Source organism: Lactuca virosa, chromosome 9 (genome assembly GCF_052849685.1).
Source record: "Lactuca virosa cultivar CGN04683 chromosome 9, Lactuca_virosa_CGN04683_v6, whole genome shotgun sequence".
In the NCBI taxonomy this organism is placed as follows: domain Eukaryota; kingdom Viridiplantae; phylum Streptophyta; class Magnoliopsida; order Asterales; family Asteraceae; genus Lactuca; species Lactuca virosa.
This window is the reverse complement of record NC_136434.1, coordinates 230,505,611-230,576,086: the sequence shown is the minus strand read 5'-3', so window position 1 is coordinate 230,576,086 and position 70,476 is coordinate 230,505,611. Positions and strand designations below refer to the sequence as shown.

At 36.6% G+C, this 70,476-nt stretch overlaps 1 pseudogene; it reads left to right on the top strand.

Moving 5' to 3' along the window:
• The first annotated feature begins 12,725 nt into the window (after positions 1 to 12,725).
• On the top strand, positions 12,726 to 53,523 carry LOC145140387 (exocyst complex component SEC6-like; annotated as a pseudogene).
• Positions 53,524 to 70,476: the final 16,953 nt, after the last annotated feature.

The window sequence follows — 70,476 nt, the reverse complement described above, 5'->3', positions numbered from 1 at the left end:
CATTGAAGGATATTTCGACCTTGAGTGCTTCTTAGGAAGAGTTTTCGAACTTAGGGAGCTTTAGGAAGCTTGAATCACGAAAAGGAGTGTTTATGAGTGAAAATATTAGCATGAAATGAAGTTAAACATCTTGATTATGAAGTAACTTACCAAGAAGGATGAACTTGATGAAAACTTGTTGAAAACACACACCGCCTCACGATTTCTTGAAGGAGAATGGAGGAGTTCTTGAAGGTTTAGAGAGAAAAGGAGATCTAAGCGAGAGTTGGAATGAGAAGTGAGTGAGGTGGGGAGTGGTCTCGGCCGAGAATAAGGAGAGAATAGAGAGAAGGTAGGGTGGTTCTTGCATGGAGGTCATAAGTTAGGTGCATGGAGATATGTTAAATAATTACCTTGTTATTTGATGGTTATTAGTGAGGTGTCACCTTAATAATCACCATCTTTTCTCTTCTTTTTTTTATTAAAACCGAGGATAAGAGGGGGAAAGGGAGAAAAGAATAAATATTGGGCTTGAATTGGATAGCAACCGAAAGTATGTAGCCCAACAAGAAATTTTTCGGCCCATTAATGCCCAATAGGAGCTTACGGCCCAAAAGAGGTAAAAGAAAGGGGTTTTCGGCCCAATGTGGTTAAATGATTGGGTTTTCGGCCCATAGAGACAAAGTGAGTGCTTTTCGGCCCAATAAGGCCCATGAAGATTTTTATGGCCCAAAATACTATTGCTTAATGAATGTGGGTCCAACTAGGGCCCAAATATGGATTCTTGGCCCAAAAGAACCAAGTTGATGGGTTACTGGCCTACTAGGCCCAATAAAGGAATCCTGGTCCAATAAGAGGTTTGAACTGGGAAGTTAGGGTTACAAACCCAAAGTTGAGTGAATGTAGCGTATTGAATTAGGTTTAGGGCTTCACAAGTGAGTTTTGACTTGAATTGTTATTTTGAATGAACCACTTGCATTGTATTAACATTAAGGTTACAAGATATGCTAGAAGTTAATTACACATGGATATTATTTCCTAGCCCTAAAATGCTAGTTGTGACATCATCCCCCCGTTAGAGGGAATTTCGCCCCGAAGTTCTTTTGAGATCTATTCTTAGGCACTAAAGAAAAGGTGAGGGTATTTTTGCATCATTTGATCTTCGCGTTCCCATGTGAATTCCGGTCCGCGCTTTGCATTCCACCGAACCTTCACAATCGGAATGCGGCTTTGTTTTGTATGCTTTACCTCTCTGTCCATGATTTCAACCGGCTCTTCGACGAACAGGAGATTCTCGTTCACTTCAATCTCATCCAGGGGGACAACGAGGGTTTCATCTGATAGGCACTTTTTCAGATTGGACACGTGGAATACAGGGTGTACGTTGCTAAGTTCTGAGGGTAGCTGTAGCTTGTAAGCTACCGGACCAATCCGGGAAAGGATCTCGAATGGTCTGATGTATCGCAGATTTAGTTTTCCCCACTTCCCAAACCGGATCATCCCTTTCCAGGGAGAGACTTTCAATAACACCCGATCTCCGACTTGAAACTCCAGAGGCTTTCGCCGTTTATCAGCATAGCTCTTTTTTCAGTCTCGTGATGCTTGGAGTTGTGCCTTGATTTGAACTATTTTCTCTGTCGTTTCCCGAATGATCTCGGGGCCTGTAAGAGTGTTGTTTGGTGTTTTCCCTCTTGCTAGCTGTGTGTCTCCCACCTTATCCCAACAAAGAGGTGATATGCATTTTCTACCATACAAGGCCTCGAAAGGAGCAACCTTAATGCTTGTGTGATAGTTGTTGTTGTACGAGAACTCAATTAAGGGCAAGTGGGTATCCCATGCCTTGCCAAAATCAATCACATAGGCTCGGAGCATATTTTCTACCATTTAAATGGTTCGCTCACTTTGGCCGTCAGTCTGAGGGTGATAAGCAGTGCTCATATCCAGTTGTGTTCCCAATGCTTTCTGGAGCGACTGCCAAAATCGAGAGGTAAATCTACTATCTTGGTCAGAGATGATAGATATCAACACTCCATGAAGTCTCACCACCTCCCTGATGTAGATTCGGGTTAGTTTCTCCATCTTATAGTTTTCTTTAATTGCCAGGAAATGGGCGGACTTGGTCAACCGATCGACAATTATCCAGATGGCATCCAGACCGTCTGTCGTCTTAGGTAATTTAGTTATAAAGTCCATGTTTATCCTTTCCCATTTCCACTCGGGTATGACAGGTTGTTGCAGTAATCCCGAGGGCTTCTGGTATTCCACTTTAACTTTGGCACAAGTGAGACACTTTCCCACATAAGTGGCAATTTCCGCCATCATGTTAGGCCACCAATAATGATGTTTAATGTCCAGGTACATCTTATCGGAACCTGGATGGACGGAGTATCGTGTCTTGTGCGCTTCGTTTATGACTACATCCCTAAATCCTCCAAATTTTGGAACCCATATTCGACTCATGAAATAGTAAGCTCCGTCCTCTTTGGTTTCAAGATTCTTCTCCATCCCACGCAATGCTTCATTTGCAGCATTTTCCAGTTTCAAGGCCTCCAGTTGAGCCTCCTTGATTTGTGAAGACAGGTGGGAATGGATGGTCATGGTTAATGTTTTTACTTGGCGACCCGAGTATTCTTTTCTGCTTAAGGTACTTGATCTCGCATTCATAGTCATTTAGCAGCTCAACCCATCGTCGCTGCCTCATGTTCAATTCTTTTTGGTTTAGAATATGCTGGAGGCTTTTGTGATCTGTGAAGATGGTGAACTTTGTACCATAAATGTAGTGTCTCCATATTTTTAGGGCGAAGACCACAGCTCCCAGCTCGAGATCATGGGTGGTATAGTTTACTTCGTGGGGTTTCAATTGTCTGGACGCGTATGCTATCACTTTTCCGCGCTGCATCAACACACAACCTAACCCTTGGTTTGATGCATCACAATACATGACGAAATCTTATGTTCCCTCTGGCAAAGGCAACACTGGAGCACTGTAAAGGGCTCGCTTTAGGGTTTGAAAAGCAACTTCCTGTTTGTCACTCCATTTGAAGGGTACGCCTTTCTGGGTTAGAGTGGTGAGGGTCTTGGCCATCTTGGAGAAGTTATGAATAAACCTTTTGTAGTAGCCAGCAAGGCCCAATAATTTTCTGATCTCCGTTGGCATTCTCGGGGTTGCCCAGCCCTCAATGGCTTTGATCTTAGAAGGGTCCACATGTATCCCTTCTTTACTGACCACGTGACCGAAGAAGTTTACCTTGCGAATCCATAATTCGCACTTGGAGAGTTTCACGTACAACTTCTCTGCCTAGGAGTTTCCAAGATTTTTTGTAGACGCTGATCGTGCTCCTCCTTGCTTCGAGAATATATGAGTATGTCATCGATGAAAACAATTACAAAATTGTCGGGGAATGGGCGGCAAACTCGGTTCATGAGCTCCATAAATGTTGTGGGGGCATTCGTCAGACCGAAGGGCATAACAACGAATTCATAATGACCATATCGAGTTCGAAAAGCAGTTTTGGGGATATCTTCTTCCCGGACTCGGAGCTGATAATAATCGGACCTTAGATCTATTTTAGAAAAGTAACTGGCTCCTTGAAGTTGGTCGAATAAATCATCAATCCGTGGGAGTGGATATCGATTCTTAATAGTGAGTTTGTTTAATTCCCGATAATCGATACACATTCTGAAAGTCTCGTCCTTCTTTTTGACAAACAAGACTGGAGCTCCCCAGGGTGAGAAGCTTGGCCTTATGAATCCTTTGTCCAGAAGTTCGCTTAATTAACTGGATAACTCATGCATTTCAGCGGGAGGTAACCTGTAGGGTGATTTGGAAATTGATGTGGCTCCAGGTATTAGGTCAATTCGAAATTCGACCTGTCTTTCTGGAGGTATTCCCGGGAGGTCTTCGGGAAATACGTCCGGAAAGTCACATGCCACTAGTATATCTTTGATGTTTATCTCCTCTTTCGTTTTTTCCACAACATGAGCGGGGAAGGCATAATTTTTCTTGTGCAAGCATTTTTGTGCCTTGATGCACGAGATAAGATGGAGATTGGCGCCAGGTTTATCACCGTGGATTATTAGGGTTTCGTGGTTGGGGAGGTGAAGGCGAACGACCTTCTCGTGGCACATAATATCAGCATGGTGGGGTCTTAACCAATCCATGCCGACTATCACATCAAAACTCCTAATATTAACTGGCATCAAATCTATTTGAAATGAGTGGTTGTTTAATGTTAATGTGCATCCTACGCAAATGTCTTTGGTTGTTTCAGTTTTCCTATTATCCATCTCCACCGTGAAGGCTTCGCTTAGCTTTTGGGGTTGTTGATTTAGTAGGTGTTTGAATTTATGACTCACGAAACTCCGCTCAGCCCCACTATCAAATAAAATGCATGCGTAAGTGTTGTTGAGGGGAAACGTACCAGTAACAACCGTCGGGTCTTGAACTGCCTCTCCTTGACCCAATGTCAGGACCTTGCCTGATCCTCCTGCACCTTGGTTGTTGGTTTTTGGACATTTACACCTAAAATGACCAGTTTCTCCACATCTATAGCATGTATAACTGGCCCCGATGTTGTTGTTGTTAGGCTGTTTTTTTGGTTGGGGTTGAGATCTGCGGTACCGAGCAGTATGCCCCTTGCGGTTGAAGTTGGTACATTGCATTTCTCGGCACTCGCCATTGCTATGATAGTTACATTTACCACACTTGGGTAGAGTACCAGCGTAAGGCTTTGTAGGAGTTGGTGTGGTTGAGGTTGGAGCGGCGGGGGCTGGTATGGTTTGAGCGATAGCAGCGTGAACTGCCACTGTTTGCGGTTTCTTGGATGATCCTGAAGGTTGTCCTCCTTTCCTTTTATTTCCCGAATTCTTCTTGTTACCTTCTTCCTTTTTGGCTTTAGTCTCAGTAGTTTTGGTACCTTTCTTGTTTCCATGGTCATAGAGCTTCTGAGCTAGGCGTTTTGCACTATCAAAAGTTTCAAGGTTTGTTGCAATCACTTTCCCTTGAATTGGGGGAGTTAACCCCCAAATGAATCGTTTGATCTTCTTTCCCTCTAAGGTGATCATTCTCGGACACAGAGGTGTTAGTTCGCTGAACCTAGCGATATAAGCTTCGATATAAGAGTTTTGCACTGTAAGATTCAATAATTCCTGCTCCAGCTTCTGTATTTCCCCACAGGGACATTATTCAGCCAACAACATCTCCTTGAGTTCCTCCCACGGCATGGCATTTGCTACTGGGAGTGTTAAGGCCTCAATGTGGCCATTCCACCATGACAGTGCTCGATCGACAAACGTACAAGCTGCGAACTTCACTTTACTCTCCTCAGGGCATTCACATATCTCAAAGACTGACTCGATCTTCTCGATCCAGCGATTCAAAGTTATCACCCCATTGGTTCCATTGAACGTTCAGGGTTTTGCATTAGAGAAATCTTTGTAAGTGCAGACTTTTGTAGACCCTTGATTCATTCCATGGTTGGAGCTTCCTGTTCCATGCCCATTTCCACCACCATTATTTCCATTATGAATATTAGCCAAAGCTGCGGTGACCGCAACTAATACTGATGCCTTGAATGCAGCAGAGTTTACCTCCGGCGGAGGCGGCAGTGGTGGTGGTGCCGTGTTGTTGTTTTTGTGTACGTACCTTCAGGGCATCTGCTGTCATGGAGCAGGAAGATGATGAGTACATAACGAGCTTGGATATCCCTTATTGTCTAACGGTTGTGGTGATGCAATTTTTACTTATAGATGAATTTATACTGTAACATGAAATATCAGGAATAGAACACATAGCAGATAATAACATCACAAATAAAACATATAACCATTTCATTAATGATAAACTTCGTAGTACAATGCATGAAAATTCGCCTTTGAAAGGCGTACAGTACATAGAGAAGATATAATCCATCAACATAACGGCTCTATGAGTAGTGTAATCACTTAATCATAGAGTCAGTCCTACATACAATAGTAAACAAAGAGAGTCTTATCGATACTGACTGTGATACTCAAATGTCGAACTGACGCACCAGAAGTTCGGCTAATTCGTTTGCCTCACGAGTGATCACATCTTCCCTCTGTTCTGCTCGAACGACCCTAGCTTCGGCCGCAAAGAGTTTTTGCTTGAGGATGGCTACTTCTTCCTCGAGAGAGCGTATACAGTCAGTAGTGCTCTCCTGCACCGTGTGCTGGTCTAGTAGGGTCTCCGAAGGGTGGGGTTCACTAGGGGTTCACTTAATGTCTTCTCCTTTATCTGACTCCTCGTCAGATTCGCCATCCTCATAGTCCATTTCCATATACCCTTCGGGTCTCGCTTCTGTATTTTCTTCTTGAAACATTTCTGGTTCTCCTTCAATCCATCCATTGGCCACTAAGGCCTGGTAGTAGAGGTCGCCTTGTTGAATTTCAGCAATGGTGCCTGTGCGAACATGGAGGCGTGAGAAGCGTGTAGAAAGTGTATGCGCGAAGAGTATATGTTATCCCAAAATACTCCTATAGTATTTTAATTGTTTATGTTTGCGTTCCGTAGAACTTCTTGGATACGAGGTTGGTAAGTTTCTAGATTCATTGCTCACCATGATCATTCCCAAGCACATGTTGGTCGTATTTTGAATAAATATAGTTGATCATGCTATATTTATCCCCAATACGATTACATAACTGCCCGAGTTTAACCCCGCTATGTTCAACTCCTCTAAAGACTCTTATTGTTTTCTTATTGTGACAATACTCAAATATGCACACATAGGTTTGTATTTTATTTTTGTTCAGAGTATTTTAGTCCCAATGCATTTATAGTTGCATATCTTGTATGATTAGATATGTCAGTTCACTATAAACATTTCTCTAATACCAATCTGTCACACCCCCGAACCGGGCGACGGAAACATCCGGGGGCGGGTGACTTCATCTTGTAATATCATCATAGTGTATATAAATGAATCATAGACAACATCATCACCATACATTCAATAATACAACATACAGAGTTTACATCATTGTATTTGTTCACAAAAATTACATGCCAAAATATTAAATGTATGATGGAAGCAAAAATACAACAAAAGTCCACATGTTCTTGATGATCGACCTGCTTAAAGAGTCCCTAAGAATACAAGTTATTTTGAAAACATCAACATATATAATGTTGGTGAGTTCATAAGCATGTTTGTATGAAAAGTTTTGTATCGTTTGTAAACACCTGAAAATCCGATATTTTCCGTAAAAGTAGTTGAGAGTTTTGTTTCAAATCTTGTATTAACGCATGTGTGTTCTTGTCTTGAAATGTATAGAGAGAGAGAGAGAGAGAGAAAATCCTATATTTTCTGTTTGTAAAAGAGTTGTAGTCTTAAAACCATATGGCCCGAGTGTTGTAGAAATGAATAGTTCGTACATGTATCAAAAGTATAGTATGTATTCCGTAAATTTATTGTGTTGTTAATCTCCATGTGAGTCGTTATAACCATGCTTGATATGACTGATATGTCTGTCATGATGTTCTTCAGGCGTCGCGTTAGGTAAGACATTTGTCACCCTAGACTGGCCCGTCTAGCTGTAGCGAACAACTCAGGTGCGGGGATGTCAACCCCGTATAGATCTATACACAAAATCTCTCTCTCCCTCCAGGAGACTCTGGTTATAACTATAGGATTTACGGTGTACACTAGGTAGGTACGAATGAAGGAATGTCTCACAAGGGCCTTAACTAAATTTACGTGAATAGTGTATCACATTATTTATCGCTTTAAATAATGTTTCAAGTATGTATTTGATTACAAAACACTGGTGACAAAAATACCATTTGTTTTTTTTATCAAAATGTCAAGTATTTATTGTTATCAGCCCGATTAACATAGAATGTATCGTGAGGCTCAATAAACATGAGATTGAGTATAACATGCCCAATAAACATGTAATGAGTATGTAAAGTCCAATAAACATGTAATGAGTACGTAAGGCCCAATAATCATGAAATGAGTATATAAGGCCCAATAAGCATGTAAATGGGTATTTGAGGCCCATTTTTGTTAAAAATGATATTTTTGGCCCATTAAGCCGAGAATTTACAATAAAGGCCCATTTTAATTACAAATGATATTTTGGCCCATTAATCCGAGGATTTACAACAAAGGCCAATTTTTGTTAAAAATGACATTTTTGACCCATTAAGCCGAGAATTTACAATAAAGGCCCATTTTTTATAAAAATGTCATTTTTAGTCCATGAAACCGTGAGTATCCAAATAATGCCCATTTTTATGGAAAAGTTGCACTTTAGGCCCAATTTAACCGTATATTTTCATTTAAGGCCCTCTTTTTATGAAAAATGGCACTTTTGGGCCCATAAAACCGTATGTTGACAAATAAGGCCCAATAAAATCGAAAATCATCAATTTAAGTCCATTAAACCGAAAATGACTCCAAAAGTCCATCTTGTTTATCTTTATTGTCAAAAATGGCCCTTTTGCATTATTTCTTTGCTTTTCTAGTAACTTTTGCATGTTAAATCTTTTCAACATTATGTAGAGTTACTTCAAGTAATTTAGTTTACAAACATCACCGAGATTTGGTAGGTATTTCGAATTTTATGAAAGTTTAACATGTCTTCATGGCATAATCACAACATATAACATGAAAAATACACACATACATGCATAATACTAAGATTAACCACAAAACTAGCTTGTATTCTCCCCCAAAAGATAGTAAAACTCGAAAAAAAAAGGAGGGGTATGAAGCTCACCTTAGTGTTAGTTGGGTTTTGAAGAGAACATTGAAGGATATTTCGACCTTGAGTACTTCTTAGGAAGAGTTTTCGAACTTAGGGAGCTTTAGGAAGCTTGAATCACGAAAATGAGTGTTTATGAGTGAAAATCTTAGCATGAAATGAAGTTAAACATCTTGATTATGAAGTAACTTACCAAGAAGGATGAACTTGATGAAAACTTGTTGAAAACACACACCACCTCACGATTTCTTGAAGGAGAATGGAGGAGTTCTTGAAGGTTTAGAGAGAAAAGGAGATGTAAGTAAGAGTTGGAATGAGAAGTGAGTGAGGTGGGGAGTGGTCTCGGCCGAGAATAAGGAGAGAAGAGAGAGAATATAGGGTGATTCTTGCATGGAGGTCATAAGTTAGGTGCATGGATATATGTTAAATAATTACCTTGTTATTTGATGGTTATTAGTGAGGTGTCACCTTAATAATCACTATCTTTTCTCTTCTTTTTTTATTAAAACTGAGGATATGGGGGAAAGAGAGAAAGAATAAATATTGGGCTTGAATTGGACAGCAACCGAAAGTATGTAGCGCAACAAGAAATTTTTCGGCCCATTAGGGCCCAATAGGTGCTTACAGCCCAAAAGAGGTAAAAGAAAGGGGTTTTCGGCCCAATGTGGTTAATTGAGTGGGTTTTCGGCCCATAGAGACAAAGTGAGTGCTTTTCGGCCCAATAAGGCCCATGAAGAGTTTTATGGCCCAAAATACTATTGCTTAATGAATGTGGGTCCAACTAGGGCCCAAATGTGGATTCTTGGCCCAAAAGAACCAAGTTGATGGGTTACCGGCCCACTAGGCCCAATAAAGGAATCATGGTCCAATAAGAGGTTTGAACCGGGAAGTTAGGGTTACAAACCCAAAGTTGAGTGAATGTAGCGTATTGAATTAGGTTTAGGGCTTCACAAGTGAGTTTTGATTTGAATTGTAATTTTGAATGAACCACTTGCATTGTATTAACATTAAGGTTACAAGATATGCTAGAAGTTAATTACACATGGACAAAATTTCCTCACTAACTACTAGGATGTCTATTTGTTGTTTTACTTTTCATGTGTCTTTTTAGTTTATTGTTATAGTTGAGCTGTTTTATCATCTTAAACAAAAGGTTCTGAAAGACGAGGAGAAGTATTGTGCTATTACTTGGATTATATGTTTTTTGATGGGTTTTGAGCATAACAAACAAAAAACATATGTGTGCATGCAAGCCTAATTTTCCCGATCTATGTTTTCTCTAATTGAACATACAACATCTGAACATCAAATGGGAAACCCTAAGAAACCTATGTTATTTTCGAAATTTAGATCTAGGGTTAGAAAAACATACCATTGATTGTTATATAGTAATAAAAATAAAATCCAAGTCTTCTTGAACCTTGAGAGCAAGCGTCACGCCTCTAATGGTTCACAACCAAACTAAGCAAGAGGATGATAGAGGAGAGAGTAGAGGAGTGTTATGAATTTGGGTATTCCTCTAAGGAATCAAGTGGCCGAAAATGAGATGGGTAAGACCCTTTAAATAGGTGATGTTGCTTAGAGCCAAAGCTAGGGTTTTGGGAGGAAACCCTAATTCCCTTAGCTTAGGGACCAAGCAGCCCATGAACTCCCATCCAAGACCCTTGGACGAAAATTCTAGGGCTTTCCTATAAGTTTTCGTCCAACCCCTTCTAGGGAGGTTCTAGAGCCCATTTCCTTAACTATCAATAAATTACCAAATAGCCCCTACACTTTTAATTAATGATGGGTTTTGGGTAAAACAAATAAACTAGAAAACAATTCCTAAGTTCACATGCAACCTACTTTGGATCTATGTTTTAACTATTGAACATATAACTTTGAATTGCAAAACAAGAACCCTAACGAGAGAGGCTATTTTCGAAATTAACCAACTAGGGTTTTAGAGTTACATACCTTTCAATTGTTATAGCAAACAATTGGTAATCCTTTGATCTTGATCTTCTTGGAAGCCTAGCACCACAATTGTAATGCCTCTAATGGAATCACACCCAAGAGCTAGCAAGAAGGAAACTTGTGAGGAGAGAGGCTAGGGTATGCAAAAATCGGCCTAGGGTTTCTTCAAGAGAAGGAGTCCCAATTTTGGGAGCCAGGAGGCTCCTTATATAGCTGAGGTATCTAGGGTTTAAGGAAAACCCTAATGTTCCTTTGCTTAGGGCCTAAGCTTATCCAAAGGCCTTATCTAAGCCCCTTGGACGAAATCATTAGGGTTTCTCCTATAGATTTCGTCCACCCCCTTCCAAGGAGGTTCTGGAACCTTCCACTCAACTATTAGATAATTGCAAACTAATCCCTGCACTTTATAATTAATACAATTAACCCCAAAATTAATTCTAATTAATTTCTGGCTAACTATTAATTAAATATTATGATTTCTAATTAATATATTAACCTTTTAACATATTAATAAATCATTTATATTAATTTATTAATCTTATAATAAATCAATATCTCTCCTTTCATAACTTCCTTGTCGAGTTGCTAGGTTTGAGGGCAACCCAAAAGGACTGTGCTGCTATCAATTCAAGTACATATCAATTATAGTTATGGGCTTAGACACCTAATCCAACAATTAATTCAATTAATCCCAAAATTAATTCCAATTAATTTCTGATTAATTATTAATTAAATAATATGATTTCTAATTAATATATTATTTTCATAATACATTAATATATCATTTATTTCAATTTATTAATCAAATAATAAATTCAACCTCTCTCTCTCCAAAAGTCATCATGTCTGGTTGCTAGTTTTGAGGGCAACCCAAAAGGACTGTGCTACTATCAGTTCAAGTATATACCAATTATAATTATAGACTTAGACACCTAATCCAACATTTTTTACATGTGCTTGTATCATGGAGTATTGAAACTATGATGTTGCACTATGGTCGTTTTATGGTGTAAGGTTTGTTCGTTGTTTCTATGTTGCTTTTGTCTACATTATTTTACCTTATTGTTCTGTAACCATCTGTAACTTTGTTTAGGGTTTTATTTTTTGTATATCAAATTTGTTTTGATTCCTCTCTAGACATATACACTACTAGAAAACAGCTCTTTAATGACACGCGGACAATGACAGACACTGATTTATGATATATATTTTTTTCGTGTCCTAAAAATAATGTCAATTTTCCAAAATTTAAAGGATAGAGGACACGCATTTGTATGTGCCCTAAAATTAGTGTCCAAAAAATACAGAGGGCACTTATCTTTAAAATCGTGTCGTGAAATCATGTCGTTTTTTTTTAATTTTTTTAATAATGCGTGCCTCCATCTTTTAATACCTAAGGGGGGAAATAAAATCCCAAAAAATTGAAACCCCCGCCTTGCCAACATTCTTACTCTACTTTGTTTCCACTGCCAGAAATTCCTTTCTCCCTTGTTTCCATGGCCACTTTGTTATGGACGACCACCTCTAAAAACCTAGGTCATGATTTTTTTGTTGCTCCGACGGACCAAGGTCGTGATTATTTTTGTTGCTCAGACGGACGACCATCCCCCTGCCATCAACACTGCTTCACTACTGAGCCTCCATCAATTCTCTCTGAAAACCGAGAGTACTACCAGAATCTTCACTTACATTCAACTGCATCAGCATCCCCTTTATTAGTAAGCACCAACGCACCAACATCTAACCCTCTCTCCCCCATATACTCGAACCCTAATTACAAAAACACAACATATGTGATGGAGATGATATTTTCATGAGTTTTTGTTCATATCCTTCAATTTGAAGTGTTAGGTAAAATCAAAACACAAATTTTGTTGATGGATCTTTCTAAGGTTAGTTTGCATATCCTTTATTTCAAATGTTTTATATAGATACAGTTCATATTCATTGTCTTCCCATCTTACTCTCATATTCCCCAAAATTTGTACTAATATCTCCTACAAGTTACCCTTCTTCTTCAAACGTACTCAACCCCCTCCCATCGACACATTCTTAAAAAAATGCCTTTCTTCAGTTTATTACAGAGAGTCGTGTTAAAACGAAATTACTGGGTCGCCTCTGTAGTCTGCATCTCTATAACAATCTTTTGGTTCAACTATGTTGCAAAATCTTATGAATTTCTTTTGATTTGTTTTCATTGTGATAGATTGAAGAAATCACTTGTGGTTATAGACAAGTTTCAGTTTTCATTACACAGATTATGAGGTTTAACATTTTCTGCATGTGAAATTTCACAGAGAATATTTTGAAGAAGTTGACATAACTTGGGAGAAATTTGAGCAAACTTTATGGTCACATATTTCTAAATTTTTCTAACTTGCTAAGAAAGCCCACAAACACTTGTACGTGCTTTGAGGTAGGTTTATTTTATATCAATCAACAATTCAACATCTTTAAAAAGTTATAATCTTTGTATTATTTTCTTTCATATTAACTTTTTATACACTTTTAGGGTTGTTGAAATGCAAGAGATTCTTGATGAAAAAGTTGTTGAAGAAGCAGCTGAGGCTGAAGGAGGTGGTGCAATGGGGCAAGCATGTACAATAATTAACTTTTACACATTTCTAACCTAATATTCAAATAGGGTTATAATTTAATCACAAAATACTCTTTCATTTGGGATTATGCAGAAAATCTATTGATACATTAACATCTTCTAGAAACCTTGCAAAGAAAAAGGAAAAACAAGGGAAATGTTAAAAGGATAAGTTTTATGTGCATATCACAAAAAGATGTTGAAACAAGATTCAGTAAACTTTTATCAGAAGTACATGATCAAATATTCTCTTCATTTTATAAAATTACAGTATTGCTAATTGTTGATTTCAATAGTATTCTTTTTAAAACAACTTGTCTTTGAAAACCTGAAAGGTGCCATATAGGAGGCAAAAAAGGTATGTACATGATTTTTATATTATTTTAGTTAAAAATATGATTACAATTTACAATTTACAACCTTTATTTGTAAAGTACTTTCAGATTGGGGAAGAGCTAGGATATATATATATATATATATATATATATATATATATATATATATATATATATATATGTATATATATATTGTTGAGTATTTTGAGATATTGAAACTGATTTGGCCTTTTTGGTTATTTAGGGAAGCCTTTTTAGGGTTTTATATTTTTGGTAAATATTTTATGTTCCCTATAAATAATCATTAGGTTAGCTTTTGATGTAAGCTTTTTCTGGATTAGGGTTTTCTTTGTAGATTCATATCAATATCAATATACACAAAACCTTTGACAGATTACTTGCATATTATGGTGATTGATTCATGATTGTTCTTCAGATTCCGCATTTGTCATCTCGTCATTATTCCCAACAAGTGGTATCAGAGCGGGTTCTTGTAGATCTCATTGATTATTGCAAGAATCGATTAGATATGGCGAAATTTTTTCGTGAATCTCACCTTGTTCTTCAAGTTTTGTAAGTTTTTTTGAAAAGAAAAAGTAAAATATCACACATTATTGCAAAACCTTGTTCAGATCTGTTATCTTCTACTCATTTTATCATCTGATTTGTTATTGATTCGTGTTTTGGAATTGAAATAGAAGAAGAATTTCATGTTTATTCTCATATTTTTGTTCAGATATGCTTTCTCTCTCTAAAAATCATCTTAAATCCGTTTTCTCTCTCTAGAAATTTTGTCAGATCTATTTTCTCTCTCTTCGAGTTTTATTTCTGGTTGAAGATACGATGAACTCTTCAGTTTCAGAGTTGTTATCTTCGATTAAAGAACTAGGAATGAAAGTTACAGATCCGAAATTCAGACTTTCAAATATAGATTGTTGGTATCTTATATATGGTCCAATAAAACATTCGCAAAGTGTCATTGATTTGTGTAATCTCTTAGTAGATGGAGAGATTGACAAAAATGCATATTTGAAAAATATACAAAAAAACGAATTATAAAACTTTTGGATGAAAATGAGCTTGTGTTGGAACAATTTCGTATTATCAAAAATCATTTGGAACGGGCAAAAGAAGAACAATTGGAGAAAGAAAGAAAAAAAAGATGATGTTCAAAAGGATATTCTTGGTGTTCTTAGTGAAGTTCATAATGTTCTTCATATTTCTGAAGAAAAGGTGACTTCAGATGTTCTTTTTGAAGGAGAGTCAAGTGGTTCAAGTTTTTCAAAAGTGTTACATTCCGAATATGGTATTTCGGAAGACGAATCTCAAAGAAATTTTTCTGAAATCGTGAAAGTAAAGAAGTTTTGTGCTATTGGAACTCAAACTGAACATTTTTTTTGTTCTGATGATGTTTTTGAAGGAATGGTTCCTTACAGAAAGCCAATAATTCAAGATGTTTAGATTTACCAAACTCCAAAAGTTTGTGTACCAAAGGCTTGTGATGTTCAGATTATAAAATGTAATGAACATGTTTAGATCCGAAAATCACATTTGAAGCCTCATAATCTGAAAAGAAAGAAAGAAAGAAAGAAGAAGAAGAAGAAGAAGAAGAAGAAGAAAAAGAAGAAGAAGAAGAGTAAAATGAAGAAGGTTTGGATGCCCAAAGTACAAGTACCTCAAGCTGGTGAAAAAATTCAGAAAGTTGAAGTCAAGCATGTTCAAGAAACTTCAGTTCTCATTTTTCTTCAGATAAAGATGTTAGAAGTTGGAGGAAAGAGAAAAGAGTATTTTGGTTGGTTTAATGAAGTTTTTGGAAAATTTTATTTTCCAACTAAAAAGCGGATATCGTTTTCAGAAGATGATCGCTTTTCGTCAAAGAAGTGGATGTGCAAAAAGTCTTCATCAAACTTGAATCTTAAACGGGTACCAAATGTTTCATAAAAGTTTTGTCTTTAAAAAAAAAAGGGGGGGGGGGGGGGCAAAAGCTGATGAAAATTTAGTAAAAATGGTGAAATTTTGTTGAAGAAATCAATTTTTATTGATTTTTAATGGTTGGTTTTGACAAAAAGCTGAAAAGGTTGAAAAAGTGGCTGAAAATGAACATTTTCTGCAAAAGGGGTGCAATTCTGACATGATGCAGTCAACAGTGCATGCTAGCTGTAAAGTGTACTTTTAACAGGGGCTAGTTTCGGAACTTTGAAGAATTAAAGGGTTGATTTCGGAATTATTGACAAAGATTGGTTACTTTCGGAATTATGGGTATAATCTGTCCGTTCGTTGAAATTCAAGGGATGTTTTCGGTAATTTAATCATTTGATCGTGAATCCTTGCCTGCGAATCGGGATTTCTTGATAAGAATCGGAATTCGTTGATAGTTATTGAAATCGGAACGAAAGTCATGGAAATCGGAATTGCTCAACAGCAATCGGAATTGACACTGAATGAAATTCGTAACTTCAACGACGATCGGAAGTCTCCAATTGAAAACTGAAATCGGTACCTAAATTTAAGGTCAATCGGAATTTTCAAACCGTTCGGAATCGGAAGCAACGTCTTCAGAATTATTGTTCATCTACAGAACACTCGGAACGATTCGGAATCGGAATCGGTGAGCCTTAATCGGAATCTTGTTAATCAGAATTCACTGTAGCGGAAGTTTCGGAATTTCGGAATTGAACAGAACCCAGTTTCGGAAATTGTTAACAACAATCTTTATCGGAAGTTTATGCTAGAAATCTCATTCGGAATTGATCGAACGGAAGAATTCAATCGCAATCTGTTACAAACGAAATGGGAATTGGAATTAATTAATTCAGAAATTGAAGTCCCTCTTAGTGTTCGTAAATTGGTTCTCGACTGCATCATCATCTTAAATCGGGATTACATGAAGCTATGATCGGAAGTCGTAATCAATTTTGACTTTTTAAAGTCAACTGCGTGTTCTTCCGATTATACAAAAGAAGATGATACAATTTCCAAATTCAGTCCCCTGACTTTCATAACTTCACAGTTTCAACCCCAGATTGAAATTTCTTTACAATTTCTTGGATTTTACCATTTTTACCCTCTCTTACCAAAAGATTTTACCATTTTTACCCTCTCCTATTCTATTTTTTTTTGTCTAAAATTTAAAATTAAAAAAATTCAAAATAATTTTTGTTATTTTTCCGGATTTAATTTTTGAAAATTGCGAATATTCAAAAAGGATTTATTTCATCAAATCTGACGGGTTTCGAAGATCTATTTTGGCAAACTCGCTCCTTATGACAGAGCAGGTTATACGCAGACTTACTCTATGAGATAGCTAAGATTGTTGGTGATTTTTTTTAATTTTCTGGATTCTCTCCATGGTCTTTGTTGAAGATTCAAGGGGGAGTTCGTATTTGGACGATGATATTTGTTTCTCTCGCTTTAAAGACCCCGTGTGCTGATAAGTCTCACAATTTAGGGGGAGAAATGCCAAAAGATCGTAAATCGTGATCTTCATCAGTTTCAACATCTGAGGAGAGATTGTTGAGTATTTTGAGATATTGAAACTGATTTGACATTTTTGGTTATTTAGGGAAGCCTTTTTAGGGTTTTATATTTTCGGTGAATATTTTATGTTCCCTATAAATAATCATTAGGTTAGCTTTTGATGTAAGTTTTTTCTGGATTAGGGTTTTCTTTGTACGTTCATATCAATATCAATATACACAAAACCTTTGACAGATTACTTGCATATTATGGTGATTGATTCATGATTGTTTTTTAGATTTCGCATTCGTAATCTCGTCATTATTCCTAACACACACACACACACACACACACACACACATATATATATATATATATATATATATATATATATATATATATATATATGATCATGTGGCTCTTTGTTTTCCTCCAAGGTTTTTATTCAAATTTTGGAATTAAAGTCTTATTTTATTTAAACTTCCACTATGATTTTGCTAGAAACTGTTAGGGTGAAAAGTCATGATTGGATGTGGAGTCTTATGGTTTAGCCTCTTGTATGTGTAAATGGGTTGAGTCTTCCCTATAATTAGGAAGTTAGTGACTCTCATTATGCAATGAACCATTTGGAGAGCATTAGTTTAGAGAGAGAATTTTTACAAGACCCATTTGTACTCTTTCTATCAATACTAATGAGAGCTTAAAAGATTTATTTACTCCATGTGTTCTTGATTAGTATGATGATTCACTAGATCTTTCTTATTCCGCACATGCCATCATAATCAGCACCACTACAATTGGTATCAGAGCGGGTGTTCTTGATTTTATCAAGAATTTATCCTTGATGGCATTCAAGATTTGGTAATCCTTTGTTTTTGATTTTTGAACTTCGTGATTTAGAGAGTTTTTGGATTCTAGAAATCGAATTCATCATTGTTTCTATTCATAATTTGATTTTCTTTACTACAAATGATTTTTACTTTCTCTCTCTAGAACACTAATTCAAAATCACTTTCTCTCTCTAGAAATCTTCAAGTTTTTGTGATCATGGTGCTCTTAGAGTATGATTCTTGGGTTGTGATCATTGAAGATGTGAAATACAAAGTCAACGAATATCAATTCTATGGATTGTTGTTGAAAGGCGGGATGATGTGACAACCTAAACCTTTTTCCGTTAACGTTAGCCCGATTCCGTTAAATAAATTTTAAATTTTTATTAAGTTCCGTCAAATTCCTATGGATTGGAAAATCATTTAAGTTATATAATTGAATTTTATATATGAGTCGAAACCAAAATCGCGCGAAAATCCGAGTTACTTCGAAAATCAACGAAAATCAGCTTGACTGGTGTTCACGGCCGTGAACCTGTTCACAGTTGGTAGACCCCACAACCGACCATACACCCAGCCTTTAAATATGTGCTCCCACCCCTCATTTACACTTTTCTGGCCGAAAACTCCCCCATTCTCTCTCTAACCTCTCAACCGCAAACACCAAAATACCCTATTTTCTTCCGAAAATCATCAAGAATCACCTTTGGGTGTTGTTGTGGAGCATCTAAAACGCGTTTCTCATCGAATCCAGTATTGTTGTTCTTGAGTTCGTGGCCGCAAACCCTTCAAATCTTCAAATCTTCAAATCTTCAAAGGCTGAAATCAGTTCACGGCCATGAACCCTTCAAACCTTCATATTTTCTTCAAGAACACTGATCACGACCATAAACTATTCAAGGGCTGTTCACGGCCGAGAACAGTTCACGGCCGCAAACCTTCCCAAGTCGTGAACTTGCCTGAAAACCCGCTTTTTCCGATTCAATCGAGTCCCGGTAACATTCCTAAACCAAAAGCAAGTGTTTTTCCAACACTATAATTAATGGTTTCCCTAATAAAATGCATATATGTATTTAATTGTTATTAGGATCCCGTTAAGTGTCGCGTACCTCAACCCGAGGGTCTTCATTCCCAGTTTCGTTGTCCGACACTTTCACGCAACTAACAGTGAGTTCATACCCCTATGATTTTACTATTTTAACGATTTTAAGGCGGGGGGGGGGGGGGGGGTGGGGGGAATACAAGCTAAATACAAATAGTTTTTATGAACTCTATACACATAATTTTATAAGGACTAAAATTTATGCAATGGATACAACCAAAAAGGACTTCACATTTTATAAAATATTTAGATATTTTATCCCTTTTGTAACATGCTGAGCATAAGGGAAGTTTTGAACTCACAACTATAATTGCATAGTTTTCAGAACAATACATGAACCGAGTACTTAATACACATGCAAACTATAATAGGTATAGTTTGGGATTTCAATACACAGTTTTATCATTTCAAAATTATACATTAACTATCATATAAACTATGACAGATATAGTTTATGGTATACATTACTACTTTCTGAATACAAGAGTACCATACTAAATAATTATTTAAGTATAATTATTACTACTCTGTAAAGCATATATACGATTTCAAGTAGAGAGAGTGATACTAAACAACACGTAAACTAGTTAATACAGGATTGTGAGACACTACTTCAATTTATACCCTGCGGGGTACTGAACTAAATCCTAACATAGTATAACCAGAGTCTCCTGGAGGAAGAGCGTGAGATTTGTGAATAGATCTATTCGGGACTGACAATCCCACACCTGAACTGCTAGCTACACTTAGGCAGGCATGCCTAAGGTGACAAATGTCATATATCCGACACTTGAAGAACGTCGTAAAGGTCACTAGGTCATATCAAGCATGGTTATGCGAACTCACAATAGTATAAACTAACCATTTGTTTACGGAAATTCATTTCTTCAGTTAGTCTTATTTTCATTAATAGAACTATCATACATTACAACTGGAGAATTCCAAGGAATTTGAATACATGGTTTTGCTTTAAGTAAAAAAGCTACTATACATACTGGTGGTGGCCAGGGTTTTTCATACAGAACACTCTATACAGGATTTTCATATAGAACTCATCATACAATACATCTGGTAGTAACCAAGCATAAAAACTAACATTTTTCATATACTACAACAGGATATAGAAATAAACATTCATCGTTAATTCTATAATTCTTTAGTTTATACATCTGGGTTATGTATGAAGAATATCTGATAGACTGTGGAATGTGTGGTTTCCGCCTCATTTCCTGTTCCTTGTTTGGTTGTGGGCTTAAGGCAAATTCACATAATCAACTGTCTGTTCGATATTAGTTCATACATAATTAGTATGAGCTAAGTAGTCATAGAAGGAACTGGTATTATCACGCTTTCATTAAAGAAAATATTGGATTTTCTTGCAAACATACATACATTTTCACAGATTTATCAATAGGTTTTCATTACAAAAACATGCTTATGAACTCACCAGCTTAATGCTGATACTCTTTTCAAAACCGCTTGTATTCTCAGGAAATCAGTAGACAGGTACTCCCACAGCTTTTGAGAAGACGGAGCGTATAGAGTCACGTATTTTATATTTTTGCTATACTTTTGATGTATATAAATATGAATCAAATAGATGTAAATACCTTTTATATATTCAATGTAATGGCTGTGTTTACTTTGATTGCTATGATACAATTGTTGTGATACTATACATGACTACTACCACCCCTGAACGTTTCCGCCGTTTCGGTTTGGGGGTGTGACAGATTGGTATCAGAGCTATTATTTATAGTGAACTAAGTATACCGAACCTTACATGGTATACAACTATAAACACTAACGGGGCCGAAGTGCTCTAAAACTAAAAGTATACTTTAAAATGTAAGTATTTTACAAGAAGTATACAAGTATACATACGTATAAGAAGCTATAACATAGTAAGAATTACATAAAAGTATTTAGGACGAGTTGGGCACTACGGTTAAACCTGGATAGTTATGTAGTCATATGTGGGGCCAATATAACTTGATCAACTATATTTGTCTGAGATATGACCAACATGTGTTTGGGAGTGACTGTGGTGTTGCGACAAGTCTAAAACTCACCAAATCCTATACTAAAGAAGCACATAGTTAAAATACTACAGGAGTATTTTATAACACTGCACATAATTATTACAAGTAGTACTAATCCTAAAAAATGAAAGACCTACAATTCCTTGTTTATGTTAGTAAACCTTTATTGTAGATCTCTGTTATCGTTGTAGGATTAAGATATATCTTGCTCGAAAATATCCGATTCATGATCAGTAGAAGGCTTATCGTCATTTTTCCCTTGTCTCTTTTAGAGAAAGATGCCTCCCAGGAAGAGACCCAACAGATGGAGCAACAACCCTCCGACAGATCCTCCGTCACCACCTCCTCAGTTCGATCTTGCTATGTTCCAAGCAGCAGTTACGGCCGCTGTGGCTGCCGTAATGTCGCAGATCAATTCTGGCGACTCTAGCGGATCAGGAAGTGGTACCCATCCCCATAACCTTGATGGTGGTCAGGGACACCAGAAGGAGTGCTCCTACAAAGATTTTATGAATGCAAAACCTAAATCCTTTGACGGTAATGGAGGTGTCATTGCCTTTACTCGTTGGTTCGAGAAGATCGAATCAATTTTTGAGATCTGTGCATGCTCCGAGGCAAATAAGGTGAAGTTTGCCGCCTGCACCTTCACAGATAGAGCACTGACTTGGTGGAATAGCCAAGTCAAATCCCTAACTCTGCCGGTAGCCAATTCTATGAGTTGGGAAAGTCTGAAGGAACTAATGCTCGCTGAGTACTGCCCAAGGGGCGAGATGCAAAAGTTGGAGCACGAGCTCTGGAACCTGAAGATGAAGGGTTCCGACATTGCTGTGTACACTGCTAGGTTCAGCGACCTGGCTCTTCTGTGCCCCGGGATGGTCACCCCGAAAAGCAAGAAAATTGAGAGGTACATATGGGGATTGACACCCCCAACTCAAGGGAACGTATTGGCTTCTAAACCTCTCACATTTGACAGCACCAAGTGTCTAGCGCAAACTCTTATAGATCACGGGGTTGATCATGAAACAGTGGCAGCTGTTCCCGAACCACCAAAGGCGAGTGGTGGGAAGAAAAAGTTTTGGAACAAGCGTAAGGGCCAGTCTTCGCAGAACCCCTCCAAGAAACAACAAACAATGGTAGTCCACGCTGCTACTACTCCTGCTGCTGTTCCAACTGCCCAAGCACCTGCCACTAGATATGTTGGTACTCTTCCAAGGTGCGACAAGTGCAACTTTCATCATCACGGACCCTGCCGTGATTTTCAATGCAATAGCTCTGGCAAGAAGGGACACACAACTCGTTTTTGCAAGACTCCAGCACAACTAGCCAATCAAGGTCCCGGAGCGGGAGTAGGCCAAGCCTGCTATGGTTGTGGAGAGACCGGGCACTTCAAGAGAAATTGCCCCAAGGCAACAACTGCTGGAAACACAGGGAGAGTGCTAGCGATGGGTCAGGAGGAGGCAGTTGCTGATCCCACCGTAGTTATGGGTACGTTCCTCCTCGACAACTCTTATGCATGTATTCTTTTCGATAGTGGTGCGGAGAGAAGTTTTGTTAGTCATACATTTAAACATCTACTCAAGCATAAATCCTAACCTTTAACCGAAACATTTACCGTCAAGATGGCTAACGGAAAGAAAGAGAGCACTAACAACGTATTCATAGGCTGTACCCTTACCCTAAACGACCATTCTTTTCTAATCAACCTTATGCCAGTTTCCATAAAGAGCTTCGATGTCATCATTGGCATGGATTGGTTGAGCCCCAATCATGCTGATATCCTTTGTTATGAAAAAGCAATTCGCCTCAATCTGCCATCTGGTGAAGCCCTCATTATCTATGGTGATAAACTCAGTTTAAACCTTCGTATCATTTCATGCATCAAAGCCCATAAATATCTACAAAAAGAGTGTCATGCATTTCTAGCCCATGTCATTAACGCGAAACAGGAAGTTAAAGACCTCGAGAGCATCCCCAAAGTCTGCAACTTTCCTGATGTCTTCCCCGAAGATCTTCCCGGAATCCCTCCTGAGCACCAAGTCGAGTTCCGAATCGACTTAATCCCCGGAGCTACCCTCGTAGCTAAATCCCCTTACCGTCTAGCGTCGGCAAAAATGCAAGAGTTATCCAGCCAGCTCAATGAACTACTCAACAAGGGATTCATCAGACCAAGTTCCTCACCTTGGGGATCCCCGGTCTTATTTGTGAAAAGAAAGATGGGTCCTTTCGGATGTGCATAGATTACTGCGAAATAAACAAGCTCACCATCAAGAATCGCTATCCTCTTCCCCGAATCGACGACCTTTTAGATCACCTGCAAGGAGCTAGTTACTTCTCAAAGATAGACCTGAGATCAGGGTACCATTAGTTGCGAGTCCATGAAAGTGATGTTCCTAAGACAACATTTCGAACTTGCTATGGTCACTACGAGTTTGTAGTAATGCCCTTTGGTCTAACCAACGCACCCATAATATTCATGGATCTGATGAATCGGGTGTGCCGCCCCTTCCTAGACAAGTTTGTGATAGTATTCATTGATGATATACTTGTCTACTCTCGGAGTGAGAAAGATCACAGACAGCACTTGAGGCTAGTTCTAGAAACTCTAAGGGTGGAGAAACTATATGCAAAATTCTCAAATTGCGAATTCTGGATCAGAAAAGTAACTTTGCTCGGTCACGTGGTTAGCGAAGAAGGCATACACGTGGACCCTTCCAAAATCAAAGCAATCGAGAATTGGTCAGCACCGAAGACACCCACAGAAATCCGTCAATTCTTGGGTCTTGTCGGCTACTATTGCAGATTTATCCAGAATTTCTCCAGGATTGCTAAGCCTCTAACCGCCCTGACTCAGAAAGGTGTAACCTTTAGTTTGGGAGAAAGTCAAGACACTGCGTTCCAAACATTGAAGCAGGCCCTATGCAGCGCACCTATCTTGTCTCTTCCAGAAGGGACGGAGGACTTCGTTGTCTACTGCGATGCATCCAATCAGGGGCTAGGTTGTGTGCTCATGCAGTGAGGAAAAGTCATTGCTTATGCCTCGAGACAGCTGAAAGCACACGAAGTCAATTATACAACTCACGATATGGAGTTGGGAGCAGTGGTCTTCGTACTGAAGATTTGGAGACATTATCTCTACGGAACAAAGTGTACTGTCTTCACCGACCATAAGAGCCTACAACACATTTTCGATCAGAAAGAGTTGAACATGAGACAACGGCGGTGGGTAGAGCTACTCAATGATTATGAGTGCGAAATACGCTATCATCCAGGCAAGGCTAATGTGGTAGCAGACGCCCTAAGCCGGAAAGAGTACTCAGGTCGTAGAGTGAAGGCACTTACAGTGACCATCCATTCCCATCTTTCCACACAAATCAGAGAGGCTCAGCTGGAAGTCTTAAAACCAGAGAATGTGTTGGATGAAGCCTTGAGAGGAATGGAAAAGAACTTAGAGATCAAAGGAGACGGAGTTTATTATTTCATGAACCAGATCTGGACCCCAAAGTTCGGCCGTTACAGAGATGTTGTCATGAGCGAAGCTCATAGGAATCGATACTCCGTTCACCCAGGTTCGGATAAGATGTATCTGGATCTCAAAAAGCTCTATTGGTGGCCAAATATGAAAGCATAAATCGCTACCTTCATGGGCAAGTGCCTGACTTGCGCCAAGGTGAAGGTGGAATATCAAAAGCCCTCAGGTTTACTTCAACAGCCAGAAATACCTGAGTGGAAGTGAGAAAGGATTGCGATAGATTTCATCACTAAGTTGCCCAAGTCTCTGAGTGGGTACGATACCATCTGGGTAATTGTCAATCGATTGACTAAATCCGCCCACTTCCTGCCAATCAAAGACACATTCAACATGGAGAGACTAACACGAATCTACATCCAAGAGATAGTTCGTCTGCATGGTGTGCCTGTGTCCATTATCTCCGATCGGGATAGCAGATTCACCTCGAGATTTTGGCAGTCACTGCAGAAGGCTCTTGGAACTAAGCTGGTTATGAGCACAACTTACCATCCACAGACAGACGAGCAGAGTGAGAGGACCATTCAGACACTGGAAAACTTGTTGAGGGCATGTGTTATAGACTTTGGCAAGTCGTGGGACACCCATTTGCCCTTGGTCAAGTTCTCTTACAACAACAACTATCATACTAGTATCAAAGTTCTCTTACAACAACAACTATCATATTTTAAAATTTTGATTTATATTTTATATAAGATTAAAAATTTGGGGAAATTAAAAAGTACTTATAATAACTCACTCGTCCGAACAAGTCACAACATTCATAAGAGAACTAAAGATCCGTTCAAGTGAGCTATGATGGCTTAGTATGTACATCAGGGTTGTGCATAGCTAAGATTTTGCAGACTAAGAGTGAGTGATTCCGCCTTAATTCCTGTTCCTTGTTTGGTTGTGGATTTAGGGCAGAGTCACTCAGTCGACCATCTTATTCATCTTAATTATACATAACTTGTATATGCCAAGCGATCATAGAGGTACTGAGGAGGATCATAATATAAAGTATCGACACTAGTTATCAAAGCATTTTCAATGTTAGTACTCGCTTATCGCGGTACGAATTGTGGCAGTGTTAATATCAAGGAGAAAAACTGAAAGCACTAGAAAGTCTTCACAGAATACATTGTCGAGCACACTCGAAATACACCATCTTATAACAAACGTTTCATTCAAATCGGCCTAACATTTGTTTCTATAAAGAGTCCGCCGCCATCATACATCATGGATTGGCCTGGTCCTCACCATACCAAGTTCATGTGTTTCGAAATTCCATCGCCTTAACCGAGCGATTAACGAAACCCTCGTCATTCGTAACGACAACCCGACCCATACCTCAGAAATTGTCTCTTGTCTTCTAAACCCCGAAGTACTCATGCGAGGAGTACCTTGCCCTCTGAAACCTTGCCACTGTATACTCAACAGACCTTCCTGAACTACCGCTCGTCCAGCAGATCAAGTTTAAGCACAGAGGCTAAGGACGAATACAGCCCACCTATCACTATTAAGTGTATACGCGAGGGTGGTATATAATTATGATTATGCGGATTTAGTATGTGTGTTTTCGCGCTATCTCTTGTTCCTTGTTTGGTTGTGGACCTGGGGCAGAGTCACACATCCGACCGTCTTAATAATCTTAATTATATACGACTTGTATACACGAGGTGATGATAGATGGACCAGGTATGAATCTTATCATGAACGTCAGGGCAAAGTTACCCAGGTCTACGAGTGGATATTCTACCAACCAGAGGAGTACGACCCCAAGAGTACTGCTAAGAAAGCTAATTTCGGGACGAAATTCTCTCTAACGGGGGGATGATGTGACAACCCGAAAATTTTATCCTTATAAAAGTCAACTTTGGTCGACAAAAATGAAACTTATTCAATTAAAGGTCAAACTCACTTCATTAATTATCTTAATATAGTTAGAGTAATGATCTATAAGTGTTTGAAGCTTTGTATCTAGTGTGTTTGGAGAGAAAAGCCTAAGGAATCAAGAACCTTGGCATGGCCGCAAACAACTTCGGACCGTGAACCCTCGGTTCACGACCGTGAACGAGGCTTCGGCTGTGAACGAGGCTTCGGCCGTGAACCTCGGATTGTGAACACCTCTTAGGCCATGAATTAGTCCCTATTTATAAGAGATGGATGATTTTCTTTCATTTCTTTCTTCCTTGGCCGTGATCCTCTCAAATCTCTCTCAAGTATCATCCACAAGAACTTCGCTTTTCACTCTTTTTCAGTCCTTTTCGTTACCATCTTCTTGGAATACATCAAAGAGCCTTCAAACACTCACCAAACAACAAGATCTTCAAGTGTTCTTCACCATTTTTAGGCCGTGAACCCTCCTTAGGCCATGAACCATCCTTCATTTGGGCCGTGAACCTCAAGTGGGCCGTGAACCACTCATCATTTGGGCTGTGAACACCCGATTGGGTCGTGAACACCTCAAGCCCAGCCGTGAACACCCTTTCAGCCTCCTAACTTGCTTCTAGCACTCTTTTGGTGAGTTATTCTTGCATCCTAGGTTGTTTCTGAATCACCTTTGTAGTTAGATTCACTAATTACATGCTTATATGTATCAATATATGTCATTCATGACTTGTTTGTGCCTCGGGACTTCATTCGTGGAGCTTATCTTCCTTATTCGAATCATCAATTGAATCACCCACACAAGGTGAGTTCATACCTGTATAATCTATCTTTTAAATGTTTTTAAATGGTTTTAAGGGGGGAATACATGTTGAACACAATAGTATTGTGTTAATATTTTACCGGTGATAACCATCACAGTAAAGGGAAATTCTTATGTTTAAAAGATGTTAGATTGTTGTTTATAAAACTTCGTTTTTAAAGTACATGCTTAACAAATTGGTTTTAAGGTAGTTAGTACTTCAGTAGTTGTTTTATACAACACTACTATATATTTTTGTTTTCCCATTACATTCATATAGTGATATTCTCACATCGAACAATGTAATCTATTTCCTAGTAACTTGAGCATTCAGTTAAAAGGGGGCCTATAATGCTAACCTTATGATTCCTTAGTTTATACATTAGGGTTATGTATTAATCAGATCCGACAGGCAGTAGGATGTGTGCTTTTCGCTTCATTTCCTGTTCCTTGTTTGGTTGTGGGCTTAGAGCAGATTCACACATTCTACTATCTATTCGATCTTAGTTAAATATATAACCCGTATACACCAAGTAATCATAGGGAGTAACAAGTATGGGTCGGGTCATAGCATACAAATTCAATATACCACTTTCTAGTACCAAAAACATACTTTTCGGATAGATCATGAAGTAAGTGAAACTAGAAACTTATCTATAAAGGTTTGATTCGCATTATTAAACCAATATAACTTAAAGGACCTTTAGTGGTTAATTCTATAATACCTTAGTTTATACATCAGGGTTATATATAATTGATATCCGATAGGCAGTTGAATGTGTGTTTTCCGCCTTACTTCCTGTTCCTTGTTTGGTTGTGGACTTAGAGCAGATTCATACAGTTAACTTTACGTTCGATATTAGATTATATATAGCCAGTATAAACTAAGTGATTATAGAAGGAACTATTATGGTTACCATTTTACTAAATAAAATATATGGTTTTCTTAAGGAATGTTTTCTTCAAATATAAAAGAACTATTATAGTTAACTCCGTAAGTACCAAATGAATACGCCAGGGTTGTATACAATGAAGAATGGGATGTGTGACTTCCGCCTCATTTCCTGTCCCTTGTTTGGTTGTGGGCTTAGGGCAGATTCACAGAATCGATTGTCTGTTTACTCTAATTTGTATATAACTTGTATCTATTTAGTACTCATAGAAGGAATTGTAGAGTCATTTTTACTTATCATTCATCACATCATAAAATATAGGATTTTCTGGAGGAACATGCGAACTTTCCTAAAAGAACTTATAGTATACTTTTCATAACTAAAATACTTATGAACTCACCAGCTTAAATGCTGATCTACTCTTTCAAAATAACTTGTATTCTCAGGAAACTAGTAGACAGGTACACGCACTGGGATTCAGAAGATGGAGCTTAGTAGCTTCATGTATTGTTTTGTTATTTACTTTTGGAGTCAATCTTTTGTGAATCACATACTTTGTAAACACTTTAATATTAATGGAATGGTTCTTTGGTACTTTGATTACTATGATGCATGTGTTGTGATACTCAGCATGACGTCCTCCGCCCCTGAACATTTCCGCCGTTCCGGTTTGGGGGTGTGACAGATTGGTATCAGGGCATTGTTTATAGTGAACTAAGTATATCGACCTATATAAGATATACAACTATAAATGCAATGGGGCCGAAGTGCTCTGACTAAAATTATATTTTAAAATATAACAATATTTTATAAAAGTATACATACCTGCTTATACATATATACATAGTAGAACAATTATCACAAGAAGAACAGAATAGAAGTATTTAAAAGTTGGACACTGCGATCAAACCTGGACATTTATGTAATCATATTTGGGATCAATATAGCCTGATCAACTATATTTATTTGAGATATGACCAACATGTGTTTGGGAGTGATGTGGTGTTGCAACAGTCTTAAAACTTACCTAACTCTATATGCAAGGGATTTCTAGATCAGAACATAAAGTTAAAATACTATAGGAGTATTTTATGATACTATAAGATAACAATAAGTTTAAAACTTACCAAGTTCATTACATTAAAATACTATAGGAGTATTTTAGGCACTATAAATAACTTATGTGATAATTTAAAAGACCCTTCTGGTAGGTCTATAATTCTGCAGTGTATACTCCCAAGGTTTTATGTAATTGAGAGTTTATAGACTTAGAATTTGTGATCTATGCTCTACTTCCTGTTCCTTGTTTGGTTGTGGTTTTATAGTAGGACCACTTATTTGAAGGTCTATTTAATCTTAAATTATATACAACTTGTATACACTGCGCAATTATAAGAGGATCCAGTAAGGATCACCCCATAATGTTTCACTTAATCTCATAGATTCTTTAGACACTTCCATTCTCACACGACAAACCCAGATAGATGTAACCACTCCATCATAACAGTCAGCAGAGGAGTCATGGAGGAACAAGAAGAGGTTCATGAGGAATTTTCCAAGGAGGGATCAACCAAAGAAACCAAACGTCCTATACGTCACACTAATAAATAATAACCTAAAATGACTTAGTGAGCTAGTGAATACACCACTCACACTATGTGTTAGGATTATTTCTTTTTCGTGCAGCCAGTAACATATATTCAATTCACAAAAATTCAATCAAGGATAGCCACTTCTGATTCATATAGTTTATTTTACATAGACTCCCATTATGAATTGTTTTTCAGAATCCTATGAAAGTCAGAACCAGATACACTCAGAACTAGGATAACTTAGTCATTCAGCATTTGGCTCATAACCACTGTTATAGACTGATTTCCGTTTCATCTTGTATTCATTATAGCAAAAGATGCCTCGCGGTAGACCTGTAAGGCGCGTAGTCAATACCACAACAGAGAATCCACCACCACAACACGACCCTGTTGCTCTCCAAGCAACGATAACAACCGCAGTGACAGCTGCTATGAATCAAATCCGCACAAATGGTACCAATGGAGTTGGTAGCGGTACCCACCTAACTAACCCCAGAGTTATCCACGGACACCCACGGGAGTGTTCGTACAAGGACTTCATGAACTGAAAACCCAAATCCTTTAATGGAAATGGGGGAGTCATTGCTTTAATGCGATGGTTCGAGAAAACAGATTTGGTTTTTGAAATCTGTCTGTGCCCAGAAGGGAGCAAAGTGAAGTTTGTTGCCTGCACTTTCTCCGACAGCACCCTAACATGGTGGAATAGCCATGTTAAGTCACTGACCCTATCAATGGCTAACTCGATGGGTTGGGAGAACCTGAAAGAGATTATGTTGGAAGAATATTGCCTAAGAGGTGAAGTTCAAAAGCTGGAGCAAGGCTATGGGAGCATACCATGGTCGGCTCAGACATAGTGGCCTACACTGAAAGGTTTAGCGACCTAGCAGCACCATGCCCCAGGATGGTTACCCCGGAGAGTAAGAAGATAGAAAAGTACATCTGGGGCTTATCCACCCCGATTCAGGGGGATGTACTGTCTTCTAATCCAACTACCTTCAATAGCGCCAAACGCTTAGCCCAACGACTCATTGACCATGGAGTCCGACATGGCGTGGTAGCCCCAGTTCCCAAGCCAACAAAGGGAGAGAACTATAAACGGAAGTCGGGGAAAAAGAGGAAAGAATAACCAGCACAGGAACCCCCGTAGGATATCAAGTAGTTGCTGTACACGCCGCCACAACACCTGCCACTCCAGGAACTGTCAGTCGATATGCTGGAACTCTCCCGAAGTGTGGTAAGTGTAACTACCACTACACTGGAGTATGCCGGGAAATGCAGTGCATGAATTGCAGCAGGAAGGGGCACACTGCCCGTTTCTGTAGGGCGCTGGCACAACCGATCTCCTAAATCCCCGGAGTTGAAGTAAACCAGGGCTGCTATGGCTGTGGTGAGACAGGACACTACAAAAGGGACTGCCCGATAACGAAGAACTCTGGCGCGGATGGACGAGTTCTGATGATCACCGCAGGAGAGACTGCTCCGGAACCACCAGCGAACAGCGGTATGTCTTCTAAATAAAAATTTCTTTAAACTTTTGATTTATATTTTATATAAGATTAAAAATTTGGGGAAATTAAAAAGTACTTATAATAACTCACTCTTCCGAACAAGTCACAACATTCATAAGAGAACTAAAGATCCGTTCAGGTGAGCTATGATGGCTTAGTATGTACATCAGGGTTGTGCATAGCTAAGATTTTGCAGACTAAGAGTGAGTGATTCCGCCTTAATTTCTGTTCCTTGTTTGGTTGTGGATTTAGGGCACAGTCACTCAGTCGACCGTTTTATTCATCTTAATTATACATAACTTGTATATTCCAAGCGATCATAGAGGTACCGAGGAGGATCATAATATAAAGTATCGACACTAGTTATCAAAGCATTTTCACTGTTAGTACTCGCTTATCGCGGTACGATTTGTGGCAGTGTTAATATCAAGGAGAAAACTGAAAGCACTAGAAAGTCTTCACATAATACATTGCCAAGCATACTCGAAATACACCATCGTATAACAAACGTTTCTTTCAAATCGGCCTAATATTTGTTTCTATAAAGAGTCCGTCGCCATCATACGTCATGGATTGGCCTGGTCCTCACCATACCAAGTTCATGTGTTTCGAAATTCCATCGCCTTTACCGACCGATTAACGAAACCTTCGTCATTCGTAATGACAACCCGACCCAAACCTCATAAATTGTCTCTTGTCTTCTAAACCCCGAAGTACTCATGCGAGGAGTACCTTGCCCTCTGAAACCTTGCCTCCGTATACTCAACAGACCTTCCTGAACTACCGCTCGTCCAGCAGATCAAGTTCAAGGACAGAGGCTAAGGACGAATACAGCCCACCTATCACTATTAAGTGTATACGCGAGGGTGGTATATAATTATGATTATGCGGATTTAGTATGTGTGTTTCCGCGCTATCTCTTGTTCCTTGTTTGGTTGTGGACCTGGGGCAGATTCGCACATCCGACCGTCTTACTAATCTGAATTATATACGACTTGTATACACGAGGTGATGATAGATGGACCAGGTATGAATCTTATCACGAACATCAGGGCAAAGTTACCCAGGTATACGAGTGGATATTCTACCAACCAGAGGAGTACGACCCCAAGAGTACTGCTAAGAAAGCTAATTTCGGGACAAAATTCTCTCTAACGGGGGGATGATGTGACAACCCGGAAATTTTATCCTTATAAAAGTCAACATTGGTCAACAAAAATGAAACTTATTCAATAAAAGGTTAAACTCACTTCATTAATTATCTTAATATAGTCAGAGTAATGATCTATAAGTGTTTGAAGCCTTGTATCTAGTGTGTTTGGAGAGAAAAGCCTAAGGAATCAATAACCTTCGCATGGCCGCAAACAAATTCGGACCTTGAACCATCGGTTCACGGCCGTGAACGAGGCTTCGGCTGTGAACGAGGCTTCGACCATGAACTTCGGACCATGAACACCTCTTAGGCCGTGAATTAGTCCCTATTTATAAGAGATGGCTGATTTTCTTTCATTTCTTTCTTCCTTGGCCGTGATCCTCTCAAATCTCTCTCAAGTATCATCCATAAGAACTTCACCTTTCACTCTTTTTCATCCCTTTTCGTTACCATCTTCTTGGAATACATCAAAGAGCCTTCAAACACTCACCAAACAACAAGATCTTCAAGTGTTCTTCACCATTTTGGGCCGTGAACCCTCCTAAGGCCGTGAACCATCCTTCATTTGGGTCGTGAACCTCAAGTGGGCCGTGAACCACCCATCATTTGGGCCGTGAACACCCCCTTGGGCCGTGAACACCTCAAGCCCAGCCGTGAACACCCTTTTAGCCTCCTAACTTGCTTCTAGCATTCTTTTGGCGAGTTATTCTTGCATCCTAGGTTGTTTCCGAATCAACTTTGTAGTTAGATTCACTAATTACATTGCTATATGTATCAATATATGTCATTCAGGACTCGTTTGTGCCTCGGGACTTCATTCGTGGAGCTTATCTTCCTTATTCGAATCATCAATTGAATCACCCACATAAGGTGAGTTCATACCCGTATAATCTATCTTTTAAATGTTTTTAAATGCTTTTAAGGGGGGAATACATGTTGAACACAATAGTATTGTGTTAATATTTTACCGGTGATAACCATCACAGTAAAGGGAAATTCTTATGTTTAAAAGATGTTATATTGTTGTTTATAAAACTCAGTTTTTAAAGTACATGCTTAACTCAGTAGATAATTGAGTCTTTTCTACAAATCGGGAACAGTTCAAACAAACATACTAGTAAACTATAATAGGTATAGTTTAGGAAGGAACATACATACTATAACTAGAACAGGAAGGAACTTATATACTATAACAATAACAAAATAAGAATAATATGAGCCACTACTTCATGGCATAGCAATATACTTGTGTGTCACGTTTTGTAACCAGAGTCTCCTGGAGGGAGAGCATGAGTTTGTGTATAGATCTATACAAGATTGGCCATCCTACACCTTGCTGCTAGCTACAGTGGGACCTGCAGGTCTACGGGTGACAAATGTCATACCATTTTCGACATCTTTAGATCGTCGTGTTTTATACTAGTCAATCAAGCATGGTTATAACCTCATCACATTTTACCTTAATTTAACAAATTGGTTTTAAGGTAGTTAGTACTTCAGTAATTGTTTTATACAACACTACTGTATATTTTTGTTTTCCCATTACATTCATATAGTGATATTCTCACATCGAACAATGTAATCTATTTCCTAGTAACTTGAGCATTCAGTTAAAAGGGGGCCTATAATGCTAACCTTATGATTCCTTAGTTTATACATTAGGGTTATGTATTAATCAGATCCGACAGGCAGTAGGATGTGTGCTTTCCGCTTCATTTCCTGTTCCTTGTTTGGTTGTGGGCTTAGAGCAGATTCACACATTCTACTATCTATTCGATCTTAGTTAAATATATAACCCGTATATACCAAGTAATCATATGGAGTAACAAGTATGGGTCGGGTCATAGCATACAAATTCAATATACCACTGTCTAGTACCAAAAACATACTTTTTGGATAGATCATTAAGTAAGTGAAACTAGAAACTAATCTATAAAAGGTTTGATTCGCATTATTAAACCAGTATAACTTAAAGGACCTTTAGTGGTTAATTCTATAATACCTTAGTTTATACATCAGGGTTATATATAATTGATATCCGATAGGCAGTTGAATGTGTGTTTTCCGCCTTACTTCCTGTTCCTTGTTTGGTTGTGGACTTAGAGCAGATTCATACAGTTAACTGTCCGTTCGATATTAGATTATATATAGCCAATATAAACTAAGTGATTATAGAAGGAACTATTATGGTTTCCATTTTACTAAGAAAATATATGATTTTCTTAAGGAATGTTTTCTTCAAATATAAAAGAACTATTACAGTTAACTCCATAAGTACCAAATGAATACGCCAGGGTTGTATACAATGAAGATATAACAAACAATGAGATGTGTGACTTCCACCTCATTTCTTGTTCCTTGTTTGGTTGTGGGCTTAGGGCAGATTCACACAATCGATTGTCTATTTACTCTAATTTGTATATAACTTGTATCCATTTAGTACTCATAGAAGGAATTGTAGAGTCATTTTTACTTATCATTCATCACATCATAAAATATAGGATTTTCTGTAGGAACATGCAAACTTTTCTAAAAGAACTTATAGTATACTTTTTATAACTAAAATACTTATGAACTCACCAGCTTAAATGCTGATCTACTCTTTCAAAATAATTGTATTTTTAGGAAACTAGTAGACAAGTACGCACACTGGGATTCAGAAGATGGAGCTTAGTAGCTTCATGTCTTGTTTTGTTATTTACTTTTGGAGTCAATATTTTGTGAATCGCATACTTTGTAAACACTTTAATATTAATGGAATGGTTGTTTGTTACTTTGATTACTATGATGCATGTGTTGTGATACTAAGCATGACGTCCTCCGCCCCTGAACGTTTCCGCCGTTCCGGTTTGTGGGTGTGACAACTTGGGAGCGCGAAGATTAGATGAAACAGAAGTACCCGCATCTTTTTCCGAGTCCATGATTTGTATTCTATGTTAGAATTTCGGGACGAAATTCCCTCTATCGGGGGGATGATGTGACAACCCGAACTTTTTTCCGTTAACGTTAGCCCGATTCCGTTAAATAAATTTTAAATTTTTATTAAGTTCCATCAAATTCCTATGGATTGGAAAATCATTTAAGTTTTATAATTGAATTTTATATATGAGTCGGAACCAAAATCGCTCGAAAACCCGAGTTACTTCGAAAATAAACAAAAATCGGCCTGACTGGTGTTCACGGCCGTGAACCCGATCACGGTCGTAAACTTGTTCACGGTTGGTGGACCCCACCACCGACCATACACCCAATCTATAAATATTTGCTCCTACCCCTCATTTACACTTTTCTGGCCAAAAACTCCCCCATTCTCTCTCTAACCTCTCAACTGCAAACACAAAAATACCCTCTTTTCTTTTGAAAATCATCAAGAATCACCTTTGGGTGTTGCTGTGGAGCATCTAAAACGCGTTTCTCATCGAATCTAGTATTGTTGTTCTTGAGTTCACGGCCGCAAACCCTTCAAATCTTCCAATCTTCAAAGGCCGAAATCAGTTCACGGCCGTGAACCCTTCAAACCTTCATATTTTCTTCAAGAACATTGATCACGGCCGTAAACCATTCAAGGGATGTTCACGGCCGAGAACAGTTCACGGCCGCAAACCCTCCCAAGTCGTGAACTTGCCTGAAAACCCGCTTTTTCCGATTCAATCGAGTCCCGGTAACATTCCTATACCAAAAGCAAGTGTTTTTCCAACACTATAATTAATTGTTTCGCTAATAAAATGCATATATGTATTTAATTGTTATTAGGATCCCGTTAAGTGCCGTGTAACTCAACCCGAGGGTCTTCATTCCTAGTTTCGTTGTCCGACACTTTCACGCAACTAACAGTGAGTTCATACCCCTACGATTTTATTATTTTAATGTTTTTAGGGGGGGGGGATACAAGCTAAATAAAAATAGTTTTTATGAACTCTATACACAGAATTTTATAAGGACTAAAATTTATGCAATGGATACAACCAAAAAGGCTTCACATTTTATAAAATATTTAGATATTTAATCCCTTTTGTAACATGCTGAGCATAAGGGAAGTTTTCAGTTCACAACTATAATTGCATAGTTTTGAGAACAATACATGAACCGAGTACTTAATACACATGCAAACTATAATAGGTATAGTTTGGGATTTCAATACACAGTTTTATCATTTCAGAATTATACATTAACTATCATATAAACTATGACAGATATAGTTTATGGTATACATTACTACTTTCTGAATACAAGAGTACCATACTAAATAATTATTTAAGTATAATTATTACTAATCTGTAAAGCATATATACGATTTCAAGTAGAGAGAACGATACTAAACAACACGTAAACTAGTTAATACAGGATTGTGAGACACTACTTCAATTTATACCCTTCGGAGTATTGAACTAAATCCTAACATAGTATAACCAGAGTCTCCTGGATGGAGAGCGTGAGATTTGTGAATAGATCTATTCGGGACTGACAATCCCACACCTGAACTGCTAGCTACAGTTAGGGAGGCATGCCTAAGGTGACAAATGTCATATATCCGACACTTGAAGAACGTCGTAAAGGTCACTAGGTCATATCAAGCATGGTTATGCGAACTCACAATAGTATAAACTAACCATTTGTTTACGAAAATTCATTTCTTCAATTAGTCTTATTTTCATTAATAGAACTATCATACATTACAACTGGAGAATTCCAAGGAATTTGAATAAATGGTTTTGCTTTAAGTAAAAAAACTACTATACATACTAGTGGTAGCCAGGGTTTTTCATATAGAACACTCTATACAATATTTTCATATAGAACTCATCATATAATACATATGGTAGTAACTAAACATAAAAACTAACATTTTTCATATACTACAACAAGATACAGAAATAACCATTCATCGTTAATTCTATAATTCTTTAGTTTATACATCTGGGTTATGTATGAAGAATATCCGATAGACTGTGGAATGTGTGGTTTTCACCTCATTTCCTGTTCCTTGTTTGGTTGTGGGCTTAAGGCAAATTCACATAATCAACTGTCTGTTCGATATTAGTTCATACATAACTAGTATGAACTAAGTAGTCATAGAAGGAACTGGTATTATCACGCTTTCATTAAAGAAAATATTGGATTTTCTTGCAAACATACAAACATTTTCATAGATTTATCAACAGGTTTTCATTACAAAAACATGCTTATGAACTCACCAGCTTAATGTTGATACTCTTTTCAAAACCGCTTGTATTCTCAGGAAATCAGTAGACAGGTACTCCCACAGCTTTTGAGAAGACGGAGCGTATAGAGTCACGTCTTTTATATTTTTGCTATACTTTTGATGTATATAAATATGAATCAAACTGATTTAAATACCTTTTATATATTCAATGTAATGGTTGTGTTTACTTTGATGGCTATAATACAATTGTTGTGATACTATACATGACGTCCATCACCCCTGAACGTTTCCGCCGTTTCGTTTGGGGGTGTGACAGTTGATTTCATGGAGTACTTTGATTTCTTATGGAGGTTTGAAAGATGATAATGGAATATTGATATTTCAACCACTTTTGAAAATTGAATGCTTGTATGATCTTTCCTGTTGGATATAGTGTCTAAGTCCATAACTATATTTGGTATGTACTTGACCCGACCCGGCATGGTCCATTTGGGTTGCACTTCACCCGAAAAATTTATGGATAATCGTTTGAGAATAGTATAAGTTATGATTTATTAATATATTATAAGTCCTAATATATTAATATAAAATCATATTATTTAATTAGTATTGATCTATAATTAATTTAGAATTAATTTAGAGATCAAAAGTATGACTAATTAAATATGGGCTCTTGTATTTATATAGTGTGGGCTAATGCTTATTTGGAATGGGCTAGGCTTGCATGGAAAGTCCATGGATACTCCATGGAGCTTTAACCCATGGATCTCATGGAAATGAAAAGACATGGGTATTAGGGTTTACATGGATGTAACCCTAATCCACCACACTATATAAAGGAGGCTTTGGTTCTTGAAATAACACTAGTTGATGTGTGTAAACTAAGAGGGCCGATTTCAAGAAGTTTGTGACTATTCTCTCAAGTTTCCAAGTTTGTGGTGATTTGTGACTTCCATTTGAGGCATCCACATTATTGGTGCTAGGCTCTCAAACTCCAAGCAATCAACTACAACTACAAGGTAAGTAATTCTACTAGCTTTATTTGATTCAAGTACCCCATGACATGCTAGTTAGGATAAGAACCTTGGAAAAATAATTATTTGCATGTATCTTAGTCAAACATAGATCCAAGGTTTCTAGGGTTGCATGTACACCATAGGAGTGTTAGAATGCTCAAAACCCATCAGTGGTATCAGAGCCTGGTTTGTTTATTTGATACTTGATGCAAAAAAAAAAAAAAAAAAAAAACTTGAAAATCGAAGTTTTGTTCAAAAGCTCGTATCAAAATTTCAAGTTTTGTATATGTACTTACGATTCTTGAAATTTTTGATATGAACATTCATAAACATATGAGTATAGAAGATCATAGAAATTATGTGCTAATAATTGATTAGATTAATTCTTGATCTTTATGTGTTTTAATGGAGTCCATAACTAGTTCTTAAGTTATGGATAACCAAAAGTCACATTTATAAATAACCATTAAAAGAACACATAGGTTACAAAAATGAAGACTCTTCATTTTTAATAACCATTAACTCATAAGTTATGAGAAATGAAAAGTTTTGAAAGTTTACAAAACTTGCCCTCAAATTTTGGAACATGTAAAGTCATATTAAAAACTTTAGTTCCAACCCCTAGAATTTTAAAAGTTAAAATTCAACCCTTATACTTTATAATATTATAAGTTTAATAATATTTATATATGTATAAGATCAAGTCGTCTTACCGCTAGTACGCCTCATTCACGAAGCCGGTCTATAAGGGGGGTATAAGGTTGTTGCCTATAAAATGGCAACTTAATGGGTGTCCACTCTCACCCACCGCTTCCTTGATCGGTGGAGGGTCGTTAGCCGAACGGGTAGGATAAGGACTTATAAATTCTCTTTAAAAGTATAATGATAATACTAAAGTAACTAAACTTTATTGAATTCCCAATCTTAGTTATTTTAGGAAAATGTGAATAAGGTGCTAATCCATGAAATTACACTTTACACTTTGTTTAAGTCGTTAGTGGAGCATGTGTGGTTAACCGGCACACTAACTTGAACTTAACAAGGTAGGTAAAGGGTGACTTAATGTTTATCATAGTATCGATGGAGCGTGTGTGGTTAACCGGCACATCGATTGAGGGGTAATACATTAAGGGTACCAAGTAATTTGCATGGTTACTTCACACCTTGTTTTGTGATCCTCGGCATCCCAGTCACAAAACTTGAAGGGCACACTCGAGATTGAAACATGCCATTGAAGAAAGTTCAATGAATCTCAAAGAATCTAGGAGTTTCTAAACCAATTAAAACCTAATTAAATATTTCGTTTTTCATGGTGGAAATTGGTGAATCGTCATTCACCTACCTTCAAATATCTTATAGCTTAGATTACGGCATCCCTCTTCTAAGTTATAAAATATTGTGTTGGGTCCTAGCCTTAATATTACATTTGGGTGTTTTGTTAAGGACTATGTCTATATCTAATCTAATCTATTCCCTCTTCTTTTCAGATGTCTTCCAATAACAATGCTTTTGGCAAACCCTACTAGCTCCTTCTCTCTCATGAATCTTTGTGGGAAAGTCATCTTTGATGGGTCCAACTTTACAGATTGGATCAGAAACATCAGGATGGTCACTCGGTATACAAAGAATATGTTCTCGACAAGGAGCTGAAGGTACCCGAGCCAACTGCTACTCCTGAAGAGCTTGCTGAATATGAGGTACATGAAAGAGATGCTACAAAAGTGGCATGCATCATGATGACCACCATGACAGCCGAGCTCCAAAAGTCCTATGAGGACTATTATCCTTTTGAGATGCACCAGGACTTGATGGACCGCTACCATCAAAGTGCTCGTCAAGAGCGATATGAAATAATCTCCTCCATGATAACAACCCGAATGAAGGATGGTGAACCCATCACGGGCCACATGCAGAAAATGCAAAGGTATGTGGACCGTTTACTGAAGCTGAATGTGAACTTCCCTGAGGAGTTAGCAATAGACATCATTTTACACTCCTTGCCATCGTGTTATGATCAATTCCGCATGACATATCACATGAACAAGGAAGAAGTCACCCTCAGCAAACTTCAAGGACTCTTGAAGACCGCCGAAAGTGGTCTAAAGGGTAAGTCGGTTGTTACTACTCCTAATCCTACTCCAACTGCGGCCAATGTCTTGGCAATCGGGCATGGCAAAGGTAAGAAGAGAAAGAACCCTTCTAAGGGTACCAAGGGTAAGACCCTTGAAGGCTCCTCTTCAAGCAAAACCAAGAAAGGTTTTGTCACTCCTTCTGCTAACCCTAATGAGGCTGAATGCTTCTATTGCCATGAAAAGTCGCACTGGAAGCGAAACTGCCCAAAGTACCAGCAAGGTTTGAAGGATGAGAAAGTAAAACCCAACCATGCAGGTATATATACTATATTGTCTAATAACTCACCTCATTCTAAGTCTTGGGTCCTTGATACAGGTTGTGGTATTCACATATGTTGTGATTTGCAGGGACTAAAAAGAAGTGAGAATGTGGAGCAGGGAAAGATAAACTTGATCATGGGAAACAGGAAAGCTTCACATGTCACCAAGATAGGAGTTTATTCCTTAGTGCTAAATAGTGGGTTTACATTAGATTTGAATAAATGTTATTATTCGCCAGATTTGGCAAAAAATGTTATTTCCTTTCATGCATTGTATAAACAAGGTTTTGCCTTTTATTTTGATAATAATAATGGTAGTATTGATGCTTTCTTTAATAATGTTCTTTATTTTAAAGCATTACCTTGTGATGGCGTGTATGAAACTGTATCTGTTGTAGATAATCTAGGAAATAATGTATTGTGTATTAACTCTTCCACTAGCTTAGATAAAGCATCCTTATGGCATTGTCGTCTTGGACATGTAAGCAAGAAACGCATAGGCCAACTCCAAAAGGATGGAGTCTTGGAGTCATTTGACCTAAAGTCAGATGATAGTTGTGAATCTTGTTTGCTTGGTAAAATGACAAAGTCACCTTTTACTGGCACTTGTGCTAGGGGTGAAGGTTTGTTGGACCTCATACACACGGATGTGTGTGGATCCTTCAGAACCGCCACAAGAGATGCTAATCGGTTCTATGTGACTTTTACTGATGATTTTAGTAGATATGGATATGTCTACCTAATCAAGCATAAGTCAGAAACCTTTGAGAAATTCAAAGAGTTTAAGCAAGAAGTGGAGAATCAGTTGGGCAGGAACATTAAGATGCTTCGATCCGATCGTGGTGGTGAGTATCTTAGTACTGAGTTCCTTGACCATCTTAAGGAATGTGGGATTGTCTCACAATTGACACCTCCTAGGACACCACAGTTGAATGGTGTAGCTGAGAGGCGCAATCGGACCTTGTTGGACATGGTTCGTTCCATGATGAGTCGAGCTTCGCTACCAATCTCATTTTGGGGGTATGCCTTAGAGACTGCCGCCCATATCCTTAATCTAGTCCCTACAAAGAAGGTTGCCAAAACACCTCACGAGGTGTGGACTGGAAAAGTTCCCAATCTAGACCACATCAAGATTTGGGGTTGCGAGGCTTTCGTGAGACGCGAGACTCACGATAAGCTCGAACCCCGAAGCGAAAGGTGTATTTTCATCGGCTACCCACAGAAATCCTTTGGTTACATCTTCTACAGACCCAGTGATAATGTGGTCTTTGTAGCAAGAAGAGGATTCTTTCGAGAGAGAGAATTCATGAGCCAAGGAGACAGTGGGAGGCAAATTGACCTTGAGGAAATTCAAGAGTCAAGTGGTGAAGGAACCTCAAACCCTAGCCCTCAACCTGAGGAGGAAACTCCTGTTGAGCCGACTGAAGAATCTATACCTCTGAGGCGTTCCACCAGAGTTAGGAATGCACCTGAGCATTATTATGGTTTTCATATTACTGCAGAAGGTGAGACACTTATCAGTGATAACACACTGGTAAATCTGGATGAGCCTAACAGCTACACGGAAGTCATGGCAGGCCCTGAGGCTGCTAAATGGAAAGAGGCTATGGATAGCGAGATACAGTCCATGTATGACAATCAAGTTTGGAACTTGATTGACAATGTACCCGATCGTAAGATAGTTGGGTGCAAATGGATCTTCAAGAAGAAGACCGTCATGGATGGTAATGTACACACTTATAAGGCACGACTGGTTGCAAAGGGTTATTCTCAAACTCCGGGAGTTGATTATGATGAGACCTTTTCACCAGTGGCCAAGATTAAGTCTATTAGGGTTCTGTTAGCCATTGCTGCATTTCATGATTATGAAATGTGGCAAATGGATGTCAAAACCGCTTTCCTTAATGGAAAGTTGGCTGAAGATGTTTACATGGTTCAGCCAGAGGGTTTTTTCAGTACAGAGTACCCCAGTAGAGTGTGTAAGCTCGAGAAATCCATTTATGGATTAAAACAGGCACCTCGTAGATGGAATCTTTGCTTTGATGAGAAAGTCAAAGAATTTGGCTTTTCAAGGAGTGAAGATGAATCTTGTGTCTATATCAAGGCTAGTGGGAGTATAGTCAGCTTTTTGGTACTGTATGTGGATGACATACTACTCATAGGAAATGACATCCCAACCCTGCAGGAAGTAAAGTCCTGGCTTGGGAAGTGTTTCGCTATGAAGGACCTTGGAGAAGCTGCCTATATCCTAGGGGTAAGGATTTTGAGAAACAGGAGTAAAAGACTAATTGGACTTAGTCAAAGCACCTATGTGGACAAAGTGTTGAAAAGGTTCAACATGCATAACTCCAAGAAAGGAGAGTTACCCATCCAGAGTAACGCCAGATTGAGTAAGACACAAAGCCCTAGACTGAGGCTGAGATAGCAGAAATGAGTCGAATACCTTATGCTTTAGCTGTAGGATCGATCATGTATGCTATGACGTGTACTCGACCTGATGTAGCCTTTGCTTTGAGCATGGTTAGCAGGTATCAGGGGAACCCTAGCAAGGCACACTGGACTAAGGACTGGGTCCTTACCCTCGGTGGCAGTGAGGACTTGAGAGTTGTAGGGTACAATGATGCTAGCTTTCAGACTGACAGGGATAATTTCCGCTCTCAGTCGGGCTGGGTATTTACTCTAAACGGAGGGGCAATTACTTGGAAAAGTTCCAAGCAGGAGACAGTGGCTGATTCCACTTGTGAATCAGAGTATATAGCAGCAAGCGAGGCAGCAAAGGAGGCTATATGGCTAAAGAACTTCATCGGAGACCTTGGAGTTGTACCAGCTATAAAGGAGCCAATGGAGATTTTCTGTGACAACAATAGTGCGGTTACCTTAGCCAAGGAACCAAGAGATCATGGGAGATCCAGACACATTGACAAAAAATATCACTTCATCAGACATCGAATAGAAGAAGGAATCCTCGTGGCAAAGAGGGTATCATCGGATGAGAACCCAGCAGATCCCCTCATGAAGGGACTGACTCGGGCTAAGCATCTCCAGCATGGTCAGAGCATAGGGCTGAAGGATGATATTAGTTTTAGTAGTTAGATAATCTTGAAATTTGTAAAATGTAATTGACATTTGATGATAAATAAAAGCTGTTATTTATGAGTAAAGTGTTGCTATCTCTTGTCAATCGTTTACTATTATTTCTTTTTGCATGTTTTGACTTCCAGAATAATTATGTTATGGTTTATATCATATTATTCAAACTCTCCACAATCGGTCATATGTTGGAAGTAGATATGAATCAAGACTGTCATGGGTTGACTTGTAGAGGTCTAAGATGTTAGACAAAGCGGGGCTACAACACTCATGAGTGCTCATAAGTTCTGAGTATTGGATTCAACCCACGCTCACTTGTATCACTTCATGGAATTTATCTCGAGTGATCGTGAGACGGTAATATCATATAAGTCTTCAAACCTAGAGATATGATTTGTTGCCTATGAGTTGGTTATGCATTGATTGCACGAAAACGCATTGGTAACTCGATGTTATAAACCGTGCTTTTGTGTGTAATTCAACAAGTAGTAGAGCAAACATATGAGTCGAAGTTTATCTGTTCCTTCTAGGATTAGAAGCGATATCTGGTCCCCTCGATGATTTTGTTTTGACCTATGTACCGAGCCCGGTCAGAACTAAATTGATGTGTTCAGTTAAGTTCTATGTCAAACAAATCGGAAATCGGGAAACAAATGCTGGACAATAAGCAAGACCATGTTCCATGTATTTGTCCGGCTGATATCTAGAACAGAGGATTATATGATCACTTATCTAAAATGGCGCTTCATAGTTCAACAGAGTTTAAAGAGCTACGATTGCTGATCGGTTCCTGAAGTCATACTTGCAACTATAGTTATTAGACTTATCCAAGTGGGAGACTGTTGGATATAGTGTCTAAGTCCATAACTATATTTGGTATGTACTTGACCCGACCCGACATGGTCCATTTGGGTTGCACTTCACCCGAAAAATTTATGGATAATCGTTTGAGAATAGTATAAGTTATGATTTATTAATATATTATAAGTCCTAATATATTAATATAAAATCATATTATTTAATTAGTATTGATCTATAATTAATTTAGAATTAATTTAGAGATCAAAAGTATGACTAATTAAATATGGGCTCTTGTATTTATATAGTGTGTGCTAATGCTTATTTGGAATGGGCTAGGCTTGCATGGAAAGTCCATGGATACTCCATGGAGCTTTAACCCATGGATCTCATGGAAATGAAAAGACATGGGTATTAGGGTTTACATGGATGTAACCCTAATCCACCACACTATATAAAGAAGGCTTTGGTTCTTGAAATAACACTAGTTGATGTGTGTAAACTAAGAGGGCCGATTTCAAGAAGTTTATGACTATTCTCTCAAGTTTCCAAGTTTGTGGTGATTTGTGACTTCCATTTGAGGCATCCACATTATTGGTGCTAGGCTCTCAAACTCCAAGCAATCAACTACAACTACAAGGTAAGTAATTCTACTAGCTTTATTTGATTCAAGTACCCCATGCCATGCTAGTTAGGATAAGAACCTTGGAAAAATAATTATTTGCATGTATCTTAGTCAAACATAGATCCAAGGTTTCTAGGGTTGCATGTACACCATAGGAGTGTTAGAATGCTCAAAACCCATCACTTTCCATGATCATGTTAGTTTGTAGCGAAAATCAAGAGGAAGAAGAAGAAAGAGATTTGTTTAATAATAGATACATTTCTCTTATTGAAAACCTAAGTGATCTTCATGCTCTTAATTTTTCTAAAGATGTTCTTGATGTTGTAGTTCATGATAAGAAGATTCAAGTTGATTCTCATGAAGATGAAAAAGTTTTTTGCTTGATTTGGAGTTCAAACTGATGATATATTGTGTTCTTGTGATTCGTTTGAAGGAATGATTCCTTATGGAAAGCCGGTAATCCAAGAAATTCACAAGTATCAAACTCCAAAAGATTTGATTCAAACTTGCAAAGTTGAAGTTGTCAAGAATGAAGGTGTTCTTGAAATCAAATCTTCAAGATGCAAGAAGATGAGAAAGAAAAAGAAGAAGAAGATTAAACACAAAAACAAGCGGGTTTACTCACAAAAATCATCAAGTGTTGTTGTGAAGAAAATTTGGGCTCCAAAGAAAAAATCTCCAAAGGTTGCATTGAATTTGAAGTCAAAACCCAAAAGTGTTGGTGGTTCTTATGAAGATGTTCTTGGATCGTTGAAGAGCACGAAGAACATGAAGAACGAGTTGTACATCACGCATAGTGGGTGGTAAAATGTTCAAATTGGAGATTTTATCGTTCCAACAAAAGAACCAAGATCTTCTAAATTTGATTCGTACATTGCAAATGGAACTCGATTCGTCAAAAAGGTATCTCAAATTCTCAAATGGATTCCAAAACGTCCATTAATTCGATTCGTACTTTACGTTTTTCAATTTTTGATCGATTTGACTAATTGGATCAAATCTGTTTTTACCCCATTGATTGATCCATTTTTTTAGATCAACCATCAAAATCAAAATCATTTCTAAAATTCAATTACTGTTAATCTAATCAAAATCAAGCCCAAACATACAATCGGTTACTATTCATCTGATTTGATTCAATTCGAAAGCCCAAGTTGTGATTCTTTACTGTTCGTATGTTCGATTATTTGAGCCCAATCTGCGATCTGTTTACTATTCGTTTTCATACACATTTGACTGAGCCCAATATTATTTCAATCTTAAATCATATTTGGTGAGCCCAAAGATTTATCAAAATCTGATCGATGCTTATTACTATCTGTTTGCATCGTTTTTGTTGTCATATGTTGCTTCATGAGTTGTACCTTCGGAAGATCATATCTCGTGTTATTGATCACGAGTGTCATTGAGTACTAGTTTTTGTTTCAATGAATTTTAAAATCGATTATAATTTCTTTTTAATCAGCTCTTGTGAATCGATTCAGTATACTGTGTTCAATCACAGAAATCGATGATGATCAAGTCAAAGTTGAAAAATCATCAAATTGATCACTTTGATTTTGATGAAACTGATCAATAAATGTTGAAGAACAAGTTGACTATTCTCTGTTCGATCTAAAAATTGATGATAGATTCATGGATTTGTGTTTGTCGACTGACGAATTTGAAACGTCAACCTAAAAAGTCAAAATCGTTTTTGTGTGTTAGTTCAATGTGCGACTGATTTGGTTTGGAGTCGAGAATCAAAAGTTGATTGATATTACTTGATGTTGGTTTGAAATTATGTTGATATTGATTTTAGATTCGATGGTTAAATGCTTGAACTCGGGTTCGATGGTCGACGATTGATGACCAACAGTTGAAGAAATTTGATTTGGATTCGATGGTTAAATTTTTTCTATTTTTGGTTTTTTGTAATTTGAAGTATTATTATTGCAGATATGAAATATTCTAGCTTATGGTGAATCTGTACACAGAGAGGTTTATTCAATGGCTAAGACTACTGAGTGATCGTGCTAATGAGATTACAAATATTAAAATCTTAAAGGTATTGTAACGCCCGGTTCTTGGTATGTATTTCAATAAAGAATTATTCATTTTTGCAAAGGGACTCGACGAGTTGGAGGCCTTAACACCCCCATTGTGGCCTCCCTCATCGCCTCCCATAGTCCAACAAACCCTAATTCATGATTTTGAGCTTTGTGAGTGTGTGTGAGTGAAAAAGGAGTGATTCCTTGGTGTTTTCTTGAAGTAGTGAAAGCTAGAAGTGCTTGGTTGAAGGGAGGAGCTTTGGATCCAGAAGAAGAACTTCATTTCTAGTTCATTTGAGGTATAAAGTCTATACATTGTCTATTTGTTTACTAGATCTCTTCATGGGGTAGTTTAGGGTCATATGGAGCATATTATGGAACCATTCATGGATGCAAGCATGTTTTGGGGTAATAACTTCAGATCCAGAGACTTTGAGGGACTCTATGGCATAAAGGTGCCAACTTTATGGCCATGGGAGCCCCATGCATCATATGAACCACTTTTTAGGGCTTTTGAGCTAAATAACCCATGCATGAACGTAAAGTTTGTAACTTTACTTGTTATATCGACCCGAGGAGGCCAGATCTATGTTTTGGATGCATTAAGCCCGACTGGAAACGACTGGATAGATTGGACTTTGGGGGACTCGACGAGTCGTTCATACGACTCGAAGAGTTGGGTCGTGGTCTCCCAACCTTTTCTGTTACTGAGCAAACTCGTTGAGTCTAGAAGATGACTCAACGAGTTGGATGTGTTTATGGACTTGAAGATCAAAGAACTCGACGAGTTCAAGGATGAACTCGGCGAGTTGAGAGAAAATGTCCCGACTGATATGAGGAGGAACTCGACGAGTTCAAGGATGAACTCGGTGAGTTGAGAGCAAAATGACCCAACTGATATGAAGAAGAACTCGATGAGTTCAAGTATGAACTTGACGAGTTGTGAGTGAAATGCCCCGACTTGTATAAAGGGGAACTCGACGAGTTCATGGAAGAAATCAACGAGTAGGATCGAGACTCGAGAGTTCTATGGACCCGGGGAACTCGACGAGTTGATGGACCAACTCGGCGAGTTGAGTCAACCAGAATGTTGACTTGGACCAGAATGTTGACTTTGACCAGAGTGTTGACCTTTGCCTTGACCATTGACCAGAGTTGACCCTTAATGGGGTTATGAGTTTGAAAGAGTAATTAAAAGAGATGTTATGTATAGGAGTTTGAGGAGAGTTGGTTCCAGAGCCGAGGACATTCAGCTACTGCACGACATTGAGGTGAGTTACGTTCCAGTAGAAGTGGGTCTAAGGCACCAAGGCCGGCCCACTAGTAAGAGTTATAGTAGAGATGATTGTCTTTGTGATAATTGTCTGGTATGTCACTATCTGTCATGTTTTATGTGCTAGTATGCTATGATGTTATGTGATATATGGTAGGAGGGGTAGGATAGATACCAATACTGGTCGATAGGGCCGAAGGGGTATGCCAGCACCCAGAAAAGCTAGGCAGTATATGATTACATGTTTATGCATTAGGATGCTATGTGGTAGAGTAGGGGGTGAAATAGTCCCCGGTACCGGTCGAAAGGACCAAAGGGGTAGGCCAGCACCCTGATATGCTAGGCAAGGTACCGGTCGAAAGGACCGAAGGGCTATGCTAGGCTAGGTACCGGTCGATAGGACCGAAGGGGTAGGCCAGCACCCTGATATGCTAGGCAGTTACCGGTTGAAAGAGACCGAAGGGGTAGTCCAGTACCCATATATGTTAGGCATTATGTATGTTTTATGGTATGTGGTATGATGGGGGAACTCACTAAGCTTTGTGCTTACAGTTTTCAGTTTTTGTTTCAGGTCCTTCTTCTTCAAAGAGAAAGGAGCCGACACGGTAGCAGCGCATCCACACATAATTTTCCGCATATGAGATTCTTGGGATTTGTACTCTGACATTATTACTATTTTATGATACGGTTTTGAGACATGCGATCTATGGTTTTATGAAATGAAATAACTTGATGATGTTTTCTATATATTGTTTTATGAATCGTTATATCAAAAATGAAATTTTTGGTCGAGAATTTTGGGATGCTACAGGTTATTCTTGAAGATCAAAAATATTCCAGCTTTAGGTTTCCAAATATTTAAATATTCATATTTTTTTTACTAAAAAATATGTAATTTGATGGGTGGTTGAGTATCAAGATAACTTATTTGCACTTGGAGTTGATGAGACACTAGCTCAAATTTGTTAAGAGAGTGTTGAAATGGATCCACTTATGGATATGTTGAGAGAATGCAAGCAACAACAAGGGTAAAGTTGGAAACTTTAAATCTTATTATTATCATTCTTTTTACTTGATATTCTTCAAACTTTTTTTGTTTATAAAAATGGTATTTGAGTATTCTTGAAGGTAATAAAGTACAACTACCAAAATCAACAGATAAGGGAATACTTTATACGCCAGATGTTGTTGATTTATTTAGAATTCTTGGAGAACAAGTGCAAATTGTTTGCAAAAATAATACATAAATTATGTTATACATAATTTCTTTGTTAGGGATGAGTAAAGGAACCGATCCAGCTGGAACCGGCCCGAACCGGAACCGGCCTAGGAAACGAACTTTGGTGGAAAATAGGAACCGAACCGGACCGCCAGTTCTACCGGTTCATACCGTGTCTTCAATGTTGGAACCGGTCCTTGAGAAATAGCAACATACGGTTTCGGTTTTTGCCGGTTCTACTGGTTCCGGTTCCGGTTCCTACCGGTTACTGGTTCCAAAAATCCACAATAATATTGTCCCGGTCCCGGCCCGGCCCGACCGGTTCCATCGAGTTCCAATTTCAGTACCGGTTCTGGTCGGTTCCCCAGTCCATATGTTCATCCCTACTCTTTGTCCATCATTCAGGTACAAAAGTAAAAAATAAAAAACAAACATTTTAGAAGTAAAATTTAATATTTTATATGTTATCTGATTTGTTGAGAACTGAATTTTAGGTGATGATGACAGATTAACAACTTGAGATGCTATGATCTTGATATGGAGCTAGCTTCTAGCACTATTGAAGCCCTATCAAAAAATTATACAAAGTGGGTTATTCTTCATTTCAGCTCCTTTTTATATAAAGATAAAAATTACAAAATCATTAATTTACTTTGTATTTGAAAAATAAAGGTTATTTGAAGGGTATTCATTAACTGTTATTTGGAAAAAAAAAATAACAACCCCTTCTTGTTTACATTGTTCACTAGAAATAAACTCAAAGAATTTTATATTATTTATGTAACTAATTGTTATAATTTCATACTTTTACATCGAATTATTCATATTTAAAATTTAAATCTTTTGCAATAGATTAATCTTAAGGACATATTTAAGAGGTTTCTGGAGGTTACAAAGGTATGTTGTGCTTTAATCATATGTAGCCATGTGCAAAAGTCTTGTATGTTGACTTTCTTTGACCGATTCAGGAAGCTATACGTCAAATAGTGAATGTCATATTTGATGATCCAGGAGTACACGAACTACTAGTCAAACATTATCATAAAGGTAAATACTTTTTTCCTTTTTTCTTTTTTTAGGAGGACCAATTACCAAAATACCAAAATACCCCTCCTCTAATCATATCTAAAACTTGTCTACAAAATGGAGTGAAAGACATGTTATTGAATAACTAATCGCTACATTTGATGATTATTTTATTGATGTAAAAATGTAAGTTTTCAATTCCAACATTTTTTAAATTACTTCGCACAAAATTTCTTACCTTTTTATATAATATTAAACAAAAATTGTGAGGTATATTGAAGAAAGGTCATTTAGACGATTTCTTGAGTCTTGCTTTGAACAAACAATCATTATTTATGTCGACCATATGCTATCTCAGGTGATGTAGTAATGGAAGCTGCTAAAAAAAAAAATGAAAGAAACCATGGAAGTTGCTAAAAAATGTCAAGAAAGCTTTGCTTATTTAAAGATTAGATACATAAGGCTTGTTTATTATCTTATGCACTTCCTAGGTTGCAAAGAAGAATTAAGGAAATGGTTTCTTTTTATGGTACATTTATTGTATGAAATAGATTTTTTTTATGAAACACAAAGTAGATTAGATGAATGAATGTTGGTATATTTATTGTATGAAATAGATCTTTTTGATAAATAATGTATTTTATGTTGTGTTATGAGACATTAAATGTCATTTAATTTGAAAATTAGTATATATATATATATATATATATATATATATATATATATATATATATATATATATATATATATATATATATATATATATATATATATATATATATATATATATATATATATATAATCTTTAAAACATTTAAAATTATGACACACAATGTGTGTCATAAGGTTACGACATGCAAATGCATGTTGTCTTCCTTTAGCATTGCATGTCATCTATGTGTGTCGTAAATGCGCGTCGTAAGGTTACAACATGAAAATGTGTGTCGTCTTCCTTTATGACTGGACCTTCCTTGACACACATTTGTGTGTCGTCTGTGGGTTTTATGACACCCAATGTGTGTCATTAAATGGTATTTTTGTAGTAGTGATATTTTAAAGTACAATACATAAGAAAAAACGAAACAAGAATGTTGTTGAATTTGGTTAAATTATGCAGGATGAAGATTTTAAAGTATAATACCTACTGATGATTATGGGGGAGATGATCCCGATGGTAGTCACAGTAGAGGCGAAAAGGAGGCAAGTAATCAGGTTTTGGATCTTACTTTGATTTTTCCTCCCTATTATATCAATTAATGTACTTTGAAAGTAATTGAATTTTGGTTTTATTTTCAGAAAACTGTGAAGAAGGAAACGAAAAAAAAAAGAATCTACTACTTCTAAACCATCTTCAAGTAAGAAGAGACCCAAAGCCAATAAAGACGATGGATCAAAGAAGAAAAAACCAAAGAAGAAAAAAAAGACCCAAATGCACCCAAGAGAGCAATGGCTGGTTTCATGTTCTTCTCATACATGGAAAGAAAGGTCCTTTCATTAGATTATATGAATTTACCATAACACCCATTATGTTACTCACTCACTCACTCACTCATCCATGTATAATTTCAGAATGTCATGAAGGACAACCTTGGTATCACTTTTGTAGAGATGGGAAGGGTTCTTGGCGAATGATGGAACAAATTAATAGGTATTTTTAATAATATTTAGTTCATTTTTTTATTTATATTCTTATGATGTATATTTTGTTTTTGGTATGTCTAAGCACCATATTTCATTTGTTTCAATCAGGTTTTGTTTTTTTATTTTTGGTAATAATATCAACTTTTTTCATGACTTTTGTTATTTTGTAACGGGACCAAATAACTTGGATAGCTTGAGAAAGTTAGCAGAGCAATTTTAGAAGCAGGTGTCAAGTAGCGCTGAAGCTGTTGCTGCCACATTAACATAGGTGGAAACCTTTGAACCGTTCAAAAGTTGTTCATATGATCTTATGTTTATTTCTTTTGTTGTGATGATTTTGCTTTTGTTAAATTTGATTTTTTTTTTAATATTTAGGTTTCATCAGTCCTAATTGGTGGACATAATTTTGTTATTCAAGAGAAGCATTCCACAAACTCCCGAGGTATTTTACGTAATCTTGTTTCCCACATATCAGTTTTATGGGGGGGGGGGGGGGGGGGGGGGTTAGTGGTTTATTTTATTATTATTTATGAATAGAATCATATGAATAAAGAAGTGGTATTAGTCAACCTTCAACTGTATTTTTTTTCTTTTTTCAGAGAAACCGAGGAGTAGAGAAAATGAGTTAGGTGGTCATATGGAGGAAGCAGCTACCAGATGTTTGGGTAGGGTGACTCTTGAGGATCAGTTGATTTTGCATAAAAAGTACAAAACGCCAAAAAAATCGGTTATTGTGGAATCAGGTGAAATCCCAAAGACCGAGTACATAGTCGCTCAACCAACAATATGTCACCTATAAAGCAGAGAACCATTGTTGATTTAGGTAAAAAAATCTTTTCTTTTTGTTTTTATAGTTAGTGTAATGCCAATGGCAAATTGAGAATGGAAAAGTGCAAAGCTTTAATTAGGACGACTATTTAAAGAAAAATGAGCTTAAATGAAGAAAAATGAAATACAATGAATGCTTTGAATGTAAAGATTTTTTAAGTAAAATGTTCTGAAAGGGAAAAAATTTTAAAATACAAGAAAATAGAAAATTTCAATACTTTAACCAAATAGATTTTTAAAAAGAAATTTGTGTATGATCATAAAACCGAAAGTACATAGATATAATTGGTTGATTTTTTAAAGTCAAATGCCCAGATAAGGAAAAAAAACTAAATAGTTTTTAAAGTAATGTATTGATAAGAAAAAATTTTAAAAACACAAAATTGCAACAAAAAAGTATAATGGTTTAATTATGATGATGTTTCATAGAGAAATGTGCTGAAAATAATAAAACTAACCATAAAGCTGGTAGATTTTCTAGAGTAAACACATTGATATAAAAAACTAATTGAGATTTTGTAAAGTATAATTTTTAATAAGATTCTTTTTTTGAAAAATACAAAGTTGTAACCGGAAGAAAATGAAACATGCAATGGTTTAATTAGGTTGCCATTTTAAAGACAAAAATGCTTACAAATATGTAGCCGAAAGAAAAAAGAAAAGTACGATGCTTTAATTTAGTAGTTTTTTAAACTGGGTTGAATTTTTGAGAGAAATGTGCTTGTAAAAAATATTAAAAGTATAATGCTATAATTGATAGATTTTTCAAAGTAAAATGTCTAGATAAAAATTGTAAAGAATTTTAAAATACAATATCTTGATTACAAACAATTTTGAAAAATGCAAAGTTGAAACGGAAAAAAAAGCAAAACAAAACTAAAAGTGCAATGCTTTAAGTGTGTTGATTTTCCGAAGCAGAACTTGAAAGTTCAATGATTCAAGTAGGTTGACTTTTCAAGAAGAATAGTCCTATAATAAGAAAATTGAAAATACAATGCTATATACAATAGATTTTTTACATTAAATGCCTAGAAATGAAAAAAAAATTTAAGAATTTTTTAAAGTAAAACATCTTGATAATAAAAAATTTGAGAAAATAGAAAGTTGTAAAAGAAAAAAAGCAGAAAAATAAAACGCTATAATTGGATTAAGTTTTCAAAAATAAATATCGTGTTATGGTAAAAAAAACTAAAAGTATAATACTATAACTAGTAGACTTTTTAAAGTAAATTTTTTTAATAAGAATAAAGTATAAAGTTTTTTTTTAAAGTAACTTGTCTTGATAAGAAATTTTTTGAAAAATACAAATTAATAATATAAAGAAAATGCAAAAAGTGTATTGCTTTAATTGAGTACTTTTTAAAAGTGCAACTTAGTTGATTTATCATAGCGAAATGTGCTTATATGCTTATAAAAAGAAAGCTGAAAGTACAATGCTAGAAAATTGAAAGTACAATGCTATAATTGACAGATTTTTCAAAGTAAAATGTCTAGATAAAAAATGTAATTATCTTTTAAAATAAAATATCTTGATAACTTTTCACCCAATTATACATTTATACTTTTAACTTTTTATTATTGAAACATTACATTTCAAAAAACGAAAGTTGGATGTTATATTAAAGAAATCAACAAAAGTATATTGATATTTTTCGCATTTAGTTTTATATTTCATTTTATTTTCATGAATCCAGGATAACGAATGCGGTCGGGGAGATTTTGAAACGATATGGCGATGACGCTAATGATGAACCTGAGGTGATTAATATAAAGGCTCTTCAATGTTTCGATAATAAATATGTAAATTTAAGTTACCTTGCTATAAATAGTTGTATGGTACAATCCCGATTCAGTTGAATTTGGATTCATGAATATATATATATATATATATATATATATATATATATATATATATATATATATATATATATATATATATATATATATATTTATATATTGTAAGGGTCGAAATGTTGTAATAGTCGAAGTTTGTATTTAGGGTCTTCGAATATTTTTATAATGTATTTTATTAGGGCATAATATTCGAAGCTTCATGTTTAGTCCTTAGTATATTTTTTGTACGCTTTTCTCTTCTATAAATAGGAGTGGTTACTAGTGTCTTAGAAACGAAGTCTTTACAGAATATTCATTGTACTCTGTAAAATTTGCAAAAGCGTAATAGAGCCAAACAGATCATATTTACATCGGTGTTCAAATCTTTTGATTTTACTTTGAATTTACTCTCTAATTCGTTCAATACTTGATTCATTGTCTCATCAATTGGTATCAGAGCAGGAATCATATCTCTGATCTGATTTTCACTTTGTTCAAAAGGTTTTTGAGTCAACTTTTTGATTCAAAAGTTTCCGCACTTTTTGAAAGTGAAAAATTATTTAGATCTAAGTATGTGATGCGATTCTGCACTTAATTCATTGAATCGAGTGTTCTAAGAGTGATTGTGATTTGAATCATACAGTTTGTTGTCAAATTCTCAAAGTTTCTTCAAAAATTCTCAAGGATCTATTCCGTACAACAATGGCGTCATTCAATCTGAATTCCATGACTTCATTTTCTCATCTTCTAGGATCATCCACCAAAATTCCTATGCTCATTCCTGAGTATTACGATCAGTGGGCTGATCGTATGCAGGATTATCTCAATGGATTGGATGAAGAACTGTGGAATTGCATTTCTGGCAATCTCAATCCACCATCAAATGTTCAACCAATTGGTTCTTCTTCTGGAAACTCTGAAGTTGAAAATCAATCTGATCGTCTGAAAAAGCTGGAGAAAAGGTGTATAAGAGAGCTAAGAGGAGCTTTACCTCCAGTTGTTTACAACTACGTGAGGAGTTGTACAACTACAAAGGAAATCTGGAACAATCTCAAGGAAAAATTTCAGGGAAGTGAGAAGACGAAAGTTAATTCTGTGAAGCAATGTTTAGTGGAGCTGAAGGACTTCAGACAGAAAGATGGTGAAACAATTGAAGTTTATTACGATCGTCTTAATGAATTGATATATCGATGCAATCGATATGGTATTACTAGATCAGCCATGGAATTCAATCTGATATTTGTTATGGGACTTCGAAAGGAATGGCGTAGTGTGAGCATGATGGTGAAGAATCAACAGAGCTTTGATACGTCAACATTGAATGACTTGTACAACCAACTTAAGACTCATGAAAGCGAAGTGAACGAAATAGCTGAAGAATCGAAGGCTATGTTGGGAGGTCCACTAGCTTTGGTTTCGAAGATCTCTGAAAAAGATGCTGAGAAAGATGTTTCGGATGAAGATGAAGGGTTCATAATGAACTCAGATGATGAGGCAGTTGCCTTTTATTCAAACAATCGTGTGAAAAAGTTCTTCAAAAAGCCTTTCAATCCGAAGGCAAAGTCGTCTGAGAGAAAAGGGAACTTTCTGAGTAAAAGTGCTGGGGAAGAGAAAAAGAAAGATGAAATGAAAGATTCGAAGCCTGTTGAGCGAAAGTCTGAGAAGAAACTGAAGGGAGATGCTGGATTTGATTGTCATTATTGCAATGGTGCTAATCACCTTCCTAATGACTGTATGCTTCGAAAGAAGGATGAGAGAAAGAATAAGGTCAAGGATGAGGCGTATTATGCTGAAAAGTTGGAGGAGGTTCGTGCGAAAGCTAAGAATTTGTCTCTGGTTGCAAAGGGTGCGAATGAGGATGAAGATGGTACTTATCAAATCTGGTCATCTGGATCAGATGATGAGGAAATGCGAAATCCAACCCATGGAGCTATGTTTGCAAAAATGGAGGAAGAATCAGAGGAGGAAACATACGAAGTGCATGGAAGATGCTTCGTATCAAAAGCTGCTGACAAATCACCAATGACCACAAAGGTACGAAACATTCTTGAATCTTTTAATATTCCAGTACATGCTTATAATTCTGAATTAGTATCTTTTGATGAAACTATTACTTATTTTGATTCGATTGTGGTATCTGCTAGCAATGAGGCTAAGAAGCTGTCAATGCAATTGCTAGAGACACAGAAGAAATTAGATTCGAAAATCACTAAGATAGATTGTCTAGAACTTCAAATAACAAATATCATGGTTGATAGGGACAATTTATCTAATGATAATAAACTATTGTTAGCACAAAGAAACATTTACTGTAATGCTGCTAAAAGATTATATGGGAAAATAACTGAACTTCATCATTCATGCGAAATCAGTAAAGAACAACATAGAAAATTGCTGCCATTTTTAGCTTATGAAAGAGCTAAGGTAGATAACATTTCGTATGACTGTGAAAAAGAAATATCTGATTTTGACAAAGTTCCGAATGACAAGTATAGATATGGAATTGTCAAAGTTGATGAATGTCTTGATTCGAATGATTTAGTTAACATTGCAAATGATACTTTGACTAAATCTGAACAAATTCACATTTTGAAAAAGACTGAGAATTCATCATCTGATTCTCAATCTAATTTTGCTGATATTGAAGATAATTCTGACAATATTAGTGAAATTAGTGAACTTGAAGATGTTGATTGCTCTCAATTGTCTATTGTTAATGTTGCTTCGAATTCTAAAGGGAAATAAAAAGTTAAGGATTTGATAGTTGAGAAAGAAACTGATTTTCCCACAACTTCGAAAGTTAGTGAAATGAACTTCGTGGATCTCAAAGATTACCAAACTGATGATAGTGATGATGAAGATGTAGAGAAAGTTTCGAAAGAAAAGAAATCTTCAAAGAAAGAAGTAATTCCACGAATAGTTGTTGACCAAGTGTATGGTGATACACAAAAGTTCGAAAAAGTGATGGATGAAAAAGGTGAACATTATCTTGAAACAAACACGGTGGTTTTTCCAAATTTCAAATGCACAGATGATGTCATTTTTCCAAATCAAATTTTCGTAACTACTGGAAATGTTGAGAATATAAAACCAGAGTTCAAGAAGATGGTTGAGGAGGATAATTCAAAAACAACTGAGGAAGGTTTTTTCGCAAATCAAAACACAGTTGAAAACAACTTAACAAAGAATTCATATATTTTTCAACGACAAAAACCACAAAAACAATGGGTTGAAAAATCAAAAATTGAAAATGAGAAAGTAATTCGTGTTGAAAAGGAAAATGAAAAAGTTGTCAAATTAAACTCTAAGGAATTTAAAGATCAAATTGACAAATTTTCGAAGGAAAACAACATTTCAAAAAGACAAGCACGAAAGAAAATATTTTGGCAAAATATTGAGTCTCAAAAGATGTCTGAATCACAATCCATCAAAAAGGTTTTCAAAGTTAAAAATGATTATTTTTCAAAAACTCAACAATCATCTCAATCAAATCAAACAAGGTCTGAAGTACATAAGCAAACAAAGTTTTCAAAAGTTTCTGAAACTAACAAAACAAGAGATTTTTCTGAAAGATCCAATTCAAATAAATTTTTTTTTCAACGTCAACATTTTAAATCAAAAATTGATACATCCTATGCTTACTCTTATGTTACCAAACCCAAAGTTGATTTTGTACCTCAAAAGCCAAATTTTACTAATTACACAAAGAAAGAAACTATGAGGATGTCACGGGAAAAAGGAATGACTTCAAGGAAGAACATTGATCATTGGCTTGAAGGAAGAGGAAAAATGTATCAGTCAAATAAATATTCAAAAGAGCAAATTCATGAAGCATACGAAAAGTATGTCAATACTTCTTCGAATGGCAGCTCATCATCTAAGGATTCGAATATCTCAGTCAAAACATGGAGACCTGTCACATAAGCGAAGACTGTTCAATCACAAACTCAAGATGCGAAGGGAAAAGTCAGTGAACATTCGAAACTATCAAGCACTTATGTTTCAGTTACTTTAGATGATGAAGTGAACTTAATTAATATTCTCAAAACCAAAGTTTGTGATTGGGTTAAAAGTTCTTCATTTCATTCGAAATTGAAATCTAATTTCCAAGGACCCAAAAAGCCTTGGGTACCTAAAATTTTTAATTGATTGCAGGTATTGTGTGACGAGCAATATGATAACAAATGGTACATTGATAGTGGTTGCTCTCGTCACATGACTGGAAAGAAGGAGAATTTAAGAGATTTTCGAAGTCTCAATAATGCTGGAGTAGTAAAGTTTGGGAACAATCAAAAGTGTCAAGTCATGGGATATGGTAAAATCACAAATGGACAATTCACAGTGAATCGTGTTGCATATGTTGAAGGTCTTCAACATAACTTGATTAGTGTTTCTCAACTTGTTGTGGGCACTGGCAATCAAGTTCTTTTCAACGAAGAAGGAAGTGTTATTTCGAATGTTAACACAAACGAAATATTACTGAAATCTAAAAGGAAAGGTGACATGTTCACTTTGGACATCAATCCAATTATAGGCAAACCAGCAGTATGTCTTCTTTCGAAAGCTACATCTGATTTAAGCTGGTTATGGCATCGAAGACTTTCACATCTCAACTTTCGAAACATAAATAAACTTGTGGTACAAGATCTGGTAAGAGGTTTACCTATACTTCAATTTGACAATGATTCTTTATGTGCAGCTTGTGAAGTTGGAAAGCAACATAAAAAAGGTCATCCAATCACAATTGATTCGAAAATTGTTGCACCTCTTGAGTTGATACATATTGATTTGTGTGGTCCTTCGACTGTTTCAACTATCAACAATAAACGGTACATTTTAGTTATTGTTGACGATTTTTCCAGATTTACGTGAGTTTATTTTCTCAGGCTCAAATCTGAAGTTGCACAAATTATGATTGACTTTATCAAAAAGATAGAAACCATGTTGAAGAAGACTGTTAGAAAAATCAAGAGTGATCATGGAACTGAATTTAAGAACAAAGTTCTTGATTCATTTTTGGTGGACAAAGGAATTTCGCATAATTTTTCATCACCATATACACCACAACAAAATGGTGTTGTAGAACGAAGGAATCGCTCATTATGCGAAGCAGCAAGAACCATGTTGGCATATGCGAATTTACCTCAATATCTATGGGCTGAAGCTGTTTCAACTGCATGTTTTACTCAAAACAGATCGTTCATTCATCGTCGATTTAATATTACACCATACGAAATTCTGAATAATCGTAAACATAATGTGAAGTTTTTTCATGTTTTCGGATGTAGGTGTTTTATTATGAATCTCAAGGATCATCTTTCGAAGTTTCAAGCAAAAACTGATGAAGGAATTTTTCTTGGATATTCGCACAATTCAGTGGCATATCGAGTGTTAAATAAGCGAACACGAAAAGTGGAAGAAACGTTCAATCTCACATTTGATGATTATTATGTTAAATCTAATGAGCCTAGATTTACGAATCATCCAATTTTACAAGAAACACAAGTTGAAACTGAATCTATACAAATGGATGATATTGATTATGATTTGATTTTTGGAATTTCAGATCATGCAGTTGATGCTGAAGTTCATGCTCCTGATAATCACATATCAGAATTTTCAAAACTTACTGATGATTCACCATCGACTCCTCAAGAAGGTGAAACTATGAGTGATAGTCCACTGGAGGGGGAGCAATTGGATTCGAATACTTTAGATAATGAAGAGCATTCCGAGAAAGAACAATTGAATGCTGAAATTGAGGGGGAGCATAATGTTGATGATGCTTGTTCGAATGCAAGCTCAGAAAATGATGAAATAAATAAAGATGTCCCTTTGGAATTTGATCCAGCATATCCACCCATGGAAAAATGGACAAGAGATCATCCGAAGGATCAAGTTATTGGGAATCCACAAGAGGGAGTTCTGACAAGAGCTCAAATTCGTGCAAAGAATGAGGTATTGAATGCTCATCAAGAATTTTGCATGTTTAATGTTTTCATCTCTAAAATTGAACCAAAAACAATTAAGAATGCAATGGAACACTCAGATTGGGTTGTTGCAATGCAATCGGAGTTGTCTGAATTTGAACGAAACAAGGTTTGGAGATTAATTCCTAAACCTGAAAATGTTTCGATTGTCGGGTTAAAATAGATTTTTAAAAATAAAACCGACAAAGATGGAAACATTATTCGAAACAAAGCCAGACTTGTTGTAAAAGGATATTCACAACAAGAAGGAATCGACTATGAAGAAACTTTTGCCCCTGTCGCAAGACTCGAGGCGGTTCGAATATTTTTGGCTTATGCAGCTCACAAAGATTTTGATGTTTATCAAATGGACGTGAAATGTGCATTTCTCAATGGAGAGCTTGAAGAAACAGTTTATGTGGAACAACCCCCAGGTTTTATTAACGAAGAATATCATAATCATGTTTATATTTTAGATAAGGCAGTTTATGGCCTGAAACAAGCACCAAGAGCATGGTATGCAACACTTACATCATTTTTGAAACAATCTAAATTTAAACAAGGATCAGTTGATCCCACATTATTTCGAAAGAAAGTGGGGAATCATCTCATGCTTGTTCAAATTTATGTTGATGATATTATTTTTGGCTCGACTGACCCTGCTTTGTCTAGAGAATTCGAAGAATTGATGAAAAGAAAATTTGAAATGAGCATGATGAGAAAAATCAATAATTTCCTTGGATTGAATATTCGTCAAAACAGAGAAGGGATTTTCATTAATCAGGAAAAATATACGAAAAATCTGTTAGAAAAGTTTGGATTGACGAATAGCACAAAGCTTCATGTACCAATGGCAACAGGCATAAAGCTAACACCATCGTTGGACAAACCTGCTGTTGATATAACGTTGTATAGGAGCATGATTGGTTCATTACTTTATCTAACAGCAAGTAGACCTGATATCATGTTTTCTGTGTGTAATTGTGCTAGGTATCATTCTAATCCACGCGAACCACATCTTACTGCAGTAAAGAATATTTTTCGTTACCTTAAAGGCACAATTTCGTTAGGATTGTGGTATCCTTCGAAAACTGGATTCTTCGTTCAAGCATACTCTGATGCAGACTTGGGTGGTTGTAATCTTGATCGAAAAAGCACAAGCGGAGGATGTCAATTTCTTGATGGAAAATTAGTCAGCTGACAGTCGAAAAAGCAAACGTGTGTGTCAATTTCCACAGCTGAAGCAGAATATGTGACTGCTGCTGCTTGCACTTCGCAAATAATATGGATCCAAAGTCAATTGCGTGATTATGCAATTAATATGAAAAAGATTCCATTATATTGTGATTCTCAAAGTGCAATAAGAATTTGTCATAATCCTGTGCAGCATTCAAAGACTAAACACATAGCTCTTCGTTATCATTTCATTAAAGATCACGTGGAGGATGGAAACATTGAAGTACATTTCGTGAAAACAACTGATCAGTTAGCTGATATATTCACGAAAGCTTTGGATGAAAAATCTCTAATGCGAATAATAGAAGGTCTTGGAATGATCGATGGCAATTCTGTTCCATGCGAAAAAGAAGAATGATAGGCGACAAAGAATGAATCAGTGGCGCTGAATAATAGATAAAATAAAGTCATTCAGCATTCAGAGGTTACTGTTCATGGTTAACGCTTCGAACGCTTCGGATTCGCATAATTGACACTTATTTTCAGCGTTGAGTTAATGGTTACTGTTCATAGTCAACGCTTCAAACGCTTCGAATTCGTACATTTGTCACTCTTCAAGGAATGCCAAATATTCGTCTGTTTAAAAAAAAAAAAAGATTTTCTTTTGTTTTGTCCTTAAATTTTCGAAAAATCAAAAATTCAAAAAGATTTTTGTTTTTAGACTTTTGTTGCAGATTATGATGATGATTCAGAGGGGACAATGCAGGCAGTTTTAGGGTCAGGTAAAATTTTTCGTATAAATTAATATGTTTTTCATTATTTGAATTAGTTAGGTTGTCCCTAGAAGCATGCTGCTGCATGTCGTCCAAAGCCTCCATGACTCAATGTGTGTGTACGAAAGCCTTAATGAAATGTTTTGTACGAAAATTTCTTCCCAACCAGGCTTATATTCACATTAGTCTCTGAGCTACCTTACTCTTCTCACAATGAGTTAAGAGTTTCCTGTTTGGTCCAAAACATAACAGAGGTACTTTTCGTGTCTTACACCAATCTTTTTCATCCAAAACATTCTTACACGATCACACACAAAGACGTATATCCGAGAGGTCTCTGATCAAACCAATCGAGACTTAGATATATAAAAACTCTGTGTTTATGATCTGACATCATGAGTCCGTGATGAAAGTGAAACCCAAAAATCTTACAAATTAAGGAATTGACGGGGAACATTGTTCCAGATATATACGAAACTTTTGTTTCTGTACCAATGTTCGAAACTCCAAATCATATTCATTTCGAATGAGTGGTCTTGATCAAGTATTCGAAACCCACGATGTTTGTTACCCAACAAGATCCAGTATACAAATTTTTTATGAATATGATTTCCGTGTGAGTTTCATTCGAATGTCCTAGTCATGTTAAAATTTTTCAAAGCCGACTTGTCACTGACTACACTGGTCATACAAGTAATTTCTGTTACACTTTATCACCTTATGTTTAGGTTGACATGTAACGAAATTTTGAACCTATCCACGAAGCATTCTTAAAAGAAGCCCTTTGATACTTATCAAAAAGTATTCAATTGTAATTCACGGGAACATACACAAGCTGTTGATCATCTCTCTTGATGATTAACGAAGCAACCTTTGCCCGGGGTTTAACTGCCTTCGTGTCAAATTAAATTTTTGACATCACAAAATTTAAAAAAAAAAAAAAAATTTGTTTCTTGTCTAAACTTTCTTTGGCACACTACACACACGAAATCCTTGAGGTTCTGAGTAATACCAACTCAGGCTGATGATTTCAAACATCTGGCAAATGACTTCGCTTTTTATCCCAAAAGTGAAAGAGCCTTGCCTCCATTCGAAGGGTTCTAACGGTTACAATTCTATTAAGGGGATAATGGCAGGCTGTGTATACGTGACGTATGGTATTTTGCCCGGTTTTCCAGGTGATGTGACAGACACTTTTTGACGCATGGCTACCTTTCCGCTGTACAGGTCCGATTTTCAAGGTGCCACGTCGGATCTCATTAAATGCATCCCGCTTCAAATTCAAATCATTTAGGGTTACATATAAAAGGGGGTTCAAGAGTACTTTATACGTTTATGTAATCAAAACTCAAAACTTCCCAAATTCTCTGTTCTTCATCTTTTTCAAACCCTAACAATGGCGACTACTGATCATGTCGATCCTTCTACTGAAGATACTTCTTCTGCACCAGTTATGAAGATTCAATCTACCAATTATTATGTGGATGGTGAACTTTCTCAATGTCCAGAAGAATTCAAGATGCTTATTGTTTCTTTAAAACACTCTGTTTTATCCAAAGCAATGTTCAATTTCTTTTCTGTTCCGGTATCCTGGCTTTCTCAAGCAGGATCTACTGCCACATACAACAAAGCCTATGATTCGATTACTTTTCACCTAATCAATGACAAAAAGGTTAGGCTTTCCAAGAAACTGTTTTGTCAGATTCTTGACATTCCAAATACACCTCCTTTTGTTGAATTTCAATTCTCCCAAATAATTCATATGTTTAATGAAATGGGATATCAGCCCCCATTGTCAAAGATAAGTGACTTTAAGAAGTCTGGTCTTCCAAAAGTATGGAATTTTTTGTTTGGGATATTTTTGCGTTGTTTAACCGGAAGAACAGTTGGATTAGATAAAGGAAGGATGGAGGTTTATGCCATGGTGGCTGGTTTATACTATGATCTTCCAGCAGACTACTCTACACAGCTATGGAAGGAATTCCAAAAAGGAGTAGAACATACGAATGTTGTTCATGGAATTTCGTGTGCTAGGTACTGGAGTTTAATTCTGCAACATTTTTACAACAAGGAAGGCATCCTGGTTTCAAATGAAGAAGAGAAGGTTACTTTTCAATCTTATCACTTTCCGAAGGAAGTTGTTGACAATGATGATGAATTTCCAAACGTTGCTCGGATTCCAGACGCAATGCTTAAAAGGGTGGATCCTACGAATCCTGTTTTGATTGCATATCTGAAAACATTTGATTCTTCTATTCCTACGGGAATTTTGTTACCACGCGAAGAAAAGAAGACCAAAAAGTCGAAGAAAGCTGATCCTGCTTCACCTGAAAAGAAAACGAAGGGTTCAACATCCTCTAAATCTTCGAAGAAGAAGACAGAAAATGTTGCAGTGACAGTTGAAGCAACACAAGTGATTGAGCCAATAGTGGAAGAGACTCAAGAGAACGTCGTTATTCCTTCGAAAACAGGGATGTTTCGAAGAATCAAGATAAAATCCACTCACAAACGAAAGTCACCATCACAGAAGTTGATTCGCAAGCCTCAAATTACTCACCAAGGAGTTTTAATTCGTGAGGTACCTGTTCCTGTTTCTCCCGGATCCAAGAAAAGAGCAGCAGAAGATATGGCAAAACACTTGTCACAACGAAAAAAGCAGAAGATGAAGAAGACTCGAAAGATTGTTTTATCTACTGAGTCTACAGAAGAGGATGAACGAATACCAGAAACTCCAGAGTTCAATTCTATCATTACAAGTTCCATTCCTGAGCAGACTGTTACCATACCACCCGAAGTTTCGATTGCCAAGTCAATTTTTGAGGAGGTTCGAACTTTAGGCATCCCTGCAAACGTATCTGATACGGATGCAAATGTCAACATGGGTGAAGGTGGTTCGAAAGATGCAGATCAAGGTCCAATTATCTTTACTCCTTTCGAATCATTGGTTTCTGTTTCACCAACCTTTGAACATATCATCAATCAACCAATTACTTCCATTTTTTCCTCTCAATCCACTGATACACCCAAACCATCTTCACCCACTGAAACTGATAATGAAGGGTTTGGTGGAACATTCGAAGACCTAGAGTTTCATGATGAAGATGAAGAATTTCCTGATCATATGTTAATGACAATGAAGCAATACAAAATTCTTAATCAAAAGTTGAACTCTATCATTCAATCTCAAGCTGATCTTAGCAGAGGTTCATCTATTTCAAGTTTGGAGGTTGATTCTATGCTCAAGATGTTTGAATCAAGAGTAATCAACAAAGTTTCTGGAATGATAAAAGCCTCAGAGTCTGTTATTTTAGAAAAGATTGATTATACAGATCAGAATTCTGAGCTTCGTGTTAAAACTCTCAGATCTGATTTTATGGGAGAAGTTAAGGATCTGCGAAGCATAACAAAAGAACGACATGTTCTTTTTGTTCAGGAAGTCAAGAAAGTGAGGGAGGATGTTAACTCCCAAATTCACGAACTTCGTGAAGACATGAAAAAGGAAATTTTATCTGTTCAACATGATTATGCGTCCTTGAATCAGAAGGTAGATATCATTTGTGATGCTGTCACTCGATTTGTCAAGCTATACGAAGGTTTGAGTCCTCAACTAACTCAAATCTCCAAGTCTGAAAGTGAAAATTTTGAAGATGTGATCAAGTTGTTAAAGGAGTTGAAGGAGATCTCAACAAAACCGGTTTCGTCACCGTTGATTACTCCAGAATTTTTGTCCCAGAAGTTTGTGCAGTTCGAAGCCATACTTAACAAGCAACTTGCTCCACTATTTCGCATATCTAGTCTTCTTCCTACAACTACTGCCCCTCCTGTTTTCACAGGGGTGCAAGGGGGAGAAAGGAAGTCAACAGAAGAAGAAGCGAAAGTGGTGGGCAAGGTATTTCCATCTAGCATCCCTTCAACAAAACCAGTAATTGTGACTGCTCAACCAGTGACCTCAACAATCGTAACAACATTACCAATTACAAGAACAATTTCGAAAGGAATTGTAATTGGTAAACCTTTGGAATCTGGTGGAAGTGGTTCGAAGCTAAAAGACGTAACTGAAAAATCTGCTTCGAAAGACAAAGGAAAATCAATTCTGGTTGAAAAATCTAAAAAAGAAAAGAAGGCTGAAGCTGAAGCTGAACTCGAGAAAATGAGGCTTATTCAAAGCATCATGACTCAGAGGGCTGATAATCCGAAGGGCATGAATAAAGGTGATCCAGCAAAACATTACAACTATGAAACAATCGAAGCCTTGGTTGCCTTTAATCACATGTACTCATTTGATAAGAAGCCAAAACAGAGTTATGTGGTTACAAACACTGATGCATGCCAGTTGGATTTCCCTATAAATGAGATGATGTTCATCATGCCTCAGTTCAAAGCTGAAGGGAATTTCAAAGAAAAAGATGAAGGGACTCATATGAAAATTCGTTTTCATGCAGTTCTTGGCAAAGCCCCTGAGGATGTATGGTCACTGATCAAGATCAAGAAGGTGATAAGCATGAAAAAGGATGTGGTCTTTGAAAACATTGTTCAAAATGTTAAATATGTTGTGGTCAGGGCAAATGGAAAAACATGTGAATTCACTATTGCAGATTTTCCTCTGATGAACTTGTATGACCTTATACAAGTGGCATTGCTTCTGAAAGACAAATCCTTTTCTTTTCTGCAAAACACAGATCCAGAAGAATTCAAACTTGGAGTTTCTCACATCAAAATATTCATTGAGAATTATTATGAGTGCCTAGCACTGACTGATGTGGAGTTGGCTACTGCAAAGGGAATGGAAGTAAAAGTTCCAATGGCTCCTTCGTTGACTCAGTCTGAGTTAAAGAAATATGCTGATGGAGAAATATGTTTAAAGCCATTTGGAATAGTTTTTGCTGGAAAGGATAAAGCTGGAAAAGCAAAGCGGTTTTTGTTCCAAGCTAGCGAAGTGGAGAGATATTCTACATCTCAATATACGAACTTGATTGTTCGTATGAACCACTGCAAAAAGAATAATGAAGGAGACAAGAAGGAATTGAAGAAAATTATTTCTTGGTATACTGAGGTTCGAAGAGTTTTGCTGTACTCCATTACTCTACTTACAAACTGAAGACTTCGACTTTGATTACAAAGGGGGAGATTGTAAGGGTCGAAATGTTGTAATAGTCGAAGTTTGTATTTAGGGTCTTCGAATATTTTTATAATGTATTTTACTAGGGCATAATATTCGAAGCTTCATGTTTAGTCCTTAGTATATTTTTTGTACGCTTTTCTCTTCTATAAATAGGAGTGGTTACTAGTGTCTTAGAAACGAAGTCTTTACAGAATATTCATTGTACTCTGTAAAATTTGCAAAAACGTAATAGAGCCAAACAGATCATATTTACATCGGTGTTCAAATCTTTTGATTTTACTTTGAATTTACTCTCTAATTCGTTCAATACTTGATTCATTGTCTCATCATATATATATATATATATATATATATATATATATATATATATATATATATATATATATATATATATATATATACACTAGCCGTTTACCCGCGCCAAGCGACGGGTACGAACAGTTTTTTCAGAAATTAGTTTCTAGATGTGATTAGTTATTTATTTATTTTTTTTTTTTTTGCGTAAATAGTTGCAACATCTAAACAATTATAAAAAAAATTATGTTATTAGAAACGAAATTAATAAAATTTAAAAAAATATTTAAAAATCTAATGAGTTAAGTCTCATTTAAAATATACTATATGTTAATCAAGAATATATTAGTTTAACCTTTCGGAAAAACAATAATATCCATATAAAAATAGATAAAATAATATATTATTGTATTTAAATTATATCTTAATATAAAAATGTTGTTTCAACTTAATTAAAATAAAAATAAAATAAAAAATACATGGTTTGCACCCTTGTCCATTAACAATAACTTTAGCCATTGAATTTTTATAAATAATGATGGAAAATGTATTAAAAGTAATTAAACGAATATTGAAATTAACGAAAATTAAAATTCAAAGAAGTTAAAATATGTTGAAAATGTGAAAGACTAACACACTATTCACTTATAACCACACTTTTGTAAGCCTCGTGTCCATGTTTCTTGTAATATCATGTACATTTCATAGTTTAGATTCCAAATAACAAATTTAGTGGGAACACTCACGGTATATATTCATGTTCTTGTTAAACAGCTTTATATAAATACAAAGTCAAACATAATGATGCCCAACATAATGGAACTACAATTTACACTATATAACATCAGCCCCTGATTATAGTTTTGCCCATTATGTTGACCGCCTTGAACTACAATCTGTGTTACATAAAAAAATTTGAATTTTAATCATTTAAATTGAAGTATAAAAATAAAGATTAGGTCAGGTTGGTGTTGCTTGAAGATGTTGGGGATCATATAAATTTGTTTTTGGGAATATTTACCCCTGATCTTTGTTGGTTTGGCACTACAACTTGCATTACATGCAAATGTTAAAAAAATTAGTGTTTTTTAGTTTTGGATGGATTTACCCCTTATCTTGGGAGGCAGTAAATATTGAAGATATTGTTAGAGTTTGCTATGGCGACTTTGGAAAGCCTTGTTGTTGTTGCTGCTTACATACTTGATGTTTAGAGACTTCCAACTTTGACAAAATCACATTAAAATTTACATTGGCTCCTTTCCCTTAAGGTCTTAACTATTGTAACATCTACATACCAACAAATCAAAATTGATTTGTTCCTTTAATTTCTGATCCAGATACACATAAAAGCAGAAAACATATATTACATTGTGCATGCCTCTAAGCTCTAACAAACAATAAAAATTGTTATCAACTAAACAATATTAAGTTAAATTATCATAACTTGAGTGCAAAATAGTTCCTCACCATACCAGACCTGAGTGAAAAGGAACTCGATGTTTCATGTATCAATAGCCTTATTAGGTGGCAGTACAAATGCTATGAATGCAAGTGTGGACTACAACCTTTGACAAAAACCTTGCAAAATTAATCAGTTAATACATCAACATTTATAAGTTTTATTTTCTTTAATTTCATGACAATATCCAATTTTGAAAGTCTTACATGAGTAAAATCTATACTAAAGGTGAACTTGGAAAGAGCTTTCCAATGCCCAATGAAAGCTCTACGACCTTTTTCTTCATCTTTCCCATATAACCAGTCACACCAGTTTAATTTTAAGATTATTTGCCTACAAAAAACTTCAAATTGTTAGTCATTATGCTTAAAATGTAGAA